The sequence below is a fragment of the Dipodomys merriami genome, unplaced genomic scaffold (assembly GCF_024711535.1).
Source record: "Dipodomys merriami isolate MVZ:Mamm:240054 unplaced genomic scaffold, mDipMer1.0.p SCAF_945, whole genome shotgun sequence".
Lineage (NCBI taxonomy): Eukaryota > Metazoa > Chordata > Mammalia > Rodentia > Heteromyidae > Dipodomys > Dipodomys merriami.
In genome coordinates, this window is record NW_027206563.1 from 230,139 (window position 1) to 302,227 (window position 72,089).

Sequence of the window (72,089 nt, forward strand, 5' to 3'; positions counted from 1 at the left end):
ACCATCATCTGGCTCAAATACCACCTATAATGTTAAAAGTCAAGGATATCTGTTAATGTCTATCTCTGACAGATGTGCAATGTTTTACTCCTCATAGAATGAAAGTTCCTTTGAACAGTATTGCATCAAATGGAGTGGACTCAAGTTAGGTCTTGAACACCAACAATCTGGTTTGGTGGAAATGGCCTTGTTTTTCTACACCCTATTTGGCCATAGGTGTGGATTGTAGAAAAAAAAACAATTCAGTAAAAACAAATTCAAATAGTCTCAGACACTTACACAAGTTCTGGACATCACTTTCTCGTGGCTGCTGTTGTGCAGGCCCAATATTTAATCTGAAGAGAATCTTGGAATTACAAAAGTTAAAACCCAAAGTCTATTAACTTCTAAAAGGCCTGTGTAACTCCTTGGTCCTCATACCTGATACTGTGACTTAGTGGGAAAGGCAAAATGCAGATTTCTAGCTATTGCAGACTTCTCCCTTAGTAAACAATAAGTTACCACCTTCAGTCCTGGTTCCAGCACAGACTTGACTCAGGTCTGTGAACCTGAGTGTAGACGTTTGAATCTCCATAGTGTGAATGGAAATTTAACCTCTTACTAAGATACCAGTTTGAGGGACATGGATAGCTGTGGGCAAGTCTCTTTTTAATAGCCTGAACTTTGTGCACATTTGTTTTAGATGCAGGGATACAAAGCTAACTAGTCGCAGTGGTCACCCCAGGATAGAGCAAGAGAGACAGAATAGAGGGACAGTGATCAAGCTCACGCCATCTGCCATTTTATGCAGCTTTAATGGACATGTTCTTCATATATTTTAGTAATTCAAGAATAAAAATTAACACTACATATAGATTTTTAAATTGCCTCTTTGTTTCTAAGAAAAATTAAAAGTAAAAATGAATTTAAATAGAAAGGCAGTATGGTACGAGCAGGGAAAAGGAATGGAGCAATGATCATGGGCAGCTCCTGAAGTCCAATCCGGAGGTTTTATTTACCAACATTGGGGAATAAAATGAAACTATGTAACAAGACAGGCCTGCCTGTTTTTCTCAGCAACAAGGCAGCTCTGTCTGCTTTCCATAGCAACACAACAGCCCTGCCTGTCTTCCCTCATTTATGCCAGAGTCAAAGGGGTCAATAGACCATGACTAAGGGAGGAAATTAGAGCTGTCATTCAAAGATGAAAAAGAACAAGCCCTGGATATGTCTGGAAACCTATAAAGCACCTGAAGCCTTAAACACTTAGGCCTTTCAGAGACGAGTCTTTCACAGAAACTAAATATTGAGAGAGAAAGCCAAGATGTGCTCTGAGGTCTGTAGATTCCCTTACTCAGAGAACAACAAATTTAAAGTGTTAAAAGGACATATCTAAAACAACCTTTCTAGCAAATATACTTCCTCCAAATGTAAGAGATGAGCTAAGAACCTACCGATGGTCAGGCCTATAATCCTAACTCAGGAAGGTGAATTGTGAGGGTGGTGGCTCAAAGCCACCCTTGAACTTGTCCCCTCGTGAGGAACTTGTAGCACACAGCTGTCCTTGAGAAGGACGGAGTCCTTTGTACAGTCCTATTGCTGAAAAAAACATTGGATAAGGTGGCCATCAAGAATGGAGGCTATTAGCTAGTGTCTCCAGAGAAGCAATTTATAAGATTCAGTAGTCCTCTAGAAAATCAGAGGATTTTAACCACTGTCCTAGTGGTTTCAGACAGAAATGCCATGAGAATGACCAGAGCAATATGAAGCCACATGAATTCCTAAGCAACAGTCTTTGAGGTCTAAGAGCTAGAGTGTCAATGCTGGCAGGTTGTGATTGGTCCACTATTTCTCTGACCTCACTGGACCAGACTCTGATTGGTCCATTTCTTCTATGACATCACTATGCCTGGTTGTGATACCTCCATTGTGTAAGGTCATGAAAGATATATAGGAAGCCACTGTGCTCCAACCTATATCAGTTAACAGAGCTTGGAGCTCTTGCTTGATGACCCGCTGGACTGAATCAAAGTTAAATGATTTTTTGTTAGTGGGGATGGGCTGTTATTTGGATTTAGTTATTTCTTTTTACTCTTTCTGGGTTTTCCTTTACTTTATTTAATTTATTTAAGTTGACTTGCTACCTGCCATTGTAGCAGAAGGATGGAAGTACAGAAAGAATCACTCTCAAGCTCCTTGAAGGAGGAGATAATCAAACAATACCAGAAGAAAGAGCTCTTTGACAGAGGTACCTATGGAAAAGTGAAGCTGGCCCATTCTCACCTCACAGACAAGGACGTGGCATTTAAAATACTCTTGAAGTGAGAGTCCTCATCATTGGATAAAGAATGAGGTGGACATTTTTAAGAAGGTATGGCACAAACACATCATCAGGTTGTACCAGGTAATGGAGAACGAAGAGAATGTGTATCTCATCATGGAACTGGCCACTAGGGGATAGTTCCTGGGGAGGATCTGAAAATTCTGCCGCCTATATGAGGATGAAACCAGGAAGCTTGTCACACATGTTGTAAGTGCTGTTCACTACTTACAACAAAACAAAATCATACACGAAGACCTTAAGTCCAACAATATTCTTTTGGACACCAAAGACAATATCAAGGTCAGTGGATTTGGTCTGAGCATCTGGCTCACCAAGGGCAGTTGCTAATAAATGTATGTGGTGCTGTGCTATTCCATCTCCCTGAAATTTTCTTGGAAGAAATGATGGCCTGGTTCACGTGTCTCAAGCCTGTAATCCTATATATTTAGGAGACCGAGATCTGAGGATCATGATTCAAAGCCAGCCCGGTATGGCTCCACCCTCTGAGTGGACTCAAACTGATACCAAAGACTAATTTGAGTAGAAAATGGCAGAGGATAGAGGTGGCTAGCAAAATAGCTACCATTCTTCTCAGAACAAGCTGCTAAATGTGGGCCCAGATGAATAAGTTTATAAAATGATGTGTGCATAAATTATGACTCATCCACAAAAGGCTGCAATTAATATATGTCTGTCATGGATAGACACAAAATAATCAATTTATGTGAAATATATTGACTAAACAATTTCTTAAGGGAAATAGGGAAGATTAAAATTTTCTGGGGCTGGGCGCCCGTGGCTCATACTTGTAATCCTAACTACTCAGGAGGCTGAGATCTGAGGATCTCAGTTGAAAGCCAGCCCGGGCAGGAAATTCTGTGAGACTATTATCTCCAATAAAACACTAGAAAACCGGAAGTGGTACTGTAGCTACAGCGGTAGAGAACTCGCCTTGAGCTGAAGAGCACAGAGACAGTGCCCAACTCAGAGGTCAAGCCCCATGACCGACCAAAAACAAAACAGAACAAAAGTTTCTGGTGCAGGTCATTGTGTGGATTCCATCAGTATTGAAAGGAAAGTTCACAAGCAGAGGTAATGGTTAAAAAGTAGTGTGCATATAATTAATGTCACTGAATTTTATACCTAGCAAACACGAGGCCCTGTGTTCAAACTCTTGCACTTCCAAAAAAAAATGCTAAATCTTCCTTCTGTTACCTACATTAAGTGCTCTTCTACTGTTATGATAGTATTGCTCAGTGGTTCTCTTGTGGATGTTTTTTCATGCTTTTACCCATAATCCATTATTTGAATATTGATGTTGAGTTTTAAAATGTAATTTGTGTATTAAAAAAAGAGCAAAGCCTGTATTTCTAACTTAACAGGCTAAAGCAGGAAGATCCCTATTCAATCAAGGCTGCATAGAGAGGTCCTACCTAAATCCCCATGCTAGTGCTGAAACTGCAGGGACAATTGTTCAGAAGCAATTACAAATGAGAGATACGTTTCTGATCATATTAGATTTTGGTCATGACAGTTTGGATTTAATATTTACATGAATTTAAAATATTTTCCTTTTCCCCTTACTCTCAGTATGTCATTTTGAAACTTTGTGGTATGTTCTTGTTTGCAGAACTTACAAAAAAACAGTTTTCCTTTGTATCATTTTAAACATGATTTTTTTCTGTATTACAATTTATTATTTATTTTTGAATTTTTTTGTTTTTTTTTTCTCCATCTAGAGACTGGCCACTGTCTCAGAGATTTTGCTCAGTTCTGCCAATTGAGCCACAGGTCAACATCCAGCTGCTTTCTTTTTGAAGAGTTTCATGCGAACCCCAATACTACTAAGGAGGCTGAAATCTGAGGATCTTGGTTTGAAGCCAGTTTGAACAGCAAAGTCTGAGGGTTTTTTTAAATTGTTATTTTGCCATTGGTTGTGGGCCTGAAAACTAGGCTTTGGAGCTGTCCATCAGCATTCCAGCTTAAAGTTAATGCTCCATCAATTGAGCTGCAGCAACGTTTTCGGCTTTTCCTGCTTATGTGGTTCTGAAGAATCAAACCCAGTTCCTCATGCATGCAAGGCTAGCACACTACCATTGAGCCAACTTCCCAGATGAAGTCTGAGATTCTTATCTCTAATTAATCACCAAAAAGCTGGGGATTGTAGTACTCTAGACTTGAGGAAAACAGGGCAAGTTCAACACCTAGTACTGGAAATTACATACACAAGTCTCATGGACTTTCTTGTTAGTGCTGGCTTTGAAATGCAGCCTAGGTAGCTAGAATCTATCTACAGGCATGAGCAACCAGATTCTGACATTTTAATATTTTTACTCAGCTGTTTATTGCCTTCAACCTCAATGCTTTTTAATTGCGGTCAGTAGACCTGATCTCTGGGCCTTATTGCTGTTTCTTAACTATTTTTAAGGAGGGTGGAGTTGACCCCTCTGCCTGGTTGCTGTCTTTGAGCTCTTCAACTTAAGGGGAATGCTCTACCATTTCAGCCACAGCGGCACTTCAGGTTTTCTGGTGATTAATTGGAGATAAGACCTCATTAACTTTCCTTCCCAGGTTGTTTTTGAACCATGATTTTCATATCTCAATCTCCTGAATATCTAGGATTACAGGCTAGAGTCTCAGCGCCCTTATGTTTATTAGCTTTTTGACGCAAGGATTATGTTTTACAACTGAACCATAGCTCCACTTCTAGGTTTTTGCTGGCTTATTGAACGTAAGATTTTAATGTACTTTTCTGGGTGGTCTGGCTTCAAACCATGATCCTCAGATTTCAGCTTCCTGAAGTGCTCCAATTATACAAATGAACCACAAACCGATTGTTCATTTACAAAGGTTAATATGTTATTTTTTCCAATTTTTCTTTTTGCAATTTTCCTTGTTGTTATTTTTGTTTATGCTCTAGTCCTGGGGCTGCAAGTAAGGTCCTGGATACAATACCAGAGCTTTTTCTTCAAGACTAGTGGCTTACCACATGAGCCAAAATATAAATTGTGGCTATACTTGTTTTGCCTTGGTGCTTCAAATAAGGCCCTGAGTGCTGTCCTAGAAAGTGATTGCCCAGTTTGCAACTTGAGTCACAGCTCAACTCCAGTTTTTTTTTAATTCACTAATAGAAGATAAGAGTCTTATGCAAAGCCCTGCATGAATCAGTTTTCTGAAATCTGAGGATCATGGTTCAAAGCCAACCAAGGCAGGAAAGTCCATGAGACTCTTAGCTCCAATTAATCAATGAAAAGCTGGGAGTGGTGGAGCTCTATCCTTGAACAAAACAGCACAAGCTCAAGGCATAGAACAGCACATTGATGCACACACAGAGAAAGCCTCATGGACTTTCTTGCATGGGCTAGCTTTGAACCATGATCCTCAGATTTCAGCCTCTCTTCCTCTTCTCTTTGAAAATTTTATTGGTCCTGTGGCTTGATCTCTGACTCTGGGGCCTATTTCTTACCTTTTATACTCAAGGTTAGTGTTATTATCACTTCAGCCACAGCTCACAGCTCACAGCTGTGTAGCTGAAGATGAGTCTTAAGCACATTCCTGCCCAGGTTGATTTGACACTGCAATCCTCAGACGTCAGCCTATTGTATGGTAAGGATTAAACAACACACATGACCAGCAACATTTGGTTCATTTTAAAACTTTAATATGTGCTTGCTTCCACCTTCTTTTCTTATTTTCTTCATTTTTGCTTGTCCTAGGAGTAGAAATTGAAGCTCAGATGCTGTCTCAATGCACATATGGGACTAACCATAGCATTTGACTTTTGGGGGGGAAGTTAATTGGAGACAATAGACTCATGTAGAGGTAGGCCAGATTTGGGAAGCTGAAAATTGAGGAAAGTCCTTAACACTCTTTTCTCCAATTAACCACTAAAAATCTGAAAGTAAGTAGGTCATTGAAGAAAATAGTGCAAGATCAAACAGCAGGAATGGCACAGAGAGAGAGAGACAGACAGACAGAAATATATAGAGAGAGAGACAGAGAGAGACAGAAAGAGAGGCATCTTATGAACTCATAACTGAGCTGAGCTTTAAACAGTATCCTCAAATTTCAGCCTGAGTAGCTAGAATCACAGATATGAGCCACCAATGATTGGTTCATTGAAACCTCTGGTATTACCTCTTTCTTCTCTTCTTCTACAATTCTTTTCATTTATTTTATTATTTTTGTGTTTGTTGGTCTTGGAGCTTGAACTCATGCAAGGGCTGGCCTGATACACAAGGCTGAAATCTGCCCATCATAGTTTGAAAGCAGCCTGAGCAAGAAAGTCCATGAAACTCTTATTTCCATTCAATAAACAAAATCCTATCTCCAGTGTGGCTACCACACACAAAACAGTCTCCTGGAATTTCTTTTTTTTTCCTTTTTTTATTGTGAAAATACTGTACAGAGGGGTTACAATTACATGGGCAAGATAATGAGTACATTTCTTATCAAGAATTGTAGCCTTTTCCTTTGTTTCCCCTTCCCATACCTTCCCATCATTCCCCTGCCACCCCACTCAATCCGCTTCCCCTCCCCCCCTCATTTACCAAAGTTGTGAAGTTCATTTTCGACATAACGACTTTTACATTTCATGGTTGCAATGGGTCCAACTGTTTCCCTGTTTAAACGATTTGTTTTTCCCCTTCCCCTCCACAAATTATACTGACATCAAATACAGTGAAAGCAGGGGTTATACTGTGGGGGCGGGACATATAAAGCAACAAAGAAATAATCTTATAAATGTGTTAGAAACAATCACATGAAAGAAAAAAATACATTTGAATACATATCTTAGGGTTCATTTCCCTAACATCCCCTTATCTGAACTTTTCTGCTTGACTCATTAAATAATGGAATTCTATGCCTCCATCAGAAAGAATGACATTGTCCCGTTTGTTAGGAAATGGAAAGACTTGAAAAAAAATTATATTCAGTGAAGTAAGGCAGGCCTAAAGAAACATAGGTCACACGGATTCCTGGAATTTCTTGACTGGGTTTGCCTTTACACTATGACTCATTTTTAAAATTTAATTGGATTTTCTTATATATTTTTTAATTTCTACTTTTTATTTCCATATGTATGCTGGGCTAGGAACTATAAATCAGAGCCTAGGTATTGTCCCAGTTCCTTTTTTTTTTTTTTTTTTTTTTTTGCCTGTCATGGAGCCTGAACTCTGGGCCTGGGTGCTGTCCCTCAGCTCTTCAGCTTGAGGCTAGAGCCGTACCACTTGTGTTACTGCGCCACTTCTGGCTTTTCCTGCTTATGTGTTGGTGAGGAATTGAACCCAGGGCCTCTTGCATGCAAAGCAAGCACTCTCCCACTGAGTCACCTTCCCAGCCCCGTCCTAGTATATTTTTAATACTAGCCACAGCACATTTGGAGCTTTTAAAAAAAACTGTAGTTGGCTAATTAGAGTTGAGTACATGGACACTCCTGCCTTGGCTGGCCTTAAACACTGATCCTCAGATGAGAGACCCTTGAGTAAGTACAGTAACAAGTGTAAGCTCACTCAGTTTTGCTCATTTTAAACTCTGAAATCGGCTCTCCATTTTCTTCTTCTACCTTTCTTTTCATTTATTTAGTTTATTCTTGTGTGTGCTGGTCCTGGAGCTAGATCTCAAGGTGTGGGTGCTGTCCAGAAATCATTGTCTCATTTCTGTCATTGGAACCACAGCTCAACCCCAGGTGTTGTTTTTTTTTTCTTTTTGGTGGTTCATTGGAGATAAGAGTCTCATGTAAAGCACAGAATGTCTCAAGAAGCTGAAATCTGATTATCAGTTTGAAATCAGCCTGCACAGGAAATTTCATGAGACTCTTTACCTCCAATTAGCTGATAGTGATCCCACCAATTAGCTGAGAGTAATAGAACACCAGCCTTGAGTAAAGTAGAACAAATTCAACCCCCATGACTGGCACACACAGAAAAAAATGTCCCATGTAATTTCCTGCATGGGCTTGCCTTTAAATGTTATTTTCTGATGAGTTCTGGGAAGATGGCAGAGAAGAAGCTGGAGGCTAAACAAGCTCTCGCATAGAAAGCAATTTTAGTGTTCTAATGAATAGTCCTAAGCCAGAGAATTACACCAAGTGTGCCGTCACAGGACAGAGAGTTACCCCAGAGAGGGAAAATCCAGGCAAAAAGACAGATAAGAGCACTTGGTAGTTGCCACGGATGCGGCGGCAGCAGTGGCAGCCATAACCGCCATACTTGCAACACAGAGAGTCCGGGACTTAGGCGGCAGACGTGGCAAGCGAGCAATTTCTACTCAACACCAGCAAGAACTGACAAGGAGCACACATCTTCATCCTGAAGTTCACAGACCAGAGATGACCCAGGAACCAAGACTCTGGCTTGAGTAGAAGCCTGACATCCTCACTCCTTCTCAGGGAGCAGAGGAGGGAAGGCCAACCCTCCCCTCTGATTACCGGAGATCTCCATCTTTGATACTGACAAAGCCTGGCTGTGCAGCTAGCTCCAACTCAGGCCTTGGAAGAAAACAAGAGTCATTTAGCAGGTCACAGGAACCTAACCTGACCTGCCAGGCTCAGCTCCTCCTTGGGAAAAGTCATCCAGTTTGGGCCCCCAGACCAAGGAGTGTCTTTCTTCACTGGGTAAACAGAGCCAGAGGCTGCCCCTCCCTACAGTAGCCCTGACAATCAATTAAAATTCAGTAAACATAAATCCTGAGAATGGCTGCAGGCTGGGCTCTGTGAGTTTCTCAGAAGCTAACTCCTCAGGGGAAAGCTACTGTTTGCTGAAAGGCCTCAATTCTACCCAGAACCTAGCCTCATCACAGCATCTCCAAACTAGAGGAAACAGCCATCTCCCTCTTTTGTGAAACTCAAAGTAGATCTCTGTCCCATTGAACTAGCCTGGGAGGAAGATCACAAAATCCTTGGTAAAGCAGAGCATTTTTCTGCGTGCTCAAACAAATTTACTTAAGAAACCATCCAAGACACAGGAAAATAAAACACCACAAGCAGACCAGATACTCCAACAAGCTACTGGTTATGGACACAAGGGAGATACAGGATCGTCCCATCCCCCCCCCAAAAGAATCAAAGATCTCTTTTCTTTTACCTTTTATAATTTTTTTCTAAACTTTTTTTAATTTTTAATTTTTAACTAAAATTTTTTTTCTATTAACTTTTTTTTCTTCCGCTTATAATTTTTATTTTGGGGATATATGTGTGTATTTTTTTCTGTTTTTCTTTTAAAATAAATTTGCTCTGTTTAGCTCTAGCGACCATTTAATCCTTTTTTTTTCTTTCCTTCTCCCTCTTTTCACGTTTTCTTCTCTTTCATTCTTTGTGTGACTTAATTGCTGTTCTCATCCTCACATATACCCGTAGTTGATTATTTGACTTTAGCCCCATTGTGTACACAGTTAATCCAGAAATTTATTACTTAATTTAAAACTACTTAGACTTAACTTCCTTAATAGCAGTACTACCTCTTAATACCTATATAATATTTTAAGCATTTTTGTTTTTAAGTTTTCCACATCTCCTTTCTATCCCTCCCGTTCTCTTATTCTATCCACGTTCTTTTCCGAATATTATGTTTTCAAATTGCATAATTTTTAAGTGTTATACTTCTTAATTTTTAATGTTTGTTTTTCTATTTTTTCTTGTCTTTTTTTCTTTCTCTTTCTTCTTTTTTCTCTCGCTACTATCATTCTATCCAAGCTATTTCCCACTTTCAGTTTAGTATTTATTTAAGTTAACTCTCCCACTGCATTTCCACATCCCTCTATGCCTATTTTTACCCACATCTCTCCCTAAACCTAATAATTTCTGTTTGCCAAATTCTTCTTTGCGGTTCGTAGTCCATTAATACTTTGTTGTTTGATATTGAATAGATATATCTATTGAACTATGTTGTATCTGCAGACTTTTGACTGTGCAACTACACACTTTGGTTGATGCTTGCCTTAAAATAGTGTGCTAGCACAAAACTGGTTTATTTTCATCCCAAATAGGCAGAGCAATCCGGAAAAACACAAGAAAAATGGCAAGGCCAGGTATCTCAACTCCCACTCATAATAATCAGGGGACAAATAAGATGACAAATAATCCATAGGAGAGTTCCCAAAAACCTCAACAAATACTACTTGTAAACATGGTAAATGTAAAGATTGAAAGCCTGCAAAGGACTCTGTATGATCATGATAGGGAGAGAGAGGAGGCAAAATAAAGAATATCATAAGTGTGAGGAAGCTACTCAAAGATTGATACAGGAATTGCGAGAGTAGCTTGAGCACACTTAAAGAGAAATAAAGGAATTGTGTGAACAGGCTGGGATCAGTCAAAGAGAAAGTCATGAATGGCGTGAGCAGGCTGAAAACACTCAAAGAGAACTACAGGAACTGCGTGAATGTGAAGAAGGTAATCAAAGACTAATAGAGGAATTGAGAGAGTGTGATGAGAATACAGAAAGATCCCTAAAGGCATTCAAGGAATCCATGAACAGAGAGCTCAAGCAAGTCAGGGAGACCACAAAAGGGAATGCTGAACAGAACCCAACAGAAGGAATGTGTATCCAAGGAAACCATAACCAATCAACTAAGTGATTTGAAATAAATACTGAACACCAAATTAAGGAAGTAAAGAAGTCCATACAAGATCTAAAACAAAATTCCAACAAAGATTCTGAAGCCATCAAAGCCGAGCAACTAGAGGGAAAAGAAATAAAAAACAATGTTGAAAGATTTGATAGTAGGTTAGACCATGCTAAAGATCGAATTTCAGGGATTGAAGACAGCCTAGATATTCTAGAGAAAGAACATACAACCATCCAAGACAAATCCAAGAAATATGATAGAGCTATTCAACATTTGGAAGACAACATCAGAAGGCCTAATCTGAGGCTAATGGGTGTAGAGGAGCACCTAGAGACAGAAGTTAATGGTCTAGGAAATTTGTTTAATAGAATCCTAGCAGAGAACTTCCCAAATACCCAAAACGATAGGTCTATTCAGATACCAGAGACTTTTAGAACACCAAATAGACCAGACCAGGATAGGACATGCCACTGTCACATTATAATACACAGGGTCAATTCAGACTGAGGAAAAGTTCCTTAAAGCTGTCAAGGAGAAAAGATCAATCAACTATAAAGGGAAACCAATTAGAATAACCTGAGATTTCTCAGCAGAGATATTTAATGCTAGAATAGCCTGGAATGATCTATGCCATACCCTAAAGACAATTATCAAACAAGAATACTGTAACCAGATAAACTATCCTTCATAACCAAAGGTCAAATAAAAACCTTCCATAGCAAAGAAAAATTGAAACAATACTTCTCCACCAAACCAGATCTACTAAAAAGTCTTAAGAATGTCCTACACATAGAAAACCAACTAGATCACAATAAAGGCCAAGCAACCGCACCCAAACAGAATCCAGAAACCATAGGAAGAACCAAGTTGCCACAGCCACCAAGAATGTGGATAAAATGGCAGCAGCTCCCAAATACATCAGTCCTAAATCTCAATATTAACGGACTTAACTCTCCAATTAAATAACATAGACTGTCTACTGGAAGTAAAAAGCAACATCCTTCTATCTGCTCCTTTCAGAAGTTTTATCTTGCTCGTAAAAAAACCACATTTTCAATGTGAAAGGTTGAAACAAAATCTGCCAAGCAAATGGCTCCCATAACCAGGCGGGGGTTGCAATCCTAATATCAGATAAAATAGACTTCAAATTAAAATTAGTGAGAAAAGATAAAGAAGGTCGCTACATACTAATCAAGGGATCTCTCCTTCAGGAGGATATTACAATTCTAAATATCTATTTGCCAAACAACGGAGCACCCAAATTTCTCCAAGAAACACTACTTTCCCTCAAATCCGACATAGATCCAAACACGCAGGCCGACATTTTCTTAATAGAGACCCAAACACACAACAAATCTAAGAAGGTTTGGACAAATGGGATTCCATGAAATTGCATAGTTTCTGCATGGCAAAGGACATAGCTAGCAAGATCAATAGAAAGCCCATGGATTGGGAGAAGGTCTTCACTAGCCATACAACGGAAAAGGGTCTCTTATCTGAAATATACCTGCAACGCAAAAAAATAAACTCCCCAGCAACAAACCTTCAAAGAAAAAACTGCCCAATAAATAAGTGAGCTAAAGACTTGAAGAGAAACTTCTCTGAAGAGGAAAGAAGGATGGCCAATAGACACATGAAGAAATGCTCAATCTCTTTAGCAATAAAAGAAATGCAAATCAAAACAGCACTGAGATACCACCTCACCCCAGTTAGAATGGCTATAATCAAGAACTCTAATAACAACAGAAGCAGTATGGAATTTCCTCAAACGACTCCACATAAATCTACCCTATGACCCAGCAATCCCAGTTTCGTTCATTTACCCAATGGCTCACAAACAAGGCCATACTAAAACTACCAGCACAAGTATGTTTATTGCAGCCTTATTTATCATAGCTAAGATATGGAACCAACCCAGATGCCCCTCAGCAGATGAAGGGATCAAGAAAATGTGGTATATATACACAATGGAATTCTAGGCCTCCATCAGAAAGAATGACATTGTCCCATTTGTTTGGAAATGGAAAGACTTGGGAAAAAATGTATTAAGTAAAGTCCAGTTCCATAGAAACATAGATCTCATGGTTTCCCCTATTTGTAATAACTAGTATATGTCTGAGTCAACCAGAAAAGGTCAGATAAGTTATTAGGGACATGAACCCTAAGATATTGATTCAAATGTGTTTTTTTTCTTCCATGCAATTGTTTCTAACACATTTATAAGATTATTTCTTTGTTGCTTTATATGTGCCTCCCCCACTGTATAACCCTTGCTTTCACTGTATTTGATGTTGTTATCATTTGTGGAAGGGAAGGGAAAAAACAAATCGTTCAAATAGGCATACAGGTGGACCCATTGCAATGAGACGTACAAGTCATTATGTCAAAAACGAAGTTTACAAATTTGGTGGGTGGGGGGAGGAGGGTTGGGTGGTAGGACGGGGAGAGGATGAGATGGGAAGGGGAAACAAAGGAGGAGGCTACAGTGCTTTATGAGAAATGGACTCATTGTCTTGCCCATGTAATGGTAACCCGTCTGTACAGTATTTTCACAATAAAAAAGTAGTCTATTTAGGAAAATGTTCCATGTAGTTGTGAGAAAAAAGTGAATTCTGAGGCTGCTGGGTGAAATATTCAGTAGTTGTCTGTTAAATCTAGTTGATCCAGGCAGTTCTTTAGATCTGCAGTTTCTCTGTTGAGTTTTTGTCTAGTTAATCTATGTAGTGTGGAAAGTGGTCTGTTAAAGTCATCAACAATTCTTCTTTTTAATTTTTATTATTATTATTTTTTTGTGAACACACTGTACAGAGGGGTTCAATTACATGGACAGGATAATGCATACATTTCTTATCAAGCATTGCAGCCTCTTCGTTTACCCTTCACATCCCTTCCCAGCTTACCCCTCACCCCCCATCCAATCCTCCCCGCCTCCCCTCCCCCGCCAGGCACCACTTGTCTTTGGATCAATTTGAGATTTTGGGGAAAGTAGTGTTTGTTGGATAAATTTCGGTGATGCTTTGTTTGGCGAATAGTATTTATTTTTGTAATATCTTCCTGAAAGAAATATCCCTTAATTCGTATGTAGTGACCTTCTTTATCTCTTCTCACGAATTTTAATTTGAAGTCTATTTTATCTGATATTAGGATTGCAACTTCCGCCTGTTTATGGAGACCGTTTGCTTGGTAGATTTTGTTCCAGCCTTTAACATTGAAAATGTGTTTGTTTTGGGGGGCAAAATGTGACTCCTGAAGGCAGCAGATAGAATGATGTTGCTTTTTAATCCAACTAGGCAGTCTATGTCGCATAATTGGAGAGTTAAGTCCGTTAATATTGAGAGAAAGGACTGAGAAGTGTTTGGTAGTTTCTGCAATTTTATCCAGCTTCTTGGGGGCTGCAGCAACTTGGTTCTTCCTATGGTTTTTGGATTCTCAGTTTGGGTGCCGTTTCTTTGCCTTTATTGTCATCTTGTAGGTTCTGTCTGTGTAGGACATCTTTAAGTATCTTTTGTAGGACCGGTTTGGTGGAGATATATTTTTTCAGTTTTTCTTTGCTATGGAAGGTTTTCATTACACCTTTGGTAATGAAGGAGAATTTAGCTGTTTACATTATTATTGGTTCATACTTTGTTGTTAGGTCATGGCATGCATCATTCCAGTCTCTTCTTGCTTTAATTTTCTCTGCTGAAAAAAATGAAGTTATTCTAATTTGTTTCCCTTCATAGATGATTGATCTTTTCTCCTTGACAGCTTTAAGGATCTTTTCCTTGGTCTGAATTGACCTTGTGCATATTATAATATGACGGTGGGATATCCTGCTCTCTTCTGGTCTATTTGGGGTTCTAAAAGTTTCTTGTATCTGAATAGGCCTTTCTTTTTGCATGTTTGGGAATTTCTCTGCTAGGATCCTGTTAAACAAATTTCCTAGACCATTTTCTTCTGTCTCTAGGTGCTCCTCTACACGCATTATTCTCAGATAAAGCCTTCTGATGGTGTCTTCCAATTGCATATATCTAAATCCAATTGAATATATCTAAAACTATTTCTGGATTTGTCTTGGATAGTTGTACATTCTTTCTCTATAATATCTAAGCTGTCTTCAGTCAACAAGATTCTATCTTTTGCATGGTCTAACCTACTGTCAAGACTTTCTTCTTTGTTTTTTATTCATTTTCCTCTAATTGTTTGTCTTTGATGACTTCAAATGCTTTGTTGAAGCTTTGCTTTAGATCTCCTATGAGCTTCTTTACTTCCTTAACTTGGTCTTCAGTGCTTATTTTCAAATTACTTAGTTGTTTGGTTATGGTTTCCTTATAGTCCCTTTCCTTCTGTTGGGTTCCATTCAGCATTCCCTTTGTGGTCTCCCTGAATTCTTTCAGGTGTCTGTTTAAGGATTCCATGAATGCTTCTATTGATCTTTGTTTATTCTCGTCCCTCCGTTGCAATTCCTGTATTACTCTTTGATTAGCTTCCTCATGTTCATGCAATTCCTGTAGTTCTCTTTGATTGTTCTCAGCCTGCTCACTCAATTCCTGACATTATCTTTGTCTGTTTTCAGCCTGTTCATACAATTCCTGTATTTCTTTCACGGTTCTCAGCCTGCTCACACAATTCCTTTATTTCTCTTTGAGTGTTCTTAACATGTTCACGCAATTCTATATCTATCTTTGAGTAGCTTCCTCATGCTCATGAGATTACTGTATTGATATTTGGTTTGCTTCCTCTCTCTCCCTATCATGTTCACACTGAGTCCTTTGCAGGTTTTATGTCTGTTCATTCACCATGTTTTCCAGTAATATTTATAGAGCTTTTGGGGAACTCTCCTCTGGAATACACATTATCTGTTCTGTCACCTGGTTATCATGAGTGGGAGTTGAGATACCAGGACTTGCATTTTTCTTGTGTTTTTTTGGTTTGTTCTGCCCATTTGATATGAAGTGACACCAGTTTTCTGCTAGAATACATTTTTCAAGGCATGCATCAACCAAAGTCCTGTAGTGGCATAGGCAAAAGGACACAGGTATAATCTAGTTGAACAGATACAATCTATTCAACATCAAACAACTATGGATTAATGGGCTAACAACAGCAAGGACGAATTTGGCAAACCAGAAATTAGTACATTTAGGGACAAATGGGAGGAAAAATAGGATTAGAAGAATGTGGAGAAGTAAAAGGAGAGTGAATTTAACCAAGTTCTAATCTCAAAGAGGGAAATGGATTGGACAGAATAGTAGGAGAGAGAATAAAACAGACAAGAAAAATGGGAAAAACGAATATTTAAGTTTAAGAAATGAATCTTAAAAATTATCTAAGTTTAAGGTGATATTGAGAGAAGAAAAGGATACGATGAGAGGAGGGGAGGAATAGAAAGGAGACATGAAAAACTAAAAAATAAAGATTCTCAAAAATTATTTAGATATAAAGAGATAATACTGCTATTACAGAATTTAAGTCTAAGAAGTTTTGAATTGAGTAATAAAATTCTAGATTAAGTGTGTATACAATGGGGGTAAGGTCTTGAAACATTAAAAATTGACCATTACCATTACTAACTTGCTAAATGCTGATTCTGCTTCTGTAAACTTGCTTACGCTAGCACTGACCCTTCCCAGAAATGAGTTAAGAAGTTTCAGGGAACAAATCGGGCCTCAGGACAAGGTCAGTGGTCATACATAAAGAACAGAGAGTACGTGTTCCTCAGTTCCCATTTAGAAATTCCCCAGACAGGACCTTGAGATAACTACCACCTGATAAGACCCCAAGCTAAGCCAAATGTCAACCAATCATAGGCCTGTAACCATGTAAACCCCCCTTAAACCAACCATGAGCCAATTGTTTTACAAAGAGTGTACAAAATTTCCCGCGTGGCAAAGTGATTGTTGGCATATATGGTGACCTTTAAATGGACCAATCACAGGATGCTTTGTGTTATGCGTTAATCTTGTAACCGCTGCTCGGGGCTCTCTGACTGACTGGGACAGAGAGTCCGTTTGTGCAAACGTCAAATAAACTCCTCTTGTTTATTGCATCTCCCGGCCTGGAGTCTGAGTTTCTGGGGCCTCCTCCCATTGACGAAAGTATCCTAGGGGACTATAGTCTTTCATTTGGTGCATTGGCCAGGAACCAGGAGCCCCCAAACCCCAGATTCCAGGACCGGCAGGAGGTAAGACAGAGCTCTTGTCTTGTGTGTTTGTCACTTTCGTTTTGCGTTCTGGGATCCAAATCTGTATTTGGACTAGAGGGAAAAGCAGAGGTGCCCAGTACCCTAGTCCCGCCCTGGAGCCCTGCTCCAGGGTCGTCTGAATCTGTATTTGGGCCAGAGGGAAAAGCAGACGTGCCCAGTAACCTGGTCACACCCTGGAGTCCTACTCCAGGGTTGTCTTGATGAAGGAAGAGATCTGAGTGTCTCTCTGTTCTGGGGAGTTAAGGCGCGGCCAGCCACTCCCATCTGTAATTTCCTTCCTCATCTGTATTCACTCGGTTGCCACGCAGTGTCTGGTTCTGTCTATCTCTGTGGTTCTGTCTGTCTCTGTTTAGTGTTACTCATTTTTAATTTGTGTTTTGTATTCTCTATAGAGATGGGACAACAAGTGAGTCCACTCCTAGGACACCCCGAGACATTGTCCTAGTTCGTTTGAAAAAAAAAAAAAAACTGCTGGTTCTGCTTTTGTAACTTGCTTGTTTGTCAATTATGAAGCTGCCACTGACCACCTGCATGTGGCTCCAGTTAGATCTCAGCCTTGGGCCTTGGCTGGGGGGGTCTGAGCATGGGGGAGAACCTGTCAGTCTGAGGGGACGGCCGCTAGGGATTTTTCTTTTCCCTTGCCCCAAGATGACTGGGAATTCTCCTCTGCCTTGGAAGGCCCCTGAGTCAACATCTGCAGATATCTAAAAGAAAAATCCTCCGGACATGAGTAGGGAAGTTGAGTCCCCTGGTAAGTGAATGGTGGTGAGATGTTGCCCCATTCACTAAGACTTGATTTCGCCTTTGTGGCCACTTGTTTGTCTTGTTTACTTTAGTGTGTGTGTTTGTTTTATGTTTTCTGGGGTAGGGAAGTTCTGGGTGAGTGTGGCAGGCTCACTCAGCAGACTCTGGATTCAGCTTGCTGAGTGAGAGCAGCACAGAGTTCCTGTAGGAATAAACTGGGGCCCATTAGTCCCTAACTCAGGCTTCAGTACTTGTCTAGTTCTGTTTTAGAATTGGTACCAGTTTTAAATGTGGATCCTTGGTTTTTGTGTTTATCTGTGTTTTTGTTATTTATATATTTAAACATCTCTGGGGGAATAAAAGTTCCAGCTGGGCTAGTTTGGTTTCCTTCAAGCCTCAGGCTGCTGGCAGGGAGGGTGTAGAAGGCTGTGTGTCTGGTTTGGACTTTTTCAGCTAGTCCTGACAATGTAACAATTTGTAAAGTGCTCTTGTCTAAAATTGGATTTAAAAAATCTGTCCAGTTTAGTTTTAGGTGACCCCCTCCCCCAGCCCTCCTCCAACAGAAGGGATTCAAGAGACTAATTAGTGAATTGCTTTGCTAGACAAACAAGCTCTGGGAAAATAAAGCCCAACAAGGGTACCTAGTTTAAAAGAAATACTGTCTTAAATTTTTGTTTAAAAACTTTAAAAGTTGTACGTACGACTGATTTTGATTTTTGCGCGCCTTAAGATCTGTGTGAGTGTTTTGTGTGTGTCTGTGAACGTGTTGAAACATTGGAATTGTCAGCATGCTGTAACAATGGGTGAGTTTAAATTTAAAAATTCAAAAGGTTAAACCTGAGAGTGTGTTTCTATTGATACCTGTCTAAAGGCCTGCAAAGGTAATTTAGGAATTGTTGGGATCATTAGAGATAACATTCCTAAGCCATCTAGAAAGATGCTTTTGCAAACCAGAGTGTGAGTGTTTTGTGTGTGTCTGTGAACGTGTTCAAAGATAAGAATTGTCAGCATGCTGTAACAATTGAGTGAGTTTAAATTTAAAAGTTCAAATGGTTATGAGGTTTGGACATTAAGAAAAATGTTTAAAAAATCTTCACATTGTTTTAAATGGCTCTTTAAAGATTCTTTAACTTGCAAATTAGAAAATCTGGTATTTTAGAAAACTAATGTTTTAAAATGCATAAGACTTTTTATACTGTAATCAAGTTATCTGGCTTAACAAAAATGCATTGGCTGTCTGGGATCTAGTTCCCTTGGCTAAAACTTGGGGATAAATATTAAAAATTTAAATATAAAGGTTAGTTTAACACCGGCAAAGATGTTACTTGTTCTGTCGGTCTAAAAACTGTGTATTTCATTCGAAAACCAAGAGATAAGAAAAGGGGAAAAACTTAGAAGCCAACAGAAGACCTATCTTTAGGGGTGAGGGGTGAATAAGCAGAAGTGCAGTTCAGCTGGCCATGCATGGTGGGACAAGCCCTGGGAGGAGTCCACGCATGGTGAAAGAGGGCAAGCTGGCACAAACGCAGTTCATCTAACCCTAAAGAGTCGGATTGGGTGTGTGCCCATTCCATAGAAGGGGCTGAGTGGCCCATCTTTGTTCTCTCTTTTCCCTGCAGATAGACACTGAAAACATGATGGTTAAAATGAGTGATGTGATGATCTGATTAGTATTGCTAAAACTTCCCCTTGGATGTGTTAACATGAAAATTAGGAAGGCCTTAAAAAGAGGGTTAAAAAGTTATTTGTATAATGTGTCTTACTTTCAATTATGTTCTACAATTAGGATGTCTTTAAAAGTTATAAAGGTGTTAAGTCTAGCTTTTTGTTTCAGTTATGATGATTGTTATTTTCACATTAAAGAAAAATTGTCATTTGAGTTTAAAAATCTTAATGTGTGTCTGTTGTAAAACAAGCAGCCAAGAGGTAATGAGTGACACTTGGCCTCAAGATTTTAAGGGATCTTTTCAAAATGCAAATAAAAACTAAGGTATACAATATTAAAAAGAAGATTAAAGGAGACTTAAAAAAATAGGAAATGGATTTTTGGATATAAAGTTTAAATATAAAATTGTTCTTAACATTGGCCTCAATGTACACAAAGAAAAAAAATTAAAATTATCAAAATGATTGCTATTCTAGTTTGCTCTTATAGGTTTTTTTTTTAAAGTTTCCAGCAAAATCCAGAGCAAAGCACAGAGGATTCTTACAAGTTTGTTTGATGTAACTTTGACTCTTAAAAAGTTTCAGGTAAGAGCATGCTTAAAAGCTACTTCTATGTTGACCACCTTGTTGCTTTTAATTGGAGTAAGGTGGCCTTTTATAAGACTCATTGATCTGCAAACTAGTTCAAAGCCAGCCCGGGCACAAAACGGTCCGTGTGAGACTGTCACCTCTACTCAGCCAGCAGAGTGCTGAAAGAGCAAGCAGAGTGGCTTTGGGACTCGTAGTGGCAGAGTACTAGCCTTGAGCTGTAGAGCTGAGGGACAGCATTCAGGCCCCGAGGTCAGATCCAGAGACCAGCTAAAGGGAAATGCCAATGAGGCATTTATCCCAATGTGGAGAAGACACTCCTGGGAAAAAAGCAATGGAGGAGCATCCACAGACAGTAAGCCACTGCTTGGATGGCAAAAATGTCAGATCCTAGAGTCAATTGTGCATGGCCCTTCAAAACTGGTCAGAGCCAGGAGGTCACGGGAGCTAGTTTGTAAACATGCCTAATGTTCATGACTACCTTGTAAGGGACAGGAACTTGCCAGTCCTCTGTGATAGTAAAAGGCTAATGTTATAAAATGTGGGGGATAGTTTAAATCTCAACCCCTTTATGTGCCAAAAGCTCTAATTGGCAGCTCTAATTGAGCTGACACTAGTTACATGAAGTTCATCTGCTCAGGAAAAATTGTGTAAACCTGAGAGTGTATTTCTATTGATATCTGTCTAAAGGCCTGCAAAGGTAACTTAGGCATTGTTGGGATCATTAGAGATCACATTCCTAAGCCATCTAGAAAGATGCTTTTGCAAACCAGAGTGCTAACAAGCTACACTGCTATAGCCGGAGAAAAGGTCTGTGCAGTTCTCAAAAGTTAAATATTGTTCTTAATGACATCTAACCCTGATAGCCTATTTGTAAAATAGGCTAAGGTTATAGGTTCCTGGCTAGGTAAGATCAACACCCCTGAAGTCAGCTTGAAGAAGTTACAGAAGATGGACCTTCGCCCTTTTACCCCCATTTTAAGATCAAGGGTGCAGAGTCAGTTTTGAAAAAATGAGGCAAAATAGATAAAATAATTTTTTTAAAAAAGGCATAAAAATAGTGTTAACAGTTGTTGGTGTGCAAGGTATGGAGACTGCATCTGTCAGAGATGGTTACAAGACTAAGTCTTATGAGCCTTCTGTGTCTATTTACAAAAATATCTGGTTAATAAAAAAGTTGTGATTTTGGTAAATTGTCCTGGACTATTGTTTAAAGATCTTAAAAAGCAGCAGGATACTAGATATTACAAATAAGGGAAACCATGGGACCTATGTTTCTTTGGGCCTGGCATACTTCACTTAATATAATTTTTTCCAAGTTTTTCCATTTCCTAACAAATGGGGCAATGTCATTCTTTCTGATGGAGGCATAGAATTCCATTGTGTATATACACCACATTTTCTTGATCCATTCATCTACTGAGGGGCATCTGGGTTGGTTACATATCTTAGCTACGGTAAATAATGCTGCAATAAACATAGTTGAAGGTCAGATAATGTGATGTCAGGAAAATGAACCCTTAGATATGTATTTTAATGTTTTTTTCTTTCATGCATGTGTTTCTAATGCATTTATAAGATTATCTCTTTGTTGCTTTGTATGTCCCTCCCCCACAGTATAACCCATGCTTTCACTATATTTGATGTCAGTATAACTTGTGGAGGAGATGGGGAAAAACCAGTTGTTTAAGAATACAGGTGGACCTGTTGCAACAATGAGAAGTACAAGTACTCATGTCCAAAACGAGCTTTACAATGTCGGTGCGAGTGGGGGGAAAGGGGGGGAAGGAGAAGGATTGGGATTGGGGGGGGATGGAGGAGGCTGGGAAGGGATGTGAAGGGTAAACAAAGGAGGAGGCTGCAATGCTTGGTAAGAAATGTATGCATTATCCTGCCCATGTAATTGTAACTCCTCTGTACAGTATGTTCACAAATAAAATTAAATTAAATTAAAAAAAAAAACCAGCACAATAAAAGTCTGCCAAGCCTATGCAATGTATCCTTAACCAGTCTGTGTAGGAATTTACAGCCCAGCATGAGGTGTTACAGTCCCTTGGAGCCACTGAGAGACCCTACTGCTGCTGCTGCTGCTGCTGCATACCCTAATGGGTAATGTTCGACGATGGCCTGACAGCCACCTGGAGAAACTCCTGCCTGATTCCATCACCTGTGTCTGCTTCCTGGTTGACTGCAGCTAAATCTAAGATCTTGTGGGACATTCTTTTGGGTGATATCCAGAAACCCTTTCTTCCCACAGTAGATATTGGGGACAAGGATATCACTGGCTTGCTTGCCTTAGGTGCTTCAGTGCATAGTGACTGGAAATCCACACTATGGTCACAGCCTAGTTTGGCTCTGGTATGGTAATAACCTGAGTGTGTTATCAATGGAAGTAATACTCTTAGCCTTAAAATCTAGCAAGCTTCTCCAGCCCAGTGGTACCTTGAGGTTGTTCTGAGATAACTTGGTTTCACAAGCCACAGGAAAAATTGGGAAGTTTTAAACTCTAGCCACAAAGAAGCTCAAGGAATTGTAACAAAGAGGAGTGTAGTAAAGAGAGTTTTGAGAAAGGAATTGGGGAAAAAATATCCCCTTTTGAGAAGAAAGGTTTTAAAAAGTAAGGATTGTCTTTAAGAAAAACCTCAGAAAGTTTAAGTATGTAGCAAATGGTAAAGAAAGCCTTGGAAAAGGAATTGGAAAAAATTTTAAATTGTCCTTAAGACAAACCTCAGAAAGTTTATGTAGCAAATGGTATGAGTATGACGCAAATGGTATGAGTATGTCTTAAAATTGGAGCTTACAAGTACAGCTGGCATAAAATTAAGTTAACTGTGATACACGGAGTCAGGACTGGTGGGAAAAAAATATAGGGGCCTTTGGTACTGTTAATTTTGTTACAATTGGACCTTGTATACTCAACAGACTGTTGTCTTTGGTAAAAGAAAAAAAATCAGTGCAGTCCGTTTATTAGTTCTGAGATCTCAATACCAAGCACTGAGAACAACTGACACCCCACAAGATAATATAGAGACACCCTGAATTTTAAGATTAAAATTAGCCCAGAGAAGAAGTGGGGAATGAAAGATTAAAAATTGACCATTACCATTACTAACTTGCTAACTGCTTATTCTGCTTATGTAAACTTGCTTACGCTAGCACTGACCTTCCCTTCCCAGAAATGAGTTAAGAAGTTTCAGGGACCAGATGCCGGCCCCAGGACAAAGTCAGTGGTTGTAGATAAAGAACAGACATTACGTGTTCCTCAGTTCCCATTTAGAAATTCCCCAGACAGGACCTTGAGATAACGACCACCTGGCAAGACCCCAAGCTAAGCCAAATGTCAACCAATCATAGGCCTGTAACCATGTAACCCCCCCTTAAACCAACCATGAGCCAATTGTTTTACAAAGATTGTTACAAAATTTCCCGCGTGGCAAAGTGATTGTTGGCGTATATGGCGACCTTTAAATGAACCAATCACGTGATGCTTTGTGTTATGCGTTAATCTTGTGGGTTTTTGCCTTTAAAAAGGCTTGTAACCGATGCTTGGGGCTTTCTGACTGACCGGGGCAGAGAATCTGTTTGCACAAACGTCAAATAAACTCCTCTTGCTTATTGCATCTCCCGGCCTGGAGTCTGAGTTTCTGGGGCGCCCGCCCCTTGACGAAAGTATCCTAGGGGACTAGGGTCTTTCAGTCTAATATTCGATGACGGCATATATCTGAGGATGAGCAGAACAGCAATTAAGTCACACAAAAAGAAGGAAACAGAAGAAAAATGAAAAGAATGAAAAAGAAAAAACAAGAAAAAAAGGACCAAAAGGTCAGTAGAGATTTAAACAAAGCACACAGACACACATATACACCTAAAATAAAAAAATAGGAGGGGAGAAAAAAAGATTAATAGAAAACAATTTTTTTTAAAAACTAAAAAACAAAAAGGGTACAACAAAGAGCTTTTTTTTGGGGGGGGGCGGGATTAGATGGGAAGATCCTGTATCTCATTGTGTCTGTACAAAGTCTCTTGGTGGAGTCTCTTGTCTGCTTGTGGTGTTTGGTTTGCCTGTGGCTAGATTGGTTTCTTAAGTCAATTTGTTTGAGCAGGCAGATAAATGCTCTGCTTTACCCAGGATTTTGTGATCCTCCTCCCAGGCTAGTTCAATGAGAGGGAGATCTGCTTTGAGTTTCGCACAAGAGGGAGATGGCTGTTTCCTCTCGTTTGAAGAGGCTGTGATGAGGCTAGGTTCTGGGTAGAATTGAGGCCGTTCAGCAAATTGTAGCTTTTCCCTGAAGGGTAGCTTCTGAGACACAGAGCCCAGCCTGGAGCCATTCTCAGGGTTTATGTTTACTGAATTTCACTTGATTGTCTAGGCTGCTGTAGGGAGGGGCAGCCTCTGGCTCTGTTTACCCAGTGAAGAAAGTCACTCCCCTCACGTCAGAGCTTTGTCTGCTTGGGCTGGGTGACTTTTCCCAGGGAGGAGCTGAGCCTGGCAGGTCAGGTCAGGTGCCTGTGACCTCCTAAATGAATCTTTTGTTTTTTTCCAAGGCCTGAGCTGGAGCTAGCTCCTCAGCTGGGCCTTTTCAATATCAAATATGGAGACCTCCGGGGGTGAGGGCGGGAGGGGTGGCCTTCTTTCCTCTGTAACCTGAGAAGGAGTAAGTATGTCAGTATTCTACTCACCCTGGAGTCTTGGTTCTTGGGTTATCTCTGGTCTGTGATCTGCAGGATGAAGATACCTGCTACTTGTCAGCTCTTTTTGGTTTTAAGAAGAATCCAGTCACCTGCTGTTTCTGGCACCATTGTCCCAGACTCTGTGTTGTTCGTTTGGCGGCTAGGCTGCTGCCATTGCTGCTGCCACTGCAGCTGCAGCTAATGGCAAGTGCTCAGATCTGTCTCCTTGCCTGGATTTTCCCTCTCTGGCCAAACTCTCTGTACTGTGATGGCACACTTAGTAATTCTCTGGCCTAGGACTCTTTACTGGAACACTACAACTATTTTCTATGTGAGAGCTTGTTTAGCCTCTAGCTCTTTCCTCCTCCAACCTCCCCTAAAGTAATCTGTTGTTGCTTTTTTAAAAAAACTGGTGCCATTGGCTCATGCCTGTAATCATAACAACTCAGGTGACTGAGATGTGATAATCGAGGATTAATAACAACCTTGGTAAGAAAGTCTGTGAGTCTATTATCTCATTAACTGGTTACCAAGAAACTAAAAGGGGCACTGTGGGCCAAACTAATAGAGTGATAGCCTTGAGCACAAGAGAACAGGGATTTCAACCAGGCCCTCAGTTCAAGCTTCACATATTAAAAAATGTTAAAAACAATTTGCCATCATTTGTAATCTCAGCATCCTCAACTAGTGGTTTATTTAAAGCCAATTTGCATCTCAGTTTGCACGTATTTAGGTGGGGGAACTAAACTTAAATCACAGTTAAAAGAAAAAAAAATGAGCACAAGGGTACAGGTGGCTCACTCCTGTAATCCTACCTTCTCAGGAGGCTGAGAAATGAGGATGGTGGTTCAAAGCCAGCCCTGGGCAGAAAAGTTACCATGAGACTGCTATTTCCAATTAACCATTAAAAAACAAGAAATGGCACTATGGTTTAAACTTGTATGGTAGAGTGCTAACTTTGAGCAAAGAAGCTCTGGGACAGCACCCATGCCCTGTATTCAAGCCCCATGTCTAAAGGAAAAAATAAAGAGTTCAGGGCTGGGAAGGTGGCTAAGTGATAAAGTGCTTGCCTTGCATGTATGAGCCTTTGAGTTCAATTTCTCAGTACCACATAAGCAGAAAATCCAGAAGTGGCACTGTGGTTCAAGTGGTATAGTGATATCCTTGAGGTAAAGAGCTAAGGGACAGTGCCCAGGCCCAGAGTTCAGGACACATGATTGACAAAAAACAAACAAAAAAAGGGTTCAAATAATTAAATGATGTGTACAATAGACTATACACTAAAGATGAAAGATTAAATTAATAAATTAATAATTGAATTGATCAACATTGTTTCAATTTTTAGATGGTGAATGTAGCAGAAAAAATGATAAGAAATAATGATTAATTTCTAACAACTCTTCGATTTTTTAAACTCATTTACTACTTTTAAACAAAAGAAGTATGTAAGTATCACTTTACAGAAAAACAAAATTGTACGTGTATTTTAGCCTGAATTCCACATTTTATAATTTGCCTTTTAGTAAACAATCAGTATCTTTTCATATAAAATACCTGTAATACCTTTATTTAATACTTCACATCTTTCCAGTATTTGGTTAAATCAAAATTCCTCCCTTCCTTCTTTTCTTCCTTCCATTCCTTCATATCCTTTCCTCCTTTCAATACTAGCAATTAAACTCAGGGCTTCATGTATTTTAGGTAGGTGCTCTACAAAGTGAACTATACACCTGCTCTTTTCGCTTTAGTCACTTTTGTTTTTGTTGGTCATGTGACTTGAACTCTGCGCCTGGACACTGTCCCTGCACTCTTCAACTCAAGATGAATGTTCTACTGTTTGAGCCACAGTGCCACTTCTGGTTTTCTAGTGGTTTATTGAGATAGGAGTCTCACACACTTTGCTACCTAGATTGGCTTTGAACTGGGATCTTCAGATCTCAGCCTCCTGAATAGCTAAGATTACAGGCATGAGCCACCTGAGCTCAGCTGTGCTTGAGCCATTTTTATGACAGGGTTTTCTGTTTATGACCAGGCTCGCATGGACCACAATCCCTCAATGACAGGGAGGGTTGTGTGTAGCAAGTCAGATACAGTGGGGAAACAACTTTCTCTGCCCATCACGGGGAGAATTTTGGAGGATTGTATTAGAAATTTCTAGAAATGGGTTGTGAGGAGCATCCTGCTTCCAGGAGTCTCTTCCCACTTCCCAGCATTCTAGTCATGCCAGAAAGGGTCTGTGGTAGAAGGCTCAGGATGGAGAGGGCGGACTCTCATTTTCCTTTCAACAATTTGCCAACAGCATCGATTTTTCCATCTTAACTATTTGGATGGACGTCTACCATGATGATTTTTGAGCACAAGAAATTTGACATGCTGAAAAAACTTACAAAGTATGACAAGCTCAACATGCCCTCTTCAGAATTGCTGTCCTGCTTACATATCCTTCTGGACCAGCTGGAGCAAAGCATGACCCGTGAGACCAAGAAAAAGAGTAAGTAGTCCTTGTTTAGATGCCTTAGAGCTTGTGAGTAGGGATGGAACCTAGGTATCAAGGGATGGGCCTGCTTGTCCAAGAACCCTTTGTACTACCCAGCTTGGCAAAATGTCCTTTTATGGATGTTCTATGCCGAGTAATGTCTGTTCCCTTTTTAAAAGAACTTGGACATAACCACTCATTAGAAACACCCTACCTTCTCATCAGTGTTCAGTCCAAACTCAAGTTCTACAGCTTCTCCTGTTAAATCCTCATAGAAGTTTAGTCACACTTTAACTTCTAGAGTCTACTCTAAGACTCCTGTACCTATGTTTGTGTCACTGTAGAGAACTTTCTGCTGAATTCCAGCTAAAGAACCCATCAGTGATGTCGCCTATGGTGACTGATGGAGATTGGAAGCCAACACTGGACTCCAGAAAGCATGTGAACATAGAGGATTTTTCAATGTGTAGAAAGGCTCAAGTAGTTTTGAGTTCTGTAGACATCCCATTGTTTCTGAACTCCACATGTGATATAGGTGTACATTCACATACCACCAAGTAAGAAGATGGTCCAGAATATCTTCCATTGATGTTCACAATTCACCTAGATCACATCCAAACCAGTAAAAAAGTATTGGTCTTGGAGTGCAGGGTAAATATGTGCTAATGGAAAATGACCCCAGTCATAAGTTAGGTTCAAAGTCTAGATTCAGTTGAGGAAAGGGATTCTGTCCTCACAGAATATCCAGAACAATCTGTCCTGCTGCTGGAGATCCAATTTCCAATTGAGAAATAAGAATCTGTCCCTCCCTAGACTCAGGAAGAAAATACTGCCTTTAATGAGGAAGTAGATCCCTTTGAGGAGTCTGAGGCAGAATTTGTGTCTGAAGGCAACTTAGAAGACAATCCAGATTTAGAGATTGCTTCCCCTCTTCTTTAGAAAATCTTTATGTTTCTTTTTGGTCCTGATTGTTGTAAAATGATCATTCTACTTATTTTTCTAACGTTATTAAAATGTCAATGTTTATGTTATATTATACAATTCATGAGTCTTAAATGTGTTTTTTTTTCACCTACAATGTAAAGCACCATGCACATGTGTTCTGTGTGTGGGAAAATACAGAGTAACTGCAGGCTGAACAAGGGAGCCTACTGGATATAAAGGGATCAGTTAAGTGCACAGGGAGTTGCAAGGAAGCCAGACCATGCCTGCATGGGGTGATAAGGTGGTTACAAAAGCTTTAGGACATACCAGATCAGATTATCTAGAAAGCTGTTCTGTCAATTGGGACAAATGCTACAATACTTATAGTGGTATGTGGGACTTTCTTCCCACAGTGAGTTCAAGTCTGTATACATATTCATTGTTGTTTGGGAAATATTGAAGAAAAATTTGGCTCCATTAGCATAAAAAATCTACTTAGGGCTGAATATATTTGACAAAATACATAGGAAATATCGACACTGGAAAGTATAAGCCATCATCAATAGAAGAAAGAAGGCTTACATAAATGGACAAACACAAAATCAGGAAGCAATTAAATCAGATATATGGAAATACATGCTATATTCATTACATTTTATATAGTATTTTATATGATGTATAAGATCGAATACGATTTTTCATACTACAAGGGCTTTTAACATTTTCAATCGTAAGTATTTTTTTCACATAATATTAGTGTAAATCATTATTGGGGAAAGTGGTAATATAACTTTCATTATAGTTATATGAATATATATTTTTGTGTTTCTAGATATAACACTGATTATAAATAGATGAATAAATATAAACATATATTTGTATATCTGTCTATGAGTTGAATATAATGAAACCGGCTACACGATATATAAAAAGGCAGTTATGAGTTAGTATATGAGACTCAGGCCTGTAATCCTAGTAATGTGAGAAGCTGGGTTCTGTGTTTTTATTTCTCTTACCCCCATGCCATTAGATTTTCAGAGGAGACCTGGTCCCTCGAGTGTAGCCAAGGGACACATATGCAGTAGGATCACTCTCTGTGACCCCAGAGGAAAGTCAGTAGAAATCAGGACAAGTCTCTTATGCTATGACATTCTACTTAGTTTCTGTGCCAAGATGGCCATCTGTAGAACATCAGATGGAAAGTTGGTATTCCCTCCCAAAATGTTTTTGACTATCCTGAAATAAACCTTATTTCCCTTTCCAAGCTTCAAACACATAGAAATATGCCCAGGGCTCAAGAGAGATGGACAAAGACTTACAAATACATAAAATTATATACTTTTTTTTGGGGGGGGTCCGGTTGTCAGCTTTGACTCTGGGCCTGGGAGCTATCCCTCAGCTCTTCAGCTCAAGGCTAGCGCTCTACCACTTGAGCCACAGTGCCACTTCAGGCTTATTTTCTTTTTGCTTATGAGATGCTGAGGAATCAAACCCAAGGCCTCATGCATGCAAGGCAAGCACTCTACCACTGAGCCACCTTCCCAGCCCCCAAATTATATACTTTGTTTCAGTAATTCAATGACAAATCATCAAAGGCATATCTTGAATTTTTCTTTTTTTAATGGAAATGGGAATATACACTGAGTGCATCAGGGAGTAGGTGATAGTTTGAATGCTGAATTGTGGAATACACTCCTGAGCATGGGAAACACTTGTCTTGGCAACTTGTATGGGGATGCGTCTCTTCACACAGCTTCACAAAACAGTTCCCCTAACTTGTATTATGTCATACCCATCTTTCCATAGCAGCAAATAGATGTCAAGCACTGATCTTGCTCTGAGGTGGACTCAACAACACAGAAAGGCACAAAGAATGAGAGGGATGACTGCTACCCACCAGACATCAGCTTCAAGAGCTGTCCTGACCAGAAGCTAGGATAAATTGAGCTGGAAAAGGCTGATCCCCATGCAAGGCTCCTGAGCACTAAGGACCAGGCACTATTATAGGTGTTGGAGAAACAAGTGAATGTGGCTCTCTCCTCATCAATTTCATGCTGAAAAGAAAACCAGAAATCATAATGAAAATTTCTATAAATCAGAGACATGACATTGGTAGTTTTGTGGCAACAACTTCACAGCAGGTATGTGAGGAGATATCCCTGAGGAGGAGACAGTTAACCTGAGAGCCATCATCCATGCAATTAACTAGAAGCAGGTAATCCAGGCAGTAAGAAAAGCAAGTACATCCCTCAGTGATGGGAAAGGACCTAACTTGCTTCAGAAAAGGAAAACATCACTGACGTGCTTGCTTGTGAAGTAAGAAAAAAAGGTACAATGAAGAAAAAACGATATTGGATGCTATAGGTTACAAGAAGAAAAATTCTGATGTTATTCTAAATCTGACATGACCCACTGGAACCAAAGTTCTCAAATAGTAGCTAGACACGCCTGATTCACCTAGTGAATACTTTTAAAATGTGATTCTAGCCAGGCTCTGGTGGCTCACAACTGGAATGCTAGCTACTCGGGAGGTTGATACCTGAAGATCAGGTTTGAAGCAAGCCCAAAGCAGAAATTTGGAAAGACTGATCTCCAATTAACCAATAAAATTATGGACATGAAGCTGTGGTTCAACTGGTAGAGCACTAGCCTTGAGAAAAAATTAAGGGAGAGCACCCAGGTTCTAGGTTCAAATCCCTGGACTTCACAAAACAAAGAAGTCAACAAATAAAATTTGATGCTCAGTTGATCATCACTTAGCATTCTACTACAATGTATTTGTTATGAGCCTAGGATGTTACATCCTTAGCAAATGCTCTCCCCTCATATTCTGTTTCATTACCAGTATTCAAACCCCTGGCATTACCAAAGACTCCTCCCAGTTAGCACAGCAGTCTACCACTGGGATTTAATAGATATATTTTTATTAATCATAATCTATCCACACACATCAAATGAGTAGTAGCCACATTCCACTATTCTGAATGTTTTTGCTCCACCTTTGAGTTAATAAGCCTTACCATTAAAAACTATAGAATACTTATCAAGTTAATTAAACAGTCATCATTCTTCCACCAAATCGTGAAACCTAAGTTATGTGGTTTTTTTGTTTCTTTGATGTTGTGCCCTGTATCTTGTATATACATTTCTCTAGCTTTGGGAGGTGAAGGGTAAAAACCAAATGCTTAACTAGGGATAGGCCAATTTTAACAATGAGATCAAAACACTATGTTCAAAAACGAACTTTACAATTTAGGCAGAGAGTGGGAAGGGGGGATGGAAAGTAGTTGTGGAGGTGGAAGGGTAGGGATGGTAGGGGGAAAACAAAGGAGGAGGAAACAATGCTTGAGAGGAAATAAACTCATTACTTACCTTATGTAACTGTAACCCCTTTGTACATTATTTTTACAATAAAAAAAACGTATTAAAAAGATGAAAAGACCACATAAATAAAACCGCATACTTACAATCATCTGATATTCGACAAAAGAGCGAAAGATGTAGTGTGGAAAAAACATAGCCTTACCGGGTGCCTGTGGCTCATGCCATTAATCCTAGCTACTCAGAAGGCTGAGATCTGAGGATGGTTGTTGAAAGACAGCAGGGCCAGGGAAGTCCATGAGACTCTTTGCTCTAGTAAACCACAAGAAAATCGGAAGTGGAAAGATGGTTCAAGTACTAGCCTGGAGATGAAATGCTGAAGGGTAGCTCCGAGGCCCAGAGTTCAAGCCCCACTACCCCCCCCCACACACACCACACACACACCCACACAGACACACGCACACACACACACACACACACACACACACACACACACACACACACACACACATCATAGCCTTTTCAAGTATTGATGTTGGGAAAACTGGACATTTATAGGCAGAAAACTAGAAGTGGATCTCTGCTTGCACTAACATCAACTCAAAATGGATTACATTAAAATCAGCCAAACTACTATAAGACAGAATAAGGATGACATTAGAATTTATAGGTGCTGAGGTGCGAGCTGGGCAGCTGCATGCCGAGCACAGGTAGTTGCGCTCCAGTTCCCACAATCTTGCACCATGTGCCTCGACCCGGTAATCCCTTACTCCAGTTGGCCCCTGCGCAGGCGCCATGCCCCGTGCTCGGGGCAGCTCTGCTTACCGCCTTGGCCCTGCTCCGCCGGCCACCTGTGACGTTGGCCCCTTCGTGCGTTGTAAGCCCTGTGAAGTGAATGGAGTGGCCCAGTGCGCGCCTCCACCTGCCGCACCCGCCTGCGGCATGGGGGAGGCTGGGAGTGTACCCCACACCTCACAGGCCTCACCAGTAATGGAGTAATCGCTCTGGAGACAACAACAACAACAACAACAAAATGTTTTCTAATTTAACTCCTAGTTTGGGGTTGAGGATAATAAGCTATTTAAAGGCAAAAGTTTATTTTCACCCCTCATCTTTATTCTTGACCTAACAAAACTATGGTGTTTAATGTTATCTAAACAGGAAAAATGAACAGCTGTTGAGAGAGCCTCATAGGGACACTGGGAACACATAGAGAATAACTTGTGTTTGTTGAACTTGGAGTCCAACTTATACTTTATAATTCAGACATATATGCAGAGAGAGATATATGTTCTCAAAGGTTAACATTGTATACAGCATAGCCCAACCATAGTAGGATCCATACTAGATAATCCTAGATAGTGTTATAGGTACTAGAAGGTGTAAGTATGGCCGTGATCAGGAGAGGACACTCAGTTCAGGCTGGCCTTTTCTCTCCCCAAGGCCAAACCCATGGCAGTGTTGGGTGTGTGGCAATTGTCCTGCCCTACACTGCAGAGAGCTCTCCTTAAGAACAAAAAGAGGACTCAAAATTGTCTGCCTACCTATTACGAGATTTCCTTTATTTTTTTAACTTTTTTTTTTGGGGGGGAAAGTATTTTTGAAAAGTTTTGTCTTGCAACGTATTTATAAAAGTAAATAAAATTTTTACCATTAAAGTAATAATTAAAAAAAAGAACTTATAGGTACTGGCAGGAACTTTCTGAATAGAATTCCAGGGGCATAACAGATAGGAGAGAGACCCAACAAATGGGACTACATCAAAGGAAAAAACCTACACAGGCTAGGGACATAGCCACTAAACTAAAAAGACAGCCAACAAATTGGGAAAAGATATTTACCTGCAATACATCAGACAAAGGGCTAATTTTCAATGTATACATGGATCTCAGGAAACTACACCACCCAAAACAAATAAACCAATCATCAAGTGGGCAGAGGAGCTAAGGAGAGACTTCTCAGAAGAAGAGGTAAGAATGGCAAAAAAACGTATCAGGAAAGGTTCATCATCCCTGGCCATAAAGAAAATAAATATCAAAGTAATCCTGAGATACCATCTTATCCAAATATCTTGAATTCAGACAACAAATGTTGGTGGGGAAGTGGAGAAAATAGAAAATGGCAAGGACATTTGCACAACCATGTTCCTTGCTGCTCAATTCACAGTGACAAGAAATGTCCACAACCCAGATGCCCCACAATAAATGAATGGAACCAATAATTATGCTATCTATATACAATGTAATTTTACAGAGCCATTAGAAAGGATAAAATAATGAAATTTGCAGGGAAACGGAGGACACTAGAATAAATCATATTAAGAAAGTTAACCACATCAAATTGACAAATGGTACATTTTCCCCTAATATGTGGAAGAAAGGTTTAAAACACAATGGGATATGATATACTGTACAGGACTCTAGGCATCATATACAGTAAGAACAGAAGAGGAAGCCTTTGGCGAAAATCACCAAGTTGTAATACTCAAGCACCTTTTCTATATAATACTCTCTCTCTCTCTCTCTCTCTCTCTCTCTCTCTCTCTCTCTCTCTCTCTCTCTCTCTCTCTCTCTCTCTCTCTCTCTCTCTCTCTCTCTCTCTCTCTCTCTGTCTGTCTCCCTGTCTCTCTCTGTCTGTCTCCCTGTCTCTCTCTCTCTGTCTCCCTATCTCTCTCTCTCTCTCTCTCTCTCTCTCTCTGTCTCCCTCTCTCCCTCTCTCTCTCTCTCTCTATATATATATTGCAATAAGAAAACAAAGGGACTTTTCTTAATTTGTCTTTTCATTTTCTGATGAGTCTGTATTCTTCACCTAATATACAGGAAAAATGGGGGAAGGACACAGAATATTGCAGCAGCAGAGCCCTCTGGCTCTACTGGACATTTATGAAAGTGAACCATGCAAGTCGAGGGCCAAGATGGGAGAGAGGGTATGGAAGAGAATGGGGGAACAGATGAGATTATGTAAAAGGAAGGAAATGTAGTAGTTACCTGACATACAGAAAGGTAACCCTGCTCTACATCACCGCTAAAACAATTTTTTTTAAAAAGAAGAGATTTCCCAAATGAGAACATATGAGAATAGGAAAATACAGAGCAGAGCAGATAATTCTTTTTTTATGTCCTTGGTACTTGATAGTTTCAATCGATAGCTAATGTCCTACCAACTAAGTTATACCTCTAAACCCAAAAGTCCTTACAATATTAAAATTTTTCATTGATTTCTTCATATTTTCTATTTGCTTTTGGGTTTGTGTGTGTGTGTTTGTGTGTGTGTTTGTGTGTGTGTGTTTGTGTGTGTGTGTGTGTAAGAAATGGAGTTTGATTGCAGGATCTAGGTACTATCCTTGAGCTTCTTTTTTGCTCAAGAGTACACTCTACCACTTGAGCCAAAGCTTCACTTCTGGATTTTTTTGAACAGTTTATGGGAGATAAAAGATTCACAGAGACGTTTTTGCACCACTAGATTCAAATCATCATCTTCAGATCTCAGCCTCTAGAGTAGGTAGTATTATAGGCATAAGTCAAAGCTTCTGGCATATGAATTGTTGTCCCTTTTTTAAAAAGCTGGTGCCAGTGGCTCATGCCTGTAATCATAGCACCACAGGAGGCTGAGATCTGATAATTGAGGTTTAAAGACAACCTGGGTAAGAAAGTCTGTGAGACTAATATCTCATAAACTGGTTAGCAAGAAAACAGAAGCGGCACTGGTTCAAACTGGTAGAGTGATAGCCTTGAGCACAAAAGAACAGGGACTGCCCCCAGACCCTGAGTTCAAGGCCCACATATAAAAAAATGTAAAAAATATTGCAATCGCTTGTAATCTCAACATCCTCAATTGGTGGTTCATTTAACGTTAATTTGCATCTCACTTTGTATGTATTTGAGGGGGAACTAAACATATAACACTTTTTTAAAAAATGAGAAGCTGGGTTCAGGAGGCTTATACCTGTAATCCTACCATTTCAGGAGGCTGAGAAATGAATATGGTGTTTTAAAGACAGCCTGGGCCAAAAAGTTCCAATGAGACTGCTATTTACAATTAACCACTAAAAACAAGAAATGGCACTGTGGTTTAAACTGGCATGCTAGAGTACTAGCATTGAGCAGAGGAGTTCGGGGACAATACTAATGCCCTGTGTTCAAGTCCCATGTCTGAAGGAAAAATAGAGATCAGGGCTCGGAAGTTGTCTCAGTACTAGAGTGCTTGCCTTGCATGTTGAATCTTTGGGTTCAATTCCTCAGTACCACATAAGCAGAAAAACCCAGAAGTGGCTCTATGGCTCAAGTGGTAGAGTGCTAGCCTTGAGGTGAAGAGCTAAGGGACAGTGCCCAGGCCAGAGTTCAAGATCCATGATGGACAAAAAACAAACAAACGAAAAGAGTTCAAACATTTAAATGATGTGCACAATAGACTATACACTAAATATGAAAGATTAAATTAATGAATTAATAATTAAAATGATCAACATTGTTTGGATTTTGTAAGTGGTGAATATAGCAGAAAAAGTGAAAAGAAATAATGATTCATTTCTAACCACCCATATTGTTTTAAACTCATTTACTACTGTTAAACTAAAGGGGCACATAAGTATCATTTTACAGAAAAACAAAAGTTGTATATGTATTTCAGCCTTAATTCCACATTTTATAATTTCCTTTTAGTAAACAATCAGTATCTTTTCATATAAAATACCTGTAATCTCTTTATTTAATACTTATCATTCTAGTATTTGATTATATCATAATTCCTCCCTTACTTCTTTGATTCATATCCTTTCCTCCTTTCTATACTAGCAGTTAAATTAAGGGCTTCTTGCACTTATGATAGGTCCCTCTAAAAGTTGAGCCACACACCTCTCTTTTTGCTTTAGTCACTTTTGTTTTTGTTTTTCATGTGTCTTGAACTCTGGGCCTGGAGACAGTCCTTGCACTCTTAAGCTCAAGGCAAGTGCTCTACTGATTGAGCCACAGTGCCACTTCTGATTTTCTGGTGGTTTAATGGAGATAAGAGTCTCACAGACTTTTCTGCCTAGACTGGCTTTGAACTGTGTTCTTCAGATCTGAACTTCCTGAGTAGTTTCCTGGCATGAGCCACCTGAGCCCAGCTCTGCTGTAGACTTATTTTTTTTGGGGGGGGGGCTGAACTCTGGGCCTCGCCACAGTCCCTCAGCTCTTCAGCTCAAGGCTAGCACTCTACCACTTGAGCCACAATTCCACTTCCGGCTTTTTTTTATTCTGCTTATGTGGTGCTGAGGAATTGAACACAAGGCCTCATGCATGTAAGGCAAGCGCTCTACCACTGACCCACCTTCCCAGCCCTGCTTTATCCATTTTTATGGCAGGGTTTTCTGTTTATGACCATGCTAGCATGGTCCACAATCCTTCTTTTACATTTTCTGAGTAGATGAAATATAAAGCACAATGCATTGGGTTCAGATATTGATTTATATCCAATATTGTGAATGTTTCCCTGGGCTAGCCTCAAATCATAATCCTCTCTGTATCAGTAAAGACCCAGCAGCTAGCATTACAAGTATGAGCTACCATGCGTGGCTCAAATTTCGGACAACTAAAACATATGAACAAAGTTTTAATAATTTTAAATACTGAATTTGAGGACAATGAGTGCTTTTAATTGCCTAGTTTCAAATTTCACCAAAAATCCCAAATATTAACTTTTGATTTCCTAGATGAAATAAGCATATAAACTTTAAAAATCAATTAACTATTTAAAGAAAAAAGCTAGGGCTAGGAGGGTGGCTCAGCGGTAGAGCGCTTGCCTTGCATGCATGAGGCCCTGGGTTCAATTCCTCAGCACCACATAAGCCAAAAGAAAAAAGCCAGAAGTGGCACTGTGGCTCAAGTGGTAGAGTGCTAGCCTTGAGCTGAAGAGCTGAGGGACAGTGCCCAGGCTCAGAGTTCAGGCCCCACGACTGGACCCCCCCCCAAAAAAAAAGCTAAATAATAATCATCCTTACCACTGTAACTTTGGACTTAACAACTTGTCAAACTTTGTTTACATCATAGTTAGTTTTTATGGGTAATATATTCCATAAACGGATCATGCCACCCCCAATGTCGATGGCCAAACAGCCTATATGCACAAGAGTGAAAGCCAGGCTGAAGGCCATCACACCAAGGGAAGGCAGGGTCCAGCAATATTGTAGGTGGCAATGTCCTAACCTATGACCTGAAGCATTAGGGCAGCTTAAACAGAGCTTTTTCCATAGGAATGATACTTTAATTATTAAGCCATACCTCTTCTTCTGGGTTTATCACTGCTTAATTGAGACAAGTCTCATGGACTTTTTTGCTTGGGCTGGTATGAAATCATGATCCTCAAATCTCAGCTTCCTATGCAGGGAGGATAATAGGCAGGATCCACCTATGTCTAGAGTACTTATTCCTTTAATAAAAATAAAAATGGCTATAGCATGGTTTAACAGAGAGCTTGAATCCTTTCCTGAGCCTTAGAGATTTTCTGACTAGAAGCAGAAAGGCAAACTGACATGTGGGAAACTGAATCTTCCTTAGGAAACCATTTTTCAGAAAAGTCTGTGGCTCATCAATTTGGCTTCTCACCAGCTATTCAAATAGGACTCACAAAATTTACATTCAACTTTCCACTGAAGTAGTGGGTATCCATTGCATGCTCTGCAGCATCATAAATCACTTGATGGTGAGATAAAATCCCTCTTTTCAATAGGAAACGCTCAATAAATTTTGTTTTTTGAATATTCATAAACCCTAGGAGATGGGAAATACCAGTATCCAATTGCATTTCCTTCTTTCTTTCCTTCTTTCTTTCCTTCTTTCTTTCCTTCTTTCTTTCCTTCTTTCTTTCTTTCTTTCTTTCTTTCTTTCTTTCTTTCTTTCTTTCTTTCTTTCTTCCTTCCTTCCTTCCTTCCTTCCTTTCTTTCTTTCTTTCTTTCTTTCTTTCTTTCTTTCTTTCTTTCTTTCTTTCTTTCTTTCTTTCTTTCTTCCTTTCTTCCTTTCTTTCTTTCTTTCTTTCTTTTTTTCTGGTACATTGTGGGACTTGAACTCAGGGCCTGTTCCTGATCCACTTTCTAGCACTCTACCACTTGAACCACAGCTTCACTTCTGATTTTGTTTTTGTTTAGTTGGTCATGGAGTTTGTTGTTGTTGTTCATGGGGCCTGAACACTGGGACTGGGTGCTGTGTCTCATCTCTTCAGGTTAGGACTAGCACTCTACCATTTGAGCCATAGTGCCACTTCTTGCTTTTTCTGCTTATGTGGTGCTGAGAATTCGAATCTAGGGCCTCATGCATGCAAGGCAAGCATGCTTGGGCTGAGCCACCTTCTCAACCCACTTCTGGTTTTTGAGGGATTAATTGGAACTAAGAATCTCATAGGGCCTGTTCTGCCGGGGCTGGCTTTGAAACACAATCCTTCCCTCTCAGTTTCCTGAGTAAGATTATAGGCATGAGTTACCTGTCCCTGGCTCCATTCACATAAGTACAAAAGTGAATAAAGCTCAGTGTTATAGTGCCTTCCACTTTAACCAAAAGCCAGTAAGTAGCCAAAATTGAATTTGAATTTATTTGAATCTGAGTCTATATCTTTTACTTTTTATTTTTTGTTCCGATCGTGGAGCCTGAACTCTGGGCCTGGGCGCTGTCCCTTAGCTCTTCAGTTCAAGGCTAGCAATCTACCACTTGAGCCACAGTGCCACTTCTGGCTTTTTCTTTTTGCTTATGTGGTGCTGAGGAATCGAACCCAGGTCCTCAGGCATGCAAGGCAAGCATTCTACCACTGATCCACCTTCCCAGTCCCTGAGTCTATACTCTTAACAACCAGGCTGTAAGTAATTTGATCTTGGCACAAGTCTGTTAGTAGATATAGAACACAGAATGGGCATTTTCAAAAATCATCATTCCTAGGATTTAAAAGACAATCAGTAATATTAATATTCCCAACCCAGCATTTTTACAAGTCAGTGAACACTGAAGACATTGGCAACTCTTTTATTAAGTGACTAGCAAGTGGCACCTGGTAACTGAAGACATTAATGGTTCATAGTATACATTCTGTGAATTACAACTTATTGAGTTTGCTACTGTAGCTGCAGCAGGTGCAATACCAGTTGGAAAAGGACAGCGGCATCCATGGCTCGAGCCCTATGACCTCCTGAGTGCACCGTGGAACCAAGCAGGCCTTCACAAAAGGCAGGAGAGAAGGCTGGATGGACACTGAAATGTGCCTTCCTCCTCAGGGGGCTGCCATGTTTCTCAAGGCTCCTTTGGTGTGGCATGAGACCATCACCTCACTTCTGCTTCCTGGCTGGAATGTTTGGCCCATGCCTGTGTCACCTCACTCCTGCTTCTGGTCAGGGTGAGTGGAGGCTACATGCTTGCACCACCACACTCCTGCTTCTGGTCTGGTTGAGTAGTTGTTGTGTGTCTGTTTCACCTCACTCCTGCTTCCCCTCCTGGAGAAGAGGGAGTAAATGGGGTAAGTGGGGCCGCATGCCTCTATCACCTCACTCCTCCTTCTAGTTTGAGTGAGTGGGGGCCTCATGTTTGTGTTACCTTACTCCTGCTTCTGGTCTGGATGAGTGGGGCCATGTGTCCATGTCACCACACTCCCCTTTCCACTCTAGGTGAGTAGGGGCCACTTGCCTGTACAACCTCACTCCTGCTTCTGGTCTGCGTGAGTCAGTCTTGGCTCAGAGCTACTTCATCCTTCCAGATGCTGTTTACCAGCAGGGATTGCAGCCCCAGCCAGAGGTTAGGCTTTTCTAATTCCATAGCATAGCAGGACATTAAGGGATTAGGGTGGCACCTTGCTAGGTTTGAGAACTCTTTTATAAAATTGTGTGTGTGTGTGTGTGTGCACGCACATTCACATGCATATGCCTGTGCACTTGTCTTGGGGTTTGAACTCAGGGCCTGAGGTCTATCCCAGGGATATTTGATCAAGGTAGAGCTCTACTTTTTGAGCCATAGCTCAACATACAGATGTTTTTGTGGATAAGTGGCACTAAAAGTCTCCAAGATTTTGCTGTCTGGGCTGGCTTTGAACCACTATCCTCAGATCTCAGACTTTTCAGTAGCCAGGATGTGTAGGTGTGAGCTACTGGAAACTCTCTATTTGCTCAATTTCCATCCAGAGATAAATGTGCGTGGCAAGCGGTCTGGAGGAAAAAGAGTTGAACTCTTTCAATTAGCAGTGGTGAAAATACTCAGGTTCTGGCTTAGCGTTGGTGGACCAGGCCTGTAATCCTACCAATTCAGGAAGCTGAAATCTGAGAGTTGCAGTTAGAAATCAGCGTGTGGAAGACTGAGTTCTTAAGACTCTTTATCTCCAATGAACTACCACAAAACCAGAAGTGGATCTGTAGCTCCAAGTTGTAGAGAATCAACCTTGAGTGTAAAAAGCTCAGGGACAGCACTCAGGTTGTGATATCAAGTACAGTGACAACAAAAACAAAACAACACAAGAAACATACCTGGGTTCTTCAGTAAAAGTTTACCTTTTCTTTTTTGGATTTTGTAAAGCATTCTTTTTTTTTTTTTATTGAAAATACCATACAGAGGGGTTACAATTACATGGGCAAGATGATAAGTACATTTCTTTTTCTTTTTCTTTTTCTTTTTTTTTTTTTGCGGGGGTCCGGTCGTGGGGCCTGAACTCTGGGCCTGGGTGCTGTCATTCAGCACTTCAGCTCAAGGCTAGCACTCTACCACTTGAGCCACAGTGCCACTTTGGCTTTTTTTTTCCTGCTTAGGTGGTTCTGAGGAATTGAACGCAGCGCCTCATGCATGCAAGGCAAGCGCTCTACCACTGAGCCACCTTCCCAGCCCATGAGTACATTTCTTATCAAGCATTGTTGCCTCCTCCTTTGTTTCCCCTTCCCAACCCCGACCCCTGCCAAAGTTGTAAAGTTCGTTTTTTGACATAACAATTTGTACATCTCATTTTTGCAATGAGTCCACCTGTATCACTTTTTAAACAACTTGTTTTTTCCCTTCCCTTCACAAATTATACCAACATCAAATACCATGAAAACAGCTGTTAGGTGAAAAGTTTATCATTATAAATATCTCTTTCTCATTGTTTTTAGCTCTGTCATAGGTGAATGAATCATAAGAGACTAAGAAGCTTGGCTAAAAGAATATAGGTAGCATTGGTTTTGTGTGTGTGTGTGTGTGTGTGTGTGTGTGTGTGTGTGTGTGTGTTTGGCAGTTCTGAGGCTTGAACTTATGGCCTTCATCTCTTGCTTGGCATTTTTTCCATCAAGGCTGGTACTCTGCCAGTTGATCTACAGCTCTACTCTCAGATTTGTTATTATTGTTAATTGGAGGTAACAGTTTTACATACTTTTCTACCTGTGGTGGCTTATTGTAGAATGTGACTATTTGGAATCCTGCTGTAAAAAATGTGTGTGCAGATAGCTCTCCCATAAGGCTGACTTACGTTTCTTCAGGTGTATATATAGGTTTTCTTGGGTGGAACTTCCACACTGATTTCTGTTGTGGCTACACTGATTCACTAAATTGCCAACATTGTGTAGAGTACCGTTCCCCACCTACTTTCTGGTATTTGTGTTTTCTTTGATAATAGACATTCTGATTATGTAGAGATGGAAATTCAACATAGATTTGATTTGCATTTCCTTGATTACTAAAGATGTAGAATATTTTTCGGGTATTCCTTAGACATCTATATCTTTTTTGGACCTATCTAGTCAATTCACTTGCCTATTTATTAATAAGATTATTTGATCTTTGAGCATTTCATATTTATTTATTTATTGTGAAAATACAATACAGAGAAGTTACAATTACATGGGCAAGTTATTGAGTACATTTTTTATCAAGCATTATTGCTTCCCCTTATGTTTCGCCTTCCCATCCCTTCCCATCTCCCACCTTTCACCCTCCACCTGCCCAGGCCAAAGTTCTAAAGTTTGTTTTTCACATAACGACCTGTGCATTTCATTGTAACAATGTGTCCACCTGTATCTCTATTTAAATTATTTGTTTTTTCCCTTCCCCTTCACAAATTATACCAACATCAAATACAGTGAAAACAGGGGTCATAATTATATTAAGTAAATTTAGCCAGGCCCAAAGAAACATAGGTCCCTTATTTGCAATAACTAGTATATATGTTTGAAAGAAGCAGATAAGTTGATGTTAGGTGAAATGAACCCCAAGATAAAGATTCAAACGGTTTTTCTTTCTTGAGATTGTTTCTAACGTATTTAGAAGATGATTTTTTTAATTGCTTTGTATGTCCCTCCCCCACGGGTGTTTACTTTTTTGAGTTTATACATTCTAGATATTACAATTTCTTCCGTTACACAAAAGGCAGGAGTTTAGGCTTATTTTACTTATTCTTACCAAAAGATGCCTTGTAAGTTCAAATTAATTAATCGACAATCAAATTAAAAAGGTCCTGAAGGATTTGGCTCACAGAGCAGAGTGCTCACCAACAAGTTCTGAACTGACTTCAGTGTCTACCAAAAAAGATATGCTGTAGTATTTTAAATAAATAATAGCTAATCAGCTGCATTTTTCAAAATATGTAATTCTAAATATTTCACTATTCTTTACGGTAAAACTATTGCAAATTTTAGCACAAAGTTTTAGCTAAAAATTTTAAGTTCTATATTTTTTCCTTGGTAATCATTCAAACTAGCCAAACTGAAAAGAAAATACTATTTTGGCCGTGTGCTGGTGGCTCACGTCTGTAGTACTATTACTCAGGAAGCTGAGATCTGAGGAATTCATTTCAAAGCCAGTCTAAGCAGGAAACTCGGTGAGACTTACCTACAAATGACCACCAGAAAACCAGAAGTGGTACTGTGGCTCAAGTAGTAGTGTGCTCTCCTTGAGCTGAATAGCTGTGGGACTGACCCCAGGGTAAAAGTTCAAGCCCAACGAACAACCAAAAGAAAAAAAAAAAGAAAAAAAAGGAATTAAGAAAAAAACAACCTTGTATAAAGTGGAAGAATCTCTAAGTATTTATTCAAGTTTTTAATGCTTCCGGCAACTGTTTTCATTAGGTAGAAAGTGGAAAACATATTTGTCGTTGTGATAAACTTGCTACTCTGTGGTTGCTTTCCCCCTATTTATAGTTTCATTCATCTAACATTATGGAAGATGAAAATTCCATTAAGGACAAGAGACATTATTTGGTAAAACTGGTCAGTGAAAATGACTATTGCATTCTAATACTTTGGCAAAGAAACTGTGATCTTCCTTCCCTCCCCAGGATTTTAACAATGAAAAAAATTGTCTTGATTTTTCCAAGAAGTCAAGAAGACAGCTCATATTCAAATAATTAGAAGATAATGAAAAAAAAAAGTTTAGGATGCATAATACATTTAATTTTGAACCTTCCTTACAAGAAACTTCCAAGAAACCTAGCACACATTGGTTATAGATATTGTTATCAAAGAGCCCAGGTGCCTCACACCTACAGTTTCCACCTCAGGAGGATTAGATCTGGGATTGAGATTGGAGCCAGCATGGAAAAGCAATAATTGCATGGATGATGGCCCGTGCTGTTAGATCATATGTATTTTCCTTTGATCCTCCAATGTGAAGCTTTCTCCCCAGATCACCATCCTTCTGATTTTTTGACGTTTTCATTGTGATTTCTGGTTTTCTCCCTCAGCATGAAATGTACATGGAGGCAGGCCATTTGCAGTTGTATTCACATCTGTTTCTGCAGTTGTCTACAACAGTGCTTGGTACTTAGTTCTTAGGAGCCTTGTGTGGAGATGAGCCTGCTCTTCTCATGAAATCTCAGAATTCAATCAGGAAAGCTCATAAAGCTGTGGTCTTGTGGTCAATCGTCATTTCTTCTATTTTTTTCCTCCCTGTGTATCTAAGTCCACATAAGGGTGAGATCAGTGCCTGACACCTAAGGTTTGTGATGGCAAAGATGGCCGTGACATCATAGAAGTTTATTGTGAAGCTGCAGGAAGACCTGACAACTGAAGCACCCAAACTGGTAGGCTCCCACTTCCTGAAACACATTCCACAGCTCTGCAATTAAACCAGCATTCACTCTCTGCTGGGCTCAGACTAACCATATGGTTTGCTTTCCTATTTAAAATAAAAAATTCAAGACATGCCTTTTTTGATATGTTATTGAATTATTGAACTGTCCCTCCAACCAAAAAAAATAAAGCCATTAGTGGAATGTAAATTTAGGCATGGAAAAAAATCATTAAAGCTCCTAAGGAAAAGATCAAAACTGGCAACTGCTACAAAAGTTGATTCTTAAACCCAGAACTGGTGGCTCACACCAGAAATCCTAGTAAAGCTAATGAATTTCTTTTTGTGCCAGTACAGGGGCTTGAAATCGCTTCCTGGGCTCTGATTTCTTTTGCTCAAGGATAGCACTTTACTACTTGAGTCATAGCAACACTTCTAGGATATTTGGTTGTTTATTGGAGATTAGAATTTCACAGACTTTTCTACCTATGTTGGCTTCAAACTGTGATCCTCAATGTCAGCCTCCTGAGTAGGATTAGAGGTATGAGCCACCAGTACCCATATAAGTTATTTTTTTAAGATATAAAAATTTACTTGTATAAGATATAAAAAGCCACATAAAAAATAAAACTTTAGAGCAACAAAACTGAAAAAAAGTTACATAAAAGACAAAAAAAGAGCAACACTGATGCCCCAAGTTCAAGCCTAGGTCCACCACAAAAGAAATGAAGTATAGAAGATGAGAAGGAATAACCAGTGACAGACTTTTAGTCAGTCACTGGTGGCTTACACATGTTGTATTAGCTACATAGGAAGCTAAAGTCAGAAAATACCTTTTAAAGACAAGCCCAAGCAAGAAAGTCCATGAGGCATTTTTCCCTTGTGTGCCAGCCATGGGGGTTGAACGTGTTCTACTTTACTCAAGGCTGGAGTTCTATCACTCTCAGTTTATTGGTGGGATCCCTGCCAGCTAATTGGAGATAAAGAGTCTCATGGAATTTACTGTGAAGGCTGGCTTCAAACTGTGATCCTCAGATTTCAATTTTCTGAGTCATTCTGTGCTTTTCATGAGATTCTTTTTTGTGGGGGGGGAGGGTCTGGTCATGGGGCCTGAACTCTGGGCCTGGGCACTGTCCCTCAGCTCTTCAGCTCAAGGCTAGCGTTCTACCACCTGAGCCACAGCACCACTTCTGGCTTTTTTCTTTTTGCTTATGTGGTGCTGAGGAATCGAACCCAGGGCCTCATGCATGCAAGGCAAGTGCTTTACCACTGAGCCACCTTATTTCCAATGAAGCACCAAAAATAAGAAAATAACAGCTGGAGGTTGACCTGTGGCTCCAATGGTAGAAATGAGAAAATGATTTCTGGGACAGCCCCCACACCTTGTGATCTAGCTCCAGGACCAACACACACAAAAATAAATAAATAAAAAGAAAGGTGGAAGAAGAATAGGAAGAGACAATTTTATTGGTTAAAATGAGCAAAACTGAGGTAGTTCACACCTGTTATTGTAGTTACTCTGGATTCTCACATCTGAGGATCAATGTTAAAGACACCCCGGTCAGGAGGAGACATGTACTCATCTCTAATTAGCTAATTAGAGTAAAAAAAAAAACACAAATTGTGTGGCACACATATTAGAGTGCCAGTCTTAAAAATGTACTGGGACAATACCTACACTCTGATTTATAGCCCCAAGCACAGCATACATAAGGAAATAAAAAATAGAAAAAAAAAGTATAAGAAAATCCAATTAAATTTGCAAAATAAGTCATGAGTTTTGGTTTTTGTGTGTAATCCTAAATACTAAGACAGATGAAATCTGAGGGCTATATTCTCTTATCATCAAATCACCAGCAAACCAAACAAGAAAACAGAAGTGAAGCTGTGATTGGAGTTGTAAAGCAACATCCATGAATGAGAAAGATATGAAACAGTGCCCTGGCTCAGAGATCCAGACAAAGAATCACAAAAAATGGTAATAAGAAGAGAACCTGGGGCTGGTGACTCATGACTGTAATTCTAGAACCTCAGGAGGCAGAAATATGTTGATCCAGTGTAAAGGCCAACCCTAGCAGGAATGTCCAGATATAGTTGTTTGTAGGCCATCCTGGGGCTAGAACTGTACTACTTCCAGATTTTTGACAGTTATTTCAAGGTAAGGAGGTTAGACTTTCCTGCTCATGCTGCTTTGAACCATGATGGTTATATTTCAGCCTCCTTAATCAGGCCAGGCCTTGCATGAGTTCTAGTTTCACGACCAGCAGACACAAAAAGAATGAAATAAATATAAAGTAGGGTAGAAGAAGAGAAAAACCAATAACTGAAATTTCAATAAGCCAATCAGCCAATCAGTGGTAGCTCATAACTGTAATTCTTGTTTCTGAAGAGGCTAAAATCTGAGGATAGTGTTTAAAGGCCAGACCAAGTAGGAAAGTCCATTAGACTTGTGTGTGTGTGTGTGTGTGTGTGTGTGTGTGTGTGTGTGTGTGTGTGTGTGTGTGTGTGTGTGTGTGTTCGTGTGTGAATCTGGTTACTTGAATTTGTACTGTTTTGCACAAGGCTCTATTAATTTCAACTTTTTATTGGTTAGAATTGGAGATATGATGGACTTTCCTGCCCATGCTGGTACAAACTTTGATCCTCAGATTTCAGCCTCATGAGTCTGGTCTGGCTGTGCATGATACTCATTTCTAATTAACCATGAAAACATGAGAAAATAAAACCTCGAGTTAGGCTATTGTTCAACTGGTCGATTTGGGAAATAAATTTCTGGGTCTGCCCTGAGGCCCTTAGTTCAAGTTGCAGGACTAAGAAATAAGAAATAAAAGGAGGATAGAAGTACAAAACGAAGAGTCTTTGAGAGAGGTTGAAATGAATCAAACATTGGTTGCTCACACATTCAAGTTACTCAGGAGGATGAAATCTAAGGATTACAGTTCATGGCCAGCCCAGGGAGAAGAGTCCATGAGACTCACATGTCTAATTTGCCACCAAGAATAAATTACAAGGTGTACTTTGGCGCCTGCAGTTGAGTTCTAGTCTCAGATAGAAAGCTTAGAACAGCACCTAAACCCTAAGTTGAAGTCCTAGACACACATTTCAAATAACCAACAAAACACAAATTAAGAAAGATGGGAAAAAAGAAAATAAAGTTTCAAAATGAGCTTAGATTTTGTTCATATGCTTATTCGTAGTCATTCAGGGTTCAAAGCTAGGCTGGGCAGGAAAGTAATGAAACTCTTATCCCCAACTACCCAGTGTAGATATGATTGTAGTTGTAAAGCACTCTATTTGGTGCAAAAGATAAAAAAAAGGACTGTATGTTGCCCCAGGTATCAATTTCTAGTGCTAAAAACAATTTTAGGACGAGAGAAGAAGAAAGGCCAATTGTAAATTTAAACATATGTCTGGTGCTCATGGATTATGGCTGTAGTCCTACTCAGGAGGCAGAAACCTGAGGATCAAGTTTCAAGGCCATCCTAAGAAGCAAAGTCTAGGGGACTTTGTGTTTATTTTTGTGTATGTGTGAAAGTTTGTGTGTGTGTGTGTGTGTGTGTGTGTGTGTGTGTGTGTGTGTGTGTGTGTGTGTGATGTGTGTGTTTCTGTGCTATCCTTTACCTAGTGTCCCAGCATTCCCAGTCTTTGGGTGGTGAATTAAAGATAAGAGTGTCATGGATTTTCCTACCCATGCTGGCTTTGAAACATGGTCCTCAGATTTCAACCGCTTCATTCAACTGGAAGTTGAGCCATGGCTTAAGTGGCAGAACTGGGCAAATATTTTCTGGAACTGCACCGAGACCCTGAGTTCAAGTCCCAGCACATGCAAAGAAGAAATAAAGAAGAGTAGAAGTAACCAAGGAAGAAAGAGTGATAAAGGCTTAAATGAATCAAGCATTGGTGGATCATACATTTTCTACTAGCTGTTCAAGAGCCTGAAATCTGAGGATGTTTGTTCAAGGCCAGCACAGGCAGGAGAGTCCATGAAACTCTTGCCTATAATTAATCAACCCCCAAAAAAGGTCCAAAAATTATGGTGTGTCTCATGTAATGGAGGCTAGCTTTGAATAAAAACCTCTGGAACAGAATATGAGCCCCAATTTGTAGACCCAGGAACAGCACACACATGCAAAAAAAAAAGCAAAAAAGAAGGGAGTGGCAAGCACATATTAAAGTTTTAAAATGATACAAGGGTGGTTGATCCTGTGTATAATCCTAACTACACAAGAGGCTGACAACTGAGGATTGTGCTTTCAAGTCAGTCTGGGCATGAACGTGCTTGAGACACTTATCCCAACTACCTAGCACAAAGCCTTGATCTGGGGCTGTGGTGGTAAGCAGCCTTTAGTTAAAAAGCTAAGAAACAGTACAGAGAGCCAGAGGTCAAGCTGCAAGATCATTAAAAATTACAAATAAAACACAATCAATGCAAAGGAGACTGGAAGAAGAGAGACTGAAATCTGAGGATGTACACATCAAAGCTAACGAAATCAAGAAAATCCATGAGACTTTCTCTCTCTCTCTCTCTCTCTCTCTCTCTCTCTCTCTCTCTCTCTCTCTCTCTCTCTCTCTCTCTCTCTCTCTCTCTCTCTCTCTCTCTCTCTCTCTCTCTCTCTCTCTCTCTCTGTACATCTGTGTGCCATCCTGCAGCTTGTGTGTGCCATCCTTAAACTTGTGCTGGTTTGTTCAAGGATAGAGCTCTACCACCCCCAGCTTTTCAGTGGTTAATTGGAGGTCATAGTTTCATGGACTTTCCTGTCCAGGCTGGCTTGATTCATGCTAGGCTTTGGTTCAGAATCTTATCTCAAATTAATTGTCAAAAAGTAAAGAAAAAACCCTGGGAATTGAGTTATAGCTCAAGTGGTAGAATTGGGCAATCACTTTCTGGGACAGCAACCAGGCCCTGAGTTCAAGCCCCAGGACAGTCTCAGAAGGACTAAAGAAAAAGAGGCTAGAAGTGCAGAAGGAAGATCCAATAACAGAGGTTTAAAAAATCGAGCATTAGTAGCTCACTGATATTCTATCAGCTACTACGGAGAATGAAACCTGAGGATCACGGTTGAAGGCCAGCCCAGGTAGGAGAATCCATGAGACTCTTATGTCTCATGTGTCACCAAAAATATGCCACTATCTGTGCTCTGGTACAAGTGGTAGAGTGCTAGTCTTGAACAGAAAGCTCTGGGACAGCACACAGGCCCTGGCGCTAAGGTCCCAGCACAGACACCTACAAAAAGAAAGAAAAAAGACCACAAATTATAAAAGATGGAATAAAGAGAAAATTATAGTTTCAAAATGAGCCATGGGTTGTTGGTTTATGTGTGTATTCCTAGCTTCTCAGAAATTTGAAATATGAGGATCACAACTCAAAGCCAGCTAAGGTAAGAAAGTGATTGAAATTCTTATCTCCAACTACCCAGCAAAAGCTGGAAATGAAGGTGTGGTAGTAGTTGTAAAGTAGTGACATTTGGTGAAAAACCTGGGAAACAGTTCCCTGATTCATAATTCAGCCCAAAGTTAACCAAAAAGTAAACTGAAATAAGAGAAGAAATGAGCATTTTAGATTCAAATATAAGCCTGGGGTTGGTGGTTCATGCTTATAATTTTAGCTTTCAGGAGGCTGAAGTCTGAAGATAGTATTTAAAGGCCAGCCCAAACAGGAAAGTCCATGGGGCTTGTTTTCTGTATGTGTTCCAACCTGGGACTTCAATTTGTGTAGGAGCTCTACTACTTCCAGCTTCATGGTAGTTGATGAATGTATCATGGACCTTCTTGCCCATGCTGGCTTCAAAATGTGATACTCAGATTTCAGCCTCCTGAGTCTTTCAGAGTTTTATAATCATTTAACTATCAAAAGGACGAAAAATAAAACCTGGCGATTGAGCTGTGTCTCCAATGGCAGAAATGAGAAAATAATTTTTGGGACAGCACCCAGACCTTAATATTAAATTCAGGACCAATACACTTACAAAGAATAAAATAAATAAATACAGAGAAAGTTGGGAGAATAAAGAGTCAATTTCAGGGTTTAAAATGAGCCAGTCATTGGTGGCACACACCTGTGATGGTAGTTAATCAGGAGGCTCAAATATTAGGATCATAGTTGAAAGCCAGCCCAGGTAAGAGAATTCATATATTTAACTCTAAGTAGCTACTTAAAACAAAACATCAAAAAATAGCCACATGTTTTGCTGTGGCTCATGACTTAGTGTGCTAGCACACTTGGACAGCACCTGGGCTGATTTGTAGACCCAGGACTAGCATACAGAAGGAAATAAAAATACAAATAAAAAGGTGTAAGAATGGCTAGGAATATGGCTTAGTGATAGAGTGCTTGCCTAGCATGTTTGAATCTCTGGGTTTTCTCAGTATCTCATAAGTAGAAAAAGCTGAAAATGGCACTGTGGCTCATGTAGTAGAGTTCTCTTCTTGAGTAAAATAAGCTCAGGACAGTGCCCATACCCTGAGGACTAGGAAAAAGAAGAAAAAAAGATGTGAGAAAATCCAATTAAAATTTCAAAATGAGCCCTGAATTTTGGTTGATGCTTAGTGACTCAGAAAGCTGAAATCTGAAGTTCATAGCCACCCTGTGTAGGGAAGTGCATGTCTCCAATTAACCAAAAACAACAAGAACAAAAAAACAGATATGAAGCTTTGGTTGTAGTTGTAAAGCACCAGCCTTGAGCAAAAAAACTATGAAAGAGTACCCTGGCTCAGAGATCCAGCCTTAAGATCACAATAAAAAAAATTAAATGGTTAGAAAAAGAGAACCTGGAACTATTGGCTCATGTTTGTAATTCTAGAAATGCAGGAGGCTGAAATATAAGATCCAGTGTAAAGGCAAACCCAGTCAAGAAATTCTAGGAGACTGTTTTGAGTGTGGTGGCCATACTGGGGATAAGTTTTATTGATTGAATGGAGACAAGAGTTTCATGGACTTTCCTGCTCTGGCTGCTTTCAAACTACGATGTATAGATTTCAGCCTCGTGAATCAGGCCAGACCTTGCATGAGTTCAGGTTCCAGGACCAACATGCACACAAAGAATGAAATAAATGAAAAGAAGGGTAGAACAAGAGAAGAAAGAGGCAATAACAGAGGTATCAGTGAATCAAACATGGGTGGCTCATATCTGTAATTTTAGCTACTCAGGCTGAAATTTGAGGATACTGTTTAAAGCTCAGCTCAGTTATATGAGTTCATAAGATATCATTGTCTCTGTCTCTGTCTCTCTCTATCTCTGTCCTTGTCTCTCTGTCTCTATCTCTCTGTCTCTCTGTCTCTCTCTGAGTGCCAATCCTAGAGCTTGAACATGCACTAATTTGCTCAATGACATACTACTCTCAAAATTTTCGTAGTTAATTGGATAAAAGAATGTTAAGGACTTTTCTCTATTATCAACCTCCTGAATCTAGCCTAGCTCTACATTCTTCTCTCCAATTAACGTCCCCCTAAAGCCATATATTATAGTTAGTCCCATGTGTGTCATGAGACAGGATCTGAGCTTCAATTTCTACTCACAGGAAAAGAAAAAATGAAAAAAAATAGGAAAAGTATGTGGAATCAAGCACACATTAAAGTTTTAAAATGATCCAGATGTTGCTGGTCATGTGTGTAAACCTTTCTATACAAGAGGCTGACTTTTGAAGATTTCAGTGTCAAGTCAGCCTGGGCAGAAACATGCTTGAGAATTTTATCTACAGCTACATAGCACAAAACCTTGAGCTGCGGCTGAAGTGGTGATAACACTAGCCTTGAGTGTAAAAAGTAAGATATAGGTCCCAGAGTCAGAGGTCAAGCCACAGGCCCAATAAAATTTTCAAAGGAGAGAGGGTGAATAGAGGCTGAAATCTGAGGATCATGGTTCAAAGCCAGCCCGTAGAAGAAAGTCCATGAGGCTTTCTCCGTGAGTTCATCTGTGTGCTATACTATGGCTTGAACTTGTGCTGTTTTGTTCAGGATAGAGCTCCACCACTCCCAGCTTTCTATTGATTAATTGGAGCTAAGAGTCTCATGGAATTTCCTGCCCTGGTTGGCTTTGAACCATGATCCTCAGATTTCAGACAACTTATTCATGCTGGGCTTGGCATAAGACTCTTATCTCCTATTAACTACCAATAATTTTTAAAAAATGGAGTTGAGCTGTGACTCAAGAGGCAAACTGGGCAATCACTTTCTAGGACAGCATCCAGGGCCTTAGTTCAAGCACCAAGACAAAGCAAGTATAGCCAAAAGCTATTATTTGGCTCATGTTGTAAGCCACTATTCTTGAGGAAAAGCTCTGGCATTGTCTCCAGGCCTGGATTTGTAGCCCCAGGACTAGCAAATATACAAAAATAAAGAACACGGAAAATTTTAAAAAGAAAAAGTGGAAAAAAGAAAATATTAACATTTTTAAATGAGCAACAGGTTTGTGCTTCATCTGTATAATCAGAGCACCTAAGGAGGTTGAAATCTGAGGATCAGGGTTTGAAGCCAGACTACCCAGCAAAGTACATTAGAATCTTAGGTCCAGTAAGCCAGAAAAAGCTGAAAGTTGAGCTGTGATTGAAGTTGTAAAACATCATTCTTGAGTCAAAATGCTCAGAAATAGATGGGCATTGGTGGCTCTAGCCTGTAATCCTAGTACTCAGGAGGCTGATATATGAAGATCATGGTTTAAAGCCATCCTGGGAAGGAAAGTTTATGAGACTCATCTCCATTTAACCATAAGAAAACTTGAAGTGGCGCAGTGGCTGAAGTGATAGAGCTTTCACCTTAAGCTGAAAAGCTCAAAGACAGCATTCAGGCCCAGAATTCAACCCCTACCCTCCTTAAAAATAGGTAATAAAAAGCAATAAATCTCAGAGATCGGGTATACTGACCACAATAAAAAAGCATTGAGATTGAAGACAAGACCTGATTAAATATATTAAAATAAGTCATATGCTGGTTGCTCATACCTACAAACCTAGTTACACAGGAGGCCGAAATCTAAGGGCCGCAGTTCAAAGCCAGCCATAGCAAGAAAGGGCATGAGACTTGTGTGTGTAATTATCAGTACTAGGGCTTGAACTTGCCCTGTTTTACCCAAGGCTAGAGCTCTACCACCCCCAGCATTTTGGTGATTAATTGGAGATAAGAATTTCGCTCGGAAGTTGGCTCAGTGGTAGAGTGTTTGCCTTGATACATGAGGCCCTGGGTTTGCTTCCTCAGAACCACATAAACAGAAAAAGCCGGGAAAGGTGTGGCAGCTAAAATTATAGAGCGCTAACCTTAAGCTGGAATGCTGAGGGACAGCCCCTAGGCGCAGAGTCCAGGCCCCACAACCAATGGCAAAAAAAAAATAAAGGACCCTCAGGCTTTGCTGCTCAGACTGGCTTCAAACCAAGATCCACATACTTCAGTCTCCTTAGTTGTGCTGGGATTTGCATGAGACTATTCAAAAAAGAAAGAAGCCGGAAGTTGAGATGTGGCTCAATTGGTAGAACTGAGCAAAATCTCTGAGACAGTGGCCAGTCCCTAGTTGGAGAAAAAAAGAAACACAAAAATTTTCAAAAATAAATAATAAATTGTAATACAGAAAAAAATGTTTAATATGATACATAGGAAAACTATGTTTCTTTTAAATGCAGCAAACCAAAACAAACTACACAGTTTCAAAATGGCATAGTGAGAGTAAAGGAAAAAGGAAAATTTTATAAATTCATGTAAATATTAAATACAAACTGAAATGACCAAAATGTAATGTGATCTCTCACTCATATCTCTCACTTGTAATTGTTAACAAATAATTGTCCCTCCATTTTCAGCATGTAGTATGCAGATTTAGAAATGATCTCTCTATGCAGTTTTGACTGAATAGGGATCTTCCTACTTTAGTGTCTTGAGTTATAACTGCATGAATTGCCCTCATTTTAATACACACATTATCCTTTAAAACTCAACATCAATATTCAAATGATGGATTATGTGTAAAAGCATGAATAAACATTAGAGATCCACCAGAAATCCTCTGAGGAATACAATCATAACAGTAGAAGAGCGCCTACCTCTCGAGGTTGGTAACAGAAAGAAGATTTAGGGTTTTTTGGTTTTTGTTTTTGATATACAGGGGGTTGAAAGCAGGGACACATGCTTGCTAGGCAGGTATAAAATTCAGTTACATTAATTATATTCACACTACTTTGTAACCATTACCTTTGTTTCTGAACTTTCTTTTCAATACTTATGGAATCCACACAATCATTGAGTAATAATCACCCCAAATGACCTGTCCCAGAAACTTTTAATCTTCCATTTTCTCTTATGAAATGGTTCAGTCAATATATCTCACATAAATAGATTATTTTTGTGTCCATCTATGACAGACATTTTTGGATGAGTCATAATTTCTGCATACCTTATATTTTATAAACCTATTCACCTGACAGACACTCCAGGTGTTTCCAACCCCTGACTATTGTGAACATTGCTGAAGTTATCACTGGCATATGAGCTATTAGTTTTTTTTCCTTTCTTTTGGGTATGCAATGAGCAATTTTATTGCTCATTGTTGGGTCATGTAGTAATGCTATGCCATGTTAGAAGAATGTGTCAAATTATACCATAATTGCTATATCACTTTTCATCAACACAGAAATGTACAAATGGTCAATAAAATGTACAAAAGTATTTCAAATCTTCCACAGCTGTGCCCTAAGGGATCATTTTTTTTACTTTTCACTTGGTTTTATTTAAGTCATGGAGGCCTGGAAGTATGTAGCATTCTCTAGAGCGGAAGTGGGAACAATACCAGATGCACCTGATCTAGCCTCCAAAAACATTTATACTGGTAGTCATTTTTTTCTAGAGATAAATTTTATTTATTATATGCATGGTCACTCTTTTAAAGTAACATTTTGAATTTCAAAATGACATATAACTCTAACCATTCTGTGTACCATCTTTATAATAAGAAAAATTATATTTACAAAAAATATAAAAAGACAAAAAAGGGTTTGAACTAGCTAAGGTTGATGTCAGCTTCCCAGCAGAAAAATATCTTAGAATCACAGTCTTATAATGACCAAAGTAACATAAAACAATAAGAACTCATCTCAAGTAAAATGAAGAGCAAGGATAGTGGGCAGGGGTCAAGGGGTAGAGCACTTGCTTGCCAAGCACCAGCTTCTGAATCAAAACCCCAGTACTGCCAAGGGATAAAATAAAGTATTAAAATATAAGGAAAGATGCAGATAATAGTATGATGGATGACATGGTGGTACACACCTGTAATACAAACACTTGAGAGACTAGGCAGCAGAATTGTGAAGTTAAGATCATTCTTGGCTACATAATGAGACTGTATCTTAAAGAATAACATAGAATAAAATAAATCAAACTACATTTTAAAAGACAAGGTTGTAGTACAATGCACAAAAATTGCATACTTTAATAACTACAATGTCAGTTGTTCAGTGCAGTACTAGGTGCACCTTGGCTGGAATCCCTCTTGAGGCAACCTAAGGCAGTTGGTACACCTGTCTTCTGGGCTGGACTGAGGGTGTTTGTGAGCAAACAGTATTTTGAACTCCATTCTTGGATACCACTTACAACTCTTTTTTTAGTAGATCCTGTAGAAATCTCTCCCATCCCATCAATAGCCTTCTGGCTTTCAAGTGAAGTTATCTTTGATATATGTTAAGGCTCTGCTCCCCTTTGTCTGGAACTACTCTGTTCCTGGGCCCACATTTAGCAGCTTGTTTTGAAAATAGTGGTAGATATTTTGCTAGCCACTTCTATCCTCTGCCATCCCCTCCTCAAATTAGTTTTTGGTATCATTATGAGTCTGCGCAGAGGGTAGAACCAGCCTGGGCTGGCTTTGAACCGTGTTCCTCACATCTCAATATCCCGATTAGCTAGGATTACAGACATGAGCCACCTGCAACCGGCCATCATTTATTTCTTCCAGGAACATTTCAGGGGAATGGAATAGCACAGCTGCACATGGATTCATTACCAACTTCCCAAGGTTGAGCCACATGCTTACACCAAATCCACTGACCTTGATATTGCATTTGGTTTCTAAAAGGATGTTGTTGGACTTAAGGTCTAGGTGTCTGATACTATTTTGGTGTGTACAGCACTTACATTTTGTGTGAAGAGCCTCCTGGCTTCATCTTCATATAGATGGCAGGATTTTAAGATCCACCCCAGGAGGTTGATCTTAAAAATGTCCACCTCATTCTTTATCCGATGATGAGGACTCTCACTTCCAGAGTATTTTCAATGCCACATCCTTGTCTGTGACGTGGGGATGGGCCAGCTTCATTTGTCCAAAGGTAACTTTGTCGTTGATCTCTTTCATCAGGTATTGTTTGATGATCTACTAATTCAAGGAGCTTGAGGATGATTCATTGCATTCTTCCATCCTTCTGCTATGATGGCAGGTAGCAAGTCTACCTAAAATAAACTAAAGAAAATTATGGAAAACCCTGAAAAAGTTAAAAGAAATACCAAAATCCAAACGACAATCAGTCCCCGCAAACAACAATTCATTTAGTTTTGAGTCAGTCCACTGGGTCATCAAGCAAGAGCTCCCAGATCTGTTAACTGACATAGGTTGGAGCACAGTGGTTTCCTATATAACTTGCATGACCTCATACAATGGAACAATCACAACCAGGCTTAGTGACATCATGGAGGAAATGGGTCAAACAGAGTGTGAGGTCAGAAAAAAAGTAGACCAATCATAGCCTGCCAGACTTGACACTTTTACTCTTAACCTCAAAAACTGTTGCTAAGGACTCCAAGTGGGCTTGAGGTTGCACTGGTCATTAGCATGGCATTTCTGAAACCTCTAGGACAGTGGTCAAAATCCTCTGATTTTCTAGAGGACTAATGCATCTTACATCTTATAAATTGCTTCTCTAGAGACACTAGCTAATAGCCTCCATTCTTGATGGCCACCTTATCCTATGTCTTATTCCAGCAATGGCACCACACATGGCCTCCCTCTTTCTCAATGACAGCTGTGTCCTACAACTTCCTCCTGATGGGATAACTTCCAGGCTGGCTTTGAGCCACCATCCTCACAATTCACCTTACTGAGTAGTTAAGATTATAGACCTGAGCCATTTGTAGGTATTTAGCTCATCTCTTACATTTGGCCGAAGTATATTTGTTAGAAAGGTACATTTTAATTATGTCCTTTTTAGCACTTTAAGTTTGTTACCCTTGCTGTCTAATAATTAATCTAGTTTTTCATGAGCAATTTATCATGATATCATTGAAGATCACTTGTGTGTGATAAGTTGTGTCTCTGTGCTTTGGGGGGTTTTCTGTCTTTGTTTAATTAGAATGTGTCATTGTGGACCTGTATAATTATGTTGATTGACTTTTTTGAGCTGGTAAATTCCTGCATAGAAGGGTTCATGCTTTCAATCAAAATTGGGAAGGTATTGGTTATTATTCCTTCAAATACTCTGTATTTCTTGTTTTTCTCTCTGTACATTATACATATATACACTATACATTATACATACATTACATATTCACATTGTTTATGGAATATACATATATGCCTACATATTTATATCATATAAACATTTATATACATATATTTATTTTCACATAGCTTCCAGTTTTGTGATTGTTTATAGTAGGAAGTTTAGATTGATCCTAGTTACTCCATCAGAGTTAGAGTAAGCAGAGCTAGCCACACCACCCCTCTATCTCTCACACTCTTTCTCTCACTCTCTCGCTCGCTCTGATTTCCTGCCTCTGTCAGGTTTCTGAGCACGGGGCATTGCTTATCTTCTAGTGTGTGCTGTCGTCTTTTGCAGTGTCATGTTCTGCTTCAATGGCCACCAGGCCTGCGCCTGGAAGAGGAACTGCTCCAAAGTCAGCCTGCATGGGTGCATCTGCCTGCCTCTGTCTTGATGTCAGAGCCCCTGCACCTACTGGTGTGGCCTAAGCATATGCCCCTGTGCCAGGTCTAATAACTGGTGACTGTGGGCGGCACAAGCACAGCCTCTTTTTTTTACCCATCAGAGGTCTGCGGTGGAGCTTCAAGGTGTTACCCTATTGGTGGCTATGCTTGGAGCAAGGCTGGCAGCTGCAGATGCCTCACTGTGGCCTGACTTCTGGTGCACAACTGATGCCACGGTTTTCTCTGGGCTCTTTTCAGAATAAATTGGCAGGTCTAGTAGAGAAGCTGAGCTCAGGAGAACACTAGACACAGAGAAGGCAATGGAGCTGGGCGGGGCAGGGTTGTCCAGGTTGGCAGGTGGCATATGATGATCCTATGTTAGTAGTCTGCTGGCTACCAAAAGAAAAGCGAGACTTGCTTGCTACCCAGAAATATCCCTCTAAAACTGGTTGCACCAGAGAGTCCCATGCTGTTTGGGGGAAACTGCTAAAGACTGCAGTAGATGTACCAGGATCATTTGGTGCTGTTTATGAGCAATTAAATGCTGTCTCTTGCATGGGAAATCTGAAGGTTATGTAACACTGCAAATCCAGGGAAGCCAGAGCCCAAGCAGACACCAGCGTTGTCCAGCTGCGCACTGGGCGGTCTTGTAGGTGTAACCTTCCTGGCTGGCTTTGCAGAGTCCTCAACCTGGCCCACTACTGGCACAAGAACCTTCCTAGCATCTCCTCAACCACAGAACTTGGAGACAACAGAAATCTAACTTGGACATGCAATGTCCAGCTGGCAAGAGGCCATTGTGGTCAGTGCGCGTTTGGGCAGAGTGGCAGGCCTGCTGCAGGAGGGATCACATGCCCCTTCAAGGCATCTGGAGGAAGGGGAGACTCTAGGAATAGGCTCATGGAAAGGCTGGTCTCTCCTGCCCAAAGAGAATACCTCCAGTTTGTTTGACTGTTTGGTTGGGTCTGGGGGTTCACCCCTAGGAAGCAGTGATATTAGGAGACAGTGTTGGTGAGGTTATCCCAAAATTAAAGCAATCGCTGAGGGAGCAAAAGATTAAGGTTTACTGAACTTCCCATAGCAGGTGGAGTTGAAGTCACAGCTGCTTCTGTCTTGAATGACTCAGAGACTTTATCACCAGAAGACAAATGACTGGATGCTGGCATGGAGTCCAATGGTTTTAGGAAATTTATCAGAGATCCTTACTTGGATTGTATGTCACTAGATAGGGCTAATACTGTGTGCAGAGTTTGGGATTTAGAGCTGAACATCACAGCTTGATCAGTTTGAAGGGCTGCAGACACCTCTGGAACATGCTGGAATTTCAGGAGGTCTGAATACATTATGAGATTAGATGTGGTCCTCTGAGCTTCATCCCTGGTTTGCCACAGAGCTGAACCCTCCATCCCTGCTGTCATGATACCCTCAGAGTTTGGGCTGTTTTCTAGCAGGTAGAAAAGTTTAGTATGTCTTTTATTCCCTGAGCCTCATTCTGCAGGGCTGTTGTTGGCAGGGAGGATTGTCTCATTGTTAGGTCTGTGTTCTTTGAGTAAGGCAATCTACATACCTGAGAGCAAATCTTACCTTTCTCTCTGAATGTTTAGTTTCTGTGGAAGACTGGTGCCTGAAAGGCCTAAGAGTTTAAAGCTCCAGAGGCTTTCTAGGTTTCCAGATATATCCATGGCTTGTTCTTTTTCATCTTACAAAGACAGCTCTAACTTCCTCCTTTAGTCATGGTCTACTGAGCCCTTTGGCTCTGGCATAAATTAGGAAAGACAGGCAGGGCTGTCATGTTGCTAAGAAAAGCCGACAGGACTGCCTTGTTGCTGAGAAAATGTAGGCAGGCCAGTCTTGTTACATAGTGTTATTTTATTCCCCAATGTTGGTAAATAAAGCTTCCAGATTGGACTTCAGGAGATGCCCGTGATCATTGATCCATTCCTTTTTCCTGTTCTTACCATACTGCATTTCCATTTAAATTCATTTTTAATTTTTGTCAGAAGCAAAGAGGCAATATAAAAATCTATATGTAATGTTAATTTTATTCTTGAATTACTAAAATACATGAAGAACATGTCAATTCAAGCAATATAAAATGACAGATGTCATGAGTATGATTTCTGTCCCTCTACTGTTGCTCTCTTGTTCTACCCTGGAGTGATCACTGCTACTAGTTATGTATCCCTCTATCTAAATCAAATATGCACAAAGACAGGCTATTAAAAAGAGACTTGCCCACAGTTACCAATGGTTCCCCAAACTGCTATCTTAGTAAGAGGCAAAATTTTCATTCACAATATGGAGATTCAAACTTCTACACTCATGTTCACAGACCTGAGCCAATTCTGTGCTGGAACCACATGACTCATTGTTCACTAAGGAAGAAGTCTGCAATAGCTGGAAATCTGCCCTCTGCCATTCCCACTAAGTCACAGTATCAGGTATGTGGACTAAGGAGTTACACAAGGTTTAATAGACTTTGAGTTTTAACTTTTGTAATTCCACGTTTTGCTTCAGATCAAATATTAGGCCTGCGCAGCAGCAGCCCAAGAGGAAGTAATGTCCAGAACTTGTGTAAGTGTCACAGACTATTTGAATATGTTTTTACTGAATTGTCTTTTTTTCTACAATCCACACCTATGGCCAAATAAGGGCTTTCTTACAGCTAGCTGACTTACGGCACAACACTGGATCTAATTTATACCTAGTTCTGCAGATTTGTTCTATAATATGGCTGTTTCAGTCTTAGATTATAACTCCCATCTTTCTCCCCATCTTGTTCTACTCCCTCTCTGTCCTTCAGTAAACAATTCAAATAATCATTTGTTGAAAAAATGCTTGGAAAATTGTCACAACATTAAACAGCAGTGTCCACCATTCAAGCCTGACAATTGTGTTACAACAGGTGGAGAACAAGCATAATAAAAAGTATATGCACATACAGATGCGCACACCCACACCCACAACTACACCAGATAGACACATACATACAAACACAGAAATACACACACAAAAAAAATCACAGGACATTTAAACCTTGTTTCTTAATACTTTAAATACACCAAAACATTTGATGCAGTCAGAAAACCACTAGGACAAACACACACACACACACACACACACACACACACACACACACACACACACACACACACACACACACACACACACACACACACTGCCAATACTGGAGCTTCAACACAGGATGTGGATAATGTCCCTGAAATGATAAAATGAAATCTACCACTTTACTCATTTGCACCACAGCTCTACTTATGTCTTTTCTAGTGGCTAATTGGAGATGAAAAACACATGGACTTTTCTGCAAAAGTTGACTTCAAACCACAATACTCACATCAGTCTCCAGACTGATTGAACAATTTACATTCTCACCAACAGTGATATAGCTCCCTTTTGGCCACATCCATGACAGCATTATTTACTAATCACTTTTACGTGGTTTTTTTAGCCTTCCTTACTGCAGTGAGGTGAAATTACAGTGTTGAATGGTTTATATTTCCTTTATGTTCAGAGATGTTGAATATTTCTTTATGTGTCGATTGGCCATTCTTACTTATTCTGAGAAGTCTGTCTTTAGGTCACTACCTTATTTGTCAATTGGGATGTTATTTGAGGGTTTATTGGGGGTAATCTTTTGTGCTCTATTTAGATTTTTCCTATTAAAAATAGGCCTTGTCTGATGAATTCTTCACCCATTCTATGGACTTTGTATGTAGCTTGGTATGTTCTTTTAAGTTTCATGCAATCCCGTTTATCCAGTCTTTCTTTGATTTCTTGTGATTCTGGATCTTTAGTTAGAAACTTTGGACCTGTGTTCTAGGAGCCATGGTGTTTCCCCTGCCACTTCTTGTAATTATTTCATGGTTTCTGGCCTTATATTGATGGCTTGGCATATGTGGACACCATTAATTTGATCTGCCTACAATTCCTTGGTTCACAGAGACAGCATAGTGGTACCCTTTCTAAGTAAGATGAGTTGGTTCATTGTTGTTTAGAAAGGGGATGGCTACTCAGAAGTGTGAATATGGAAACCATTGGTGGTAGTCTCAGGCATAATTATTTTTAATTACATTTTTAATTGTAAGTACAATGAATCCTAATCTGTGACACTTTTTTCATCACCTCCCTCATCCCTGAAGCTCAACTCTTTCTCTTCAATTTTCCTAGTTTCATTGCATATGAGTTGAAAATTGTGACTTCATTCACCTCCTCCCACTTTTCAAGTGCCAGTTTCCTCATATACATTTTATTATTCTATTAGATTTTCTAATGGATTACACCATTTAAATTCTTTCCAACATATACTGTACTTCGTGAAATGTATTTATGTATATGTGCATACAAGACTCTATATGTTTACATATAGAACTAGTTACCATATAAGAGAGAAAACATGCATCCTGACTTCACAAGATTTTTTTTCCAGGTTCCACCCATTTCTTTATAAATGATGAAATATTCTAATGGATGGGTAAAATTACTCTTGTATATATACCATATTTTCTTGATTCATTCATCTATTGAAGGCATTTGTATTATATCTATACCTTGACAGTAAGCATAGCAGTGCAGGTGGCTTTACTTTATCCTGATTTTTAGTCTTTTGGATAAATGCCCAAGAATGGTAGTACTGGACCACAAGGTAGGTCTAGTTGTTTTGTGTTTTTTTTTTCAGTGTAGTTGAACAAGTTTACATTCCCACCAACAATGGTTTATGATCAATCTAAAGTGAGATGGAAAAAGAGCAACAAGTCAAGTGGTTGTTTATTTTTGTTGTTGTTTTTTTTGATCAGTTGTGGGACCAGAACTCTGAGCCTGGGTAATGACCTTCAGCTCTTCAGCTCAAGGATAGACCACTACCACTTCAGCCACAGAACCACTTCCAGCTTTATCTGCTTATGTGTTAAGGAATCAAACCTCATGCTTGCAAGGCAAGCACTCTACCACAGAGCTACCTTCCCAGCTCATCTCAAGTGTTTTGGTTGGCATTTACTTTATGGCCATAGATGTTGAACATTTTTTATGTAATTACTTGCCAATTCTATTTCCTCTGAGAAGTCTCTACTTAGCTTGTTTGCCCATTTGTTAATTGAGTTGTTAATTCTTTGCTAGTATAATTCATTGAGCTCTTTGTATATTCTGATGTAGACATGGCAAAAATATATCCTTCCATAGGCTCGCTTTAAATTGCTAATGATGTAATTTGCCATGCAGAATCTTCTTAATTTGGGACAATCCCATTTGTGAATTCTCTCCTTGAGTCCAGGCATTATTGATGGTGAACTCTATATTCCTGTTCAGTGGGAGCCAAGGTTAGCAAGGCTTATACTTTCAGAACAATCGTTCCTAGATTTCAATCCCAGTGATGGACAGGTATGGTTGCCCCAATTTTATGGTAGAAAGGTCAAAATCTAACATTTTTCTGATTCTTTAAGCCACACATCTACTCAAAGCATAGTCTAGAACCTATATTATTCTTGTATAGTCTCAAGATAGGTTTTCCTTGTGACTTTCTTTATATTTCTTCCTTAACTCTGAACATCTGGTGTACAAAATGATGGCTAATGACCACATGGGGATGCTGAGCACTGTAAATTGTGGTGTTGTATTGATTTTGTTGTAAGGATAATGTGCACCATGGAGTTGGAACACTACATACAAAACAATAGGGGGCTACATTTTTGTTAGTTTTGTCAGTCCTGTTAGTTTTGGGGCTTCAGCTCAGGGCTTGGACAGGGTCCCTGAAGGTCTTTTGCATAAGGCGAGTGACCACTCTACCACTTAAGCCATAGCGCCATTTCCAGCTTTTACTGTTTAATTGGCACTGAGGAACCAATCTCAGGCCTTCATGCATTCTAGGCAAGCACATTACCACTAAGCCACATTCTAGCTATTCAGTTATTTTTAAATGCTGGCTTTTTCACGATTTTCCCACTTTCTTGACCAGGCTGGCTTGGAACTGTGATCCTCAGATCGGAGCTTCCTGAATACCTATGATTACAATCATGAGTTACTGGTGCCTGGCAAATGGTGGTATTTAACCTAATTTTAATTTTCCTCATTGATGGAACAGCTGAGTAGATAATATGAAGAAAGGGGAAAGGTAGAGGAAAAAGCAACAGTAGTAGATACTGGAAAAGGAAAGAAAAATAGACAAAAATTGGCAAAATGAAGTAAAGGTTGCAATTTAATTTATAGCAATAGACCAATGTTGCTTTTTTATTTTACAAACATATTATTGTTACATTCCATTAACAGTAGGGAAATGAGGGACCATACAAATTGTTTACATCATTTAAAATTTTCTGTATACTATATTTATACAATTTATTTAAAAAAAATTGCCAACAAGGCAATCTGTGAAAACATGCTTGTAATCTCAACTCTTAGGAGCTAAATTGGGAGGACTGAAAGTTATTATATAGATTATAGAAAAACTGTCTCCGAAGTAAAGGAAAGAAAAAGTAGAAGGGAAAAAAAACAACTAACCAAATGTGTCCAGGGCAATTTTGTTAAAGAAAATACCTTTTTTCCCCCTATTGTTAGGTGTCAAACCTGGAAAATTACCCATTTTATACAAGTCCTTTACTACTTCAATAATGCCCCAAGCCTTTTTATTTGAATGGTGTTTTTCAGTTTGGTTGGTTAGGAGTCTTTCTTTCTTTCTTTCTTTCTTTCTTTCTTTCTTTCTTTCTTTCTTTCTTTCTTTCTTTCTTTCTTTCTTTCTTTCTCTCTCTCTCTCTTTCTCTTTCTTTCTTTCTTTCTTTCTTTCTTTCTTTCTTTCTTTCTTTCTTTCTTTCTTTCTTTCTTTCTTTCTTTCTTTCTTTCTTTCTTTCTTTCTTTCTTTCCTCCTTTCCTATCTTTCTTTCCTATCTTTCTTTGCATCCTTCCTTCCTTCCTTCCTTCCTTCCTTCCTTCCTTTCTTTCTTTCTTTCTTTCTTTCTTTCTTTCTTTCTTTCTTTCTTTCTTTCTTTCTTTCTTTCTTTCTTTCTTTCTTTCTTTCTTTCTTTCTTTCTACCTTCCTTCCTTCCTTTCTTTCTTTCTTTCTGTTTTCTTTCTTTCCTATCTTTCCTTCCTTCCTTTCTTTTGTGGGGATAGGCCATGCTTAGCTGGAATAATCTGTATATGCCAGTTCACACAATGTATCTATTTGACTTCTCCAGAAAATTTTAAAAAGGTAGAAACACTTCCTAATGAATTTCATAAGCCCCACGACAAATCGAGTATGTATTTATAGTAATTTTACTTATGAAGGGAAAGGAAAAATCCTAAACAAAAGAGAATATGTATCAGAAATGAAGGACAGTTTATTTATTTTTTTCCATTTTTCCTGTGTGTGTGTTTTCCTGAAGATTTAACACAGGATTCACACATGGTATTGAAGTTAATTACCACAAACCTGCAACCCCACTTACATAGTTACAGTTTAGAAAATTTAATGCATTTATCACACTGAGTAAAGAAGAAATCCCATATAATCTCAATAGATGCTGGCACAGAAGCATTTATTAATATTTTTAATATTACTGAAAACTCTGAAACAAGGAAGATAGCTTTAGCTTATGTAGAACATCAATCAAACAAACACAAAATTCGTTTTTATGTTTTTTTATTGTGCAAATACTGTACATAGGGGATAGAATTACATGGGCAAGATAATGAGTACATTTCTTTTCAAGCATTGTAGCCTCTTCATTTGTTTCCCCTTCCCATCCCTTCTGATCTTTCCCTCGCCCTCCTCTCATAATCCTCCTGCCCCCCCCCACCAAAGTAGTAAAGGTCGTATTTCCACATAACGATTTGTACATCTCATTGTTGCAATGAATCCTCCTGTATCCCTATATAAAAGATTTGTTTTTTCCTTTCCCCTCCACAAATTATACCAACCTCAAGTACAGGGAAAGCATGGGTTATAATATGGGGAAGGGACATACAAAGCAACAAAGAAATAATCCTATACATGTGTTAGAAAAAATCACCTGAAAGAAAAAAACAATTTGAATACATATCTTAGGGTTCATTTCCCTAACATCAACCTATCCGATCTTTTCTGCTTGATTCAGACATATACTAATTATTGCAATAAGGGAAATCATGGGACCTACGTTTCTTTGGGCCTGACTTACTTCTCTTAATATAATTTTTCCAAGTCTTTCCATTTCCTAACAAATGGGGCAATTCCATTCTTTCTGATGGAGGCATAGAATTTTATTGTGTACATATACCACATTTTCTTGATCCATTCATCTACTGAGGGGCATCTGGGTTGGTTCCATATCCTAGCTATGGTAAATAAGGCTGCAATAAACACAGTCGTGCTGGTAGCTTTAGTGTGGCCTGGTTTGTGATCATTTGGGTAAATGCCCAAAAGTGGAATTGCTGGGTCATAGGGAAGCTCTATGTGGAGTCTTTTGAGGAACCTCCATACTGCTTTAAAAAGTGGTTGAACAAGTTTACACTCTCACTAACAATGCAGTAAGGTTCCCTCCTGTCCTCATCCCCTCCAGCATCTGTTGTTATTAGAGTTCTTGATTATAGCTATTCTAACTGGGGTGAGGTGGTATCTCAATGCTGTTTTGATTTGCATTTCTTTTATGGCAAGGGAATTTGAGCATTTCGTCATGTGTCTATTGGCCATCCTTCTTTCCTCTTCAGAGAAGTTTCTCTTTAAGTCTTTAGCCCACTTATTCATTGGGCAGTTATTCTTTTGAAGATTTGTTTTTGGGGGATTTAATTTTTTGTGTTCCATGTATATTTTAGATATGAGACCCTTGTCTGTTGTAAGGCTAGTGAAGATCTTCCCCCAATCCGTGGGCTTTCTATTAGTCTTGTTAGCTATGTCCTTTGCCATGAAGAAGCTCTGCACTACATGCAATCCCATTTGTCCAATCTTTCTTTGATTTGTTGTGTTTCTGGCTCTCTATTAAGGAAATTTCTGCCTGTACCAAGGAATCCCAGGGTTTCTCCTATTCCATCCTGTATGGTTTTCAGGGTGTCTGCTTTGACTCCGATGTCCTTGATCCATTTGGAGTTGATTCTAGCGAAGGGTGTTATGGAAGGATCTAGTTTTAGTTTGCTGCAAGTAGTTAAACAATTTTGCCAGCACAACTTACTGAAAAGGCAGTCTTTCTTCCATTCTATTTTTCTTAGCTCCCCTATTGAAAATTAGTTGGCGATAGGTCTGTAGGTTCATTTCTGGGTTTCCAATCCTATTCCATTGGTCCTGAAGTCTGTTCTTGTTCCAGTACCAAGCTGTTTTGATTACTATGACTTTGTAGTAGAGTTTGAAATTTGGTACTGATTTTCCTCCAGCACTCTTCTTTCTGTTAAGGATCATTTTAGCTATTCGGGGTCTTTTATTGTTCCATATGATTTTTTGGATTGCCTCTTCTATTTCCTTAAAGAATGAGGATGGAATATTGATAGGTATCCCATTGAATTTGTAGATAGCCTTGGAAAGTGTTGCCATTTTCACGATATTGATCTTTCCAATCCAGGATCATGGGAGTTTTTGCACTTTCTAAGTTCTGTTTTGATTTCCATCATCAAGTTTTTAAAGTTTTCATCATAGAGTTCCTTCACTTCTTTGGTTAAGTTAATTCCTAGGTATTTTATTTTTTATTTTATTTTTTTATTTTATTTTATTTTTATGGGCTTATTTCCTAATCTCAGCCACACTTTTCTCATTGTTGGCATTCAGAAAAGCGATTGATTTTTGAGGGTTAATTTTATACCTTGCTACTTTGCCAAAGTTTTGAATCAGCTTGAGTAATTTGGTAGTGGAGTCTGTGGGATTCCTTAAATACAAGATTATGTCAACTGCAAAGACGGAGAGTTTTATTTCTTCTTTCCCTATTTAGATCTCCTTTATGTTTGCATCTTGTCTTTTTGTTGTAGGTAGTTATTCTAATACTAGATTGAAGTGCGGTGGAGAGAGTGTACATCCTTGTCTCATTTCTGAGTTAAGAGGAAATGGCTTTAATTTTTCACCATTAAGTACAATGCTGGCTGTAGGTTTGTTATATAGAGCCTTTATTTTATCGAGGAATGTTCCATGGAGTCCTAAATTTTCCAGAACCTTCATCATAAAGGGGTGTTGGATCTTGTCAAATGCTTTTTCTGCATCTACTGAGATAATCATGTGGTTCTTACCCTTGCTCCTGTTGATGTGTATATTGAACCAGCTTTGTATCCCTGAAATGAATCCTGTTTGATCGTGGTGTAGGATTTTTTGGAGGAATTGTTGAAGTTGTTTGGTAAAAATTTTGTTGAGAAGATTTGCATTAATGTTCATCAAAGAAATGGGTCTATAGTTCTCTTTCTTTGATGAGTCCCTGCCTGGTTTTGGGATGAGTGTTGTGATGGCTTCACAGAATGAGTTCGGTTGTGAACTTTCTCTTTCAATTTCATTGAAGAGTTGACGGAGCATTGGTGTGAGCTCTGCTTTTAATGCCTTGTAGAATTCCGCTGTATATCCATCTGGTCTTGGGATTTCCTTAGATAGGAGGTGTCTAATTGCTGTTTCTATTTCAATACTTGATATGGGCCTGTTAAGATTGTTTAACTCATCGTGGTTTAGTTTTGGAATGTCGATATTTGCTAAGAAATGGTCCATTTCTGCCATGTTCTCAAACTTATTAGCATAAAGTTTTGAGAAATATTCCCTTATAATGTTCTGAATCTTGGTTGTTTCTGTGGTGATGTTTCCATTCTCATCTCTGAGTTTATTTACTTGGGAGTGTTCTCTTCTTTTTCTGATAAGATTTGTTAAGGTCTGTCAATTCTGTTGATGTTTTCGAAGAACTAACCCTTTGTTTTATTGATTATTTCTCGTTTTTTTTTAAATTCTAATTCATTTAATTCTGAATAAGTTTTAATTATGTCTTTCTGTCTACTTGATTGGGTTTTATTTTGCTGCTCTTTCTCAATGAGGCTCAGATGCCTGATTAAATTGTTGGTTTCCGATCTCTCCAATTTGTTGATCTAGGAACTTAGATATATAATCTTCCTCCTGAGTGCTGCCTTTGCTGTGTCCCAGAGGAGCTGGTAGTTTGTATGTTCTTTTTTGTTGACTATAATAAAGATTTGAATTTCCTTTCTAATCTCTTCCATGACCCACTCGTGATTCAACTTTGTGTTGTTCATCCTCCATGTGTTACAGGACTTTGGTGGATTTTGGTGTTGAGTTCTATTTTTATTCCCTTGTGGTCTGAGAGTGTATAAGGGAAAAGTTCAATGATTTTGAATTTGGGGAAGTTTCCTTTTTGGTCTAAAATGTGGTCTATTTTTAAAAATGTTCAATGTGCTGCTGTGAAAAACGTGTATTCTGATAATGTTGTGTGAAATCATCGGTAGATGTCTGTTAAATCTTGTTGATCTATGCAGTTGTTTAGATCTGTGCTTTCTCTGTTGAGGTTTTGCCGAGTTGAACTATCTAGTGGGGAAAGTGGTGTGTTAACATCCCCAAAAATTAATGTCTTTGGATCTGTGTGGGATTTGAGGGAAAGTAGTGTATCTTGGATTAATTTAGGTGCTCCGTTGTTTGGCGAATAGATATTTAGAATTGTAATATCCTCCTGAAGAAGAGATCCCTTATTTAGTATATAGCGACCTTCTTTATCTCTTCTTACTAATTTTAATTTGAAGTGTATTTTACCTGACATTAGGACTGCAACATCCGCCTGTTTATGGGGGCCATTTGCTTGGTAGATTTTGTTCCAGCCTTTCACATTGAAAATGTGTGTGTTTTTATGAGCAAGTTGTGACTCCTGAAAGCAGCAGATAGAAGGATATTGCTTTTTAAACCAAGTACACAGTTTATGTCCCGTAATTGCATAGGTAAGGCCGTTAATGGTAAGAGATAGGACTGAGAGGTATTTGGGAGTTCCAGCCATTTTATTCACCTTCTTGGGGGCTGCGGTAACTAGGTTCTGGGTGCATTTGCTTGGCCTTAATTGTGGTCTTGTTGGTTTTCTATGTGTAGGACATCTTTAAGAATCTTTGGAGAATTGGTTTGGTGGAAATACATTGTTTCAATTTTTCTTTGCTATGTAAGGTTTTTATTTGAGCTTCGGTTATGAAGGAGAGTTTAGCTGTGTACAGTATTCTTGGTTGATAAATGTTTGTCTTTAGGGCATGGCATACATCATTCCAGGTTCTTCTGGCATTAATTGTCTCGGCTGAGAAATCTGAGGAGATTCTAATTGGTTTCCTTTTATAAGTGATTGATCTTTTCTCCTTGACAGCTTTAAGGATCTTTTCCTTGGTCTGAATTGATCCTGTACGGATTATAATGTGATGGAGGGATGTCCTGTTCCGGTCTGGATTATTTGGAGTTCTAAAAGCTTCTTGTATCTGAATAGGCCTATATTTTCATGTTTGGGAATTTCTTTGCTAGGATCCTCTTAAACAATTTCCTAGACCATTAACTTCTGTTTCTAGGTGCTCCTCTCCACGCATTATCCTCAGATTAGGCCTTCTGATGGTGTCTTCCAAGTGTTGAATATGTCTATCATATTTCTTGGATTTGTCTTGGATGGTTGTATGTTTTTTTCTCTATAATATGTAGGCTGTCTTCAATTCCTGAGATTTGATCTTCTGCATGGTGTAACCTACTATCAAGACTTCCTACTTTTTTTTTATTCGTTTTTCTTCTAATTGGTTGTCTTTGATGACTTCAGATTCTTTGTTGGAGCTTTGTTTTAGATCTCATATGAGCTTCTTTACTTCCTTAATTTGGAGTTCAGTCTTTATTCTCAAATCACTTAATTAATGGTTATGGTTTCCTTGGACTCCCAGTCCTACTTTTGGGTTCCATTCAGCATTCCCATTCTGATCTCCCTGATTACTTTCAGCTCTCTGTTTATGGATTCCATGAATGTCTTTAGTTATTTTTCTGTATTCTCATCCCACTCTGTCAATTCCTGTATTACTCTTTGTTTAGCTTCCTCACGTTCACCTGATTCCTGTAGCTCTATTTGAGTGTCCTCAACATGCTCACGCAATTCCTTTTTTTCTCTTTGAGTATTCTCGAGCTGCTCACACAATTCTTGTATCAATCTTCGAATAGTTTCCTCACACTCATGATATTCCTCTATTGACCTATGGTGTGCCTCCTCTCTCTCCCTATAAAGTTCATAGAGAGACTTTTGCAGGTTTTCATACTTTTCATTTACCCTGTTTACCAGTAGTGTTTGTAGAGCTTTTGGGTCTTCTCCCATGGGTTATTCATTATCTGTTCTATCCCCTAATTATCATGAGTGGGAGTTGAGATACCTGGACTTGCCATTTTTCTTGTGTTTTTCTGGCTTGCTCTGCCCATTTGGGATGAAAGTAACACCAGTTATGTGCTAGAACACAATCTTTTTTTTTTTTTTTTTTTTTTGTCGGTCGTGGGGCTTGAACTCTGGGCCTGGGCGCTGTCCTTCAGCTCTTCAGCTCAAGGCGAGCGCTCTACCACTTGAGCTACAGCGCCACTTCCGGTTTTCTGGAGGTTTATTGGAGATAGGAGTCTCACAGTCTCTCCTGCCCGGGCTGGCTTTGAACCGCGAATCTCAGATCTCAGCCTCCTGAGTAGCTAGGATTACAGGCATGAGCCATCGGCGCCCGGCTTAGAACACAATCTTAAGGTAAGCATCAACCAAAGTCTGGAGTTGTACAGTCAAAAGTCTGCTGATAAACTCTAGTTGAACAGATATATTTATTCAGCATCAAATAACTATATGTTAATGGGATACTAACTGCAAAGGAGAACTTAGCAAACCAGAAA

General features: G+C 39.5%; 1 long non-coding RNA gene across 1 annotated transcript; it reads left to right on the forward strand.

Moving 5' to 3' along the window:
* The first annotated feature begins 23,688 nt into the window (after nucleotides 1-23,688).
* On the forward strand, nucleotides 23,689-31,127 carry LOC138821873 (uncharacterized). The gene is made up of 3 exons (XR_011370248.1): nucleotides 23,689-23,873; nucleotides 27,022-27,213; nucleotides 29,929-31,127. It is a non-coding gene; the product is annotated as an uncharacterized lncRNA (long non-coding RNA).
* Nucleotides 31,128-72,089: the final 40,962 nt, after the last annotated feature.